Consider the following 72,089-nt stretch of genomic DNA (forward strand, 5'->3'; position numbering starts at 1 on the left):
GAAAGAAAAAAAAAAACACAGGTTATCTGGCTCCCAACCAAGGCATGTGTCGTGACTGGGAATCGAACTGGGGACTTTTTGGTTTGCAGGCCAACACTTAATCCACTTAGCCACACTGTTACAGAACAGACCCAAGGGTGGGTATATGATATACTATTACTGAAAGGATCCCCCTTTTCTCTCCAGGGGTCCCCCCACTAGGTTCACTATGCCCACCGCCAGAGGAAAGACATCTCTCAATGCCAGAGATTTGTGAAAAGGAAGGGAATTATTTATTTAAAAGCTGTACAGACTTAGAGTAGTGACTTAATAGATTATAATCACTATGGATAGATTATACACATAATATATAATGCATAATATATGAATTATACATGCAGAACATAATATACTTTATATTATTTTGTATATAACATTTTACCAGTACTGACATTTTACTACTTTAAGTGCAGCGTACAAGTTTTACTTCTATTTAGTTGCTTTTATCGTTCTCCCATTTAAAATACAAATGACTTATGTATTCCCTCTACATCCAAGAACCATAGCATACAATGTTATGTTAGCTTCAACCAGTAAACGTAAATTAAGAAATCAAGAAAAAGAATCCATTATATTTACTACATTTTTATGTTTTCTTTGTCAGAAGTTCTAGCCTTTTTTGTTATAATTTCCTTTTAGTATAAAAAGTGTTTTAGACATTCACTAAGAGCAGGATTACTGATAATTTTATTTCTTCTTTGTCTATAAATGTCTTGACTTTCCTTCATTCCTAAAGAATATTTCAACAGCCACTAATTTCATTGTTGACAGTGCTTTTCTTTCAGTAGCTGATGGTGTACCACTTCCTCCAGTCACCATGGTTTGAAATGAAAAATCTGCTCTCATTTGAATTGATGGTCCTCCCTACCTTATGTGTTGTTTCTCTCTGGTAGCATTCAAGATTTCTTTCTTTCTTAGTCTTCCAAAGTTTATGAGTTTTAAAAAGGTTTTATTTATTTATTTTTAGATAGAGAGGAAAGGAGGGAAAAAGAGAGGGAGAGAAACATCAATGCATAGTTGCCTCTCATGCCCTGCTCCCTGAATAGGGACCTGGCGTGCAACCCAGGCATGTGCCCTGACTGGGAATTGAACTTGCGACCCTTTGGTTCACAGGCTGGCACTCAATCCACTGAGCCACACCAGCCAGAGCTAATTATAATGTTTTAATGTGGATTTCTTTGGTTCATTCTATGTGTATTCACTTAGCTAACTTGAATTTATGTCTTTATCCAGCTTTTGGAAGTTTCTATCCATTACTTCCTTGACTATTTTCTCAGTCTAATTCTCTCATTATCTATATAAATATTATAGCTAAGGGATCTATATATTCAATGAAAACAGAAAAAAATAGACAAGGGCAGGTTAAGAGTAGTATTGGAAAAGTAAAAGACAAAGAACTTATATGTACAACCCATGGACATGAACTAAAGTATGGGAATTCAGGTGGGAGGGGGTGTACAGGGTAGAGGAGAATAAAGGGGGAAATTAATATTAAGTATTTTTTGTTGTCCTACAGAACCCTGAGACTCATCATTTTTTTCAGTTTATTTTCCTTATGTGCTTCAGATTGAATATATTCTATTGATCTACTCTCTGGTTCACTGATTGATTATACCATTTTTATCTCCTACTATTGAACAAATCCATCACATTCAAAATTTTGTGTTATTTTATTTAGTTCTACAATTTTCATTTGATTTGTATTTTTTATTTCTTTGCTTTGATTTTCTTTTTTAAATTTTCAAGCAAATGTGTTAAAACAATTTTTATATCTTTTTTAAAATCCTTACTATTTAATTCCAACATCTGGCTTATCCCATAGTTGGAATATTTTATTGTCCTTTATCATTCAATTTGTGGTTTGCTTTCTTGTTGATATAGTTAATAATTTTTATTGTATCCTTGGTATTTGTATATTATATTATACTTTTTTAATTAATAAGGGCATTTATGAGATACAGCATGATATCTGGCTGGGTGTGTATGTTCAGCTTCTTACTGACAGGCCTTTCTGACTTATACTGTCACAGTACTTCACTGCAAATGGATGGGGTGGGAGTTCAGACTCCCAGCCCTGCTAATACCTTTCCTGCAGAAGTAGGGTACCAACTTATAGTGCCTCATTACCTTTTAGTGCATGTATAAGTTCACCACCTTCTCTGAACTCTGATCCAACCAGAGCAGGATAGGTAGAGGATTGGAATACTAAACAACCCACTTCAAACCACTTTGCTCTGTCATATTGATGCTATATGGGCATAGCTTCTCAGCTTCTACTGGACCCTGCTAACACTGTGGGAAAGGGTAAAGTTTAATGGTAACTAGCCTTATCTCTCAGTGACTTATTAGGCAATGTAATTGCTGAGAAGAGGTAGAGGCTCAGTGATGATGGATTATTGATTATATTTGATTAATGGGTACTGATTGTCTCTGATTAAAAAGTAAAAAATAGACTTCTGGCCAAGATGGAGGCATAGATAGACACACTGTGGCTCCTCTCACAACCAAAAGAAGGACAACAACAACTTTAAAAATAAAAACAACCACAACTGACAGAAAATCAAACTGTATGGAAGTTTGACAACCAAGGAGTTAAAGAAGAAACATTCATCCAGACCAGTAGGATGGGCAGAGACCTGAAGTTGGGTGGAGAGGGCTCATGGCAAGGTGGTGGCTGGTGACCCGGCCAGGTTCCACCTGGGTCAACAGCCATCACCTTGTGGACTGGGCAGTCCCATACTGTCATTCAGATAAATGGGGAGGAACAACTAGGGAGAGAGACAGACCGAGCAACCCAGGGTTCCAGTGCCAGGAAATACAGCCTCAAAGCCTCTGACTGAAAACATCTTTGGGGGTTGAGGTGGCAGCAGGAGAAACTTCCAGCCTCACAAGAGAGTTCACTGGAGAGACCCACAGGGTCCTAGAATGCACACAAACCCGCCCACCAGGGAATCAGCACCAGAAGGGCTTGATTTGATTGTGCATAGTGGGGAAGTGACTGAAAATGGTCAGAGAGAAGAACAGGTGGAACTGTTCCCTCTTAGATGCCTCCCCCACTAACAGTACCACAAGACAGCAATGAAGGCTATAAAAAGTGAAATAAAGGAAAATGTTCAAGGAACCAACAGTGATGGGGAGGAAACCAGGACTCAAATCAACATTTTGGAGCAGAAGGAAGAAAGAAACTTTCAACCAGAACAGAATGAAGAAACAAGAATTCAAAATAATGAGGAGAGGGTTAGGAACTTCCAGGATATCTTTAAATGTCTCAACATTCAAATCACAGAGGTGCCAGAAGGAGAAGAGGAAGAGAAAGATATTGAAAACTTATTTGAACAGATAATGAAGGATTATTTCCCTAATCTGGCAAAGGAAACAGACTTCTAGGAAGTCCAGGGAACTCAGAAAGGCACAAAAAATGTGGATCCAAGGAAGCACACACCAAGGCACATCATAATTATAGTACCCAAGAATAAAGATAAGGAAAGAATCTTAAAAGCAGCAAGAGAAAAGGAGACCTTTACCTACAAAGGAGTTCCCATCAGACTATCAGCTGATTTCTCAAGAGAAACCTTGCAGGCAAGAAGGGGCTGGAAAGAAGTATTCAAAATCATGAAAGGTGAGGACCTATATCCAAGATTACTCTATCCAGCAAAGCTCTCATTTATAATGAGAGGGCAGATAAAGTGCTTCCCAGATAAGATCAAGTAAAAGGAGTTCATCATCACCAAGCCCTTATTAAATGAAATATTAAAGGGACTTATCTAAGAAAAAGAAGATTAAAAAATATGAACAGTAAAATGACAACAAACTCACAGCTATTAACAACTGAACTTAAAAACAAAAACAAAAACAAAGTAAGCAAACAACTAGAACAGGAATTGAATCACAGAAATGGAGAACACATGGAGAGTTATCAGTGGGGGAGTGAGAAGGGATGATAGGTGGAAAAGGTACAGGGAATAAGTAGCATTAATGGTAGGTAGAAATAGAGAAAATAGACAAGGGGAGGTTAAGAATAGTACAGGAAATGTAGAAGCCAAAGAGCTTATATGTAAGACCCAGGAACATGAACTAAAGGGCGGGAATGCAAGTGGGAAGGGGTATGTGCAGGGTGGAGGGGAATAAAGGCAGGAGAATGGGACAACTGTAATAGCATAATCAATAAAATATATTTAAAAAAATTAAAAAATTAAATGTAAAAAATAAAGAGGTAGGTAACTAAGGCATCAAATTTTACTTTGATTTATAATTATTCCATTAATTTAGTGTTAATATTTTAAAATATATTTTGTTTGTAAAGTATCTCTGAAAGTTAAATTTGATGAAGTAGAAGTATATATTTCATTTTATTTATTTATTTATTTATTTATTTTTTTTAGGGAGGGAAAGGAGGAGGGGGAGAGAGAGAGAGAGAGAGACATCAATGTGCGGTTGCTGGGGGTTATGGCCTGCAACCCAGGAATGGGTTGGGAATGGGTTCGATTCCCTGGCTGGGAATCGAACCTGGGACACTTTGGTTCCCAGCCCGCGCGCAATCCACTGAGCTACGCCAGCCAGGGCTAGAAGTACATATTACATGTTCACAACATGTTCACAACAGAAATTTCATTAAAAAGATCATGCTACAGAAATAAGTTGAAAAAAAAACACAAACATTTTATTTTAAATATTAGCAAAATGAAAAGTATGTTCATAAAGCTCCAGTATTTTTAACAGAATTCAGCCTAAATCCAGATAGAAATCTATTATTCAGGCTCTTAGGAGTCATTAGTGCAACTTCAGCCAAAATTCAAAAGGAAGATATCTGAAGTGCCTTCAGTATTCTCCAACTAATTGGTTATTTTGAGCTCAAGGAGTTTTTAAGATTGACAAATAAAATGAATAGCTATGCTTAATCACTAATGATTAGTGAAAATAAAAAAAAAGTAAAGACAAATCCACTTCTTTGAAATATATGGGACGTCTCTAGCTGGTGTGGCTCAGTGGATTGAACACTGGGCTGACAACCAAAAGGTGGCCAGTTTGATTCCCTGTCAGGGCACATGCCTGGGTTGGGGGCCAGGTCCCCAGTTGGGGGTGAGCAAGAGGCAACTGATGGATGTTCCTCTCTCACATCAATATTTCTCTCCCTCTCTTTCTTCCTCCCTTCTCCTCTCTCTGAAAATTAATAAATAAAATCTTTATTAAGAAAGAGAAATATATGGACTCTTGTAAAATCTTTTTAGAACTAATATCTATACAAAGCATATGTGATTATTGTCTTAGTCAAATCATGGTTGGTAACAAATGTAATGCCACATACAAATATATTATTGATTTCTATATTTAAAGAAAATATTATTTATAAAACATTTATTTCACATATGATTAAAAGACAATATATAAAGTTTCACAACAGATGACATTTAAGTCTATTAGTTCAAATGGCCTTAAAACTGCACGTGTCTGATGTCAAATAGAACACACTGATGTTTAGTTAATATTCATAAAATTCCTTCTACTCCCTAAAACTACAATGAATGTGAGAATGGATTCATTAGAAGCAAAACTAATAAATGGAATAGAATGTAGCCTTATTAGTAAGATTCTAGGAGCAATTTCTGCAAAGCATTACATGTCAACATACTGAAAGCCTTGTATTTTTCTGAAACAAGTTATGCTGCTAAGGCTTTGCTTATTCTGAAAATAATACAAATTAAACAATATAAAATATTTCTATCTGAATTGCAATGTGTCATTCAACTGGATCCAAATTAAACATACCAAAACTTGTATTATTTATAAAAAGGACCACATTAATTTTTTACTGTTTACATTCTAAAAATAAGTAAAAAAATAATGTGAGTATTTTTATTTAATTTAACCAGAAGGTATTTACATAATTGCAGGGAGAAGGCACAGTTGAATGGCAGCTGTAACTATGATTTCAAACAAATAAATCACTACATTCAATATTTTGCTTAAACACAACACACAAAATCATTTTGAGCCCTGGCTGCTGCGGCTCAGTGGATTGAGTGCCAGCCTATGAACCAAAGGGTCACTGGTTCAATTCCCAGTCAGGGCACATCCCTGGGTTATAGGCCAGATCCCCACTAGGGGGCATGCAAGAGGTAACCACACATTGATGTTTCTCTCTTTCTCCCACCCTTCCCCTCTGTCTAAAAATAAATAAATAAAATCTTTAAAAAATTATTTTGAAGAAATGGATGCTGTATAAAGCAATTAGGAACACCCCTTTCACTTTTTAAAATTCTCCTGTTTGATTATTATGTTCGGTAAGATATAAGTTCCTTTTTTCCGTGATTTTGTTTCTATGATGCTATTACTCAGAAATTTGTACTCAGTTTCCTCTCATCTACATTTATCTACTATATATGGTTTCAATGACAATTACATTAGCAGATAGATAAACAGATAAGGAGATAAACTATTATGTAGGCAGATAAAAAGTTTCCTTATATATGTATCAAATATAAATTTGTATTTACAATTGACTCAGAAAAATCCTCCAGTTATCTCAAAATTGAAGAAAAATATATGCTAATATTATTTTATGTGTCACAATCTAAAAGTTATCTAATTATTATTTATTTTTATTTTAATTCATCTTATACCTTTAATTCAATAAATTCTGGGTTAGCCAAAAATTCCACTTAATTTTTTTTCCATGAAATATATGACACATTTTTCATTTACATCAATAACTTTATTGATTTGGATATTTTGAGTATGTCAGTTATCTCCCATGTGGTATAATGTTCATTGTTCTCAATTAATGTCTCCATTTGATCGCTATCACCTTTGAATTGGTCTACCTGACCATGGAGGATGGTCCAGTGAGAAATCTCCAGCATGCAACTTTGAAAACCACTTTCGATGCATTCATTCAGTCACAGCACAAATCTATTCTTGTTTCAGTTGCATTTTTACCTTCTTGAAGTAATACAGTATAATATGCTGAAAATGTTGCATATTTTCTTCCATCTTCAATATTAAATGGCTACACAAAAATTTACCAATTTTGGTAAGTTTACTTTTTAAATGAATGGTGATATGATAGCTGTCACAATACAATCTAACAAAATTGCTTTGAATGAGGTTAAAGACAACTACGCACCACTAGAGTCATCTTATGGGAGAAAAAAAATGAACTTTTTGGCCAAGTCAATAATAAGAATATAAAAGTGTTTTTAGATAAATAACACAAAATATTTAATATACAGTGAATAATATTTTTTACATTTTCTCTGAGTTCATGGGTATATCTTGAATTATTAGAGAGAAATATCATTAAAACAAAATTGTGAATCATTTTGTGATTTTTATTCAACTTATTTCAACCATAGACAGCACAAGAATACAAGCATATTTTTAGAGGGTTTATTGCTGCCATAGTAAGCAAATCATCTTCATATTGGAAGAACTGAGTGAAAGAGTAGGTTAAGTAAGTTAATCCATTATGGAATTGGCCATAAAGCCCACAGGCTTCTTTTCTTTTAGTTAAAACCTTAAATTCAGAACAGAAATATTAAATGTCCCTAGCACAAGATATAAAATACTGTGCAAGAATCTTTTATAAATTTCCTTCATTAGCATTTGCACATGGTCTAAACAGGACAACTTTAAGAATCATTTATGTATACTTTTGCTTTCAATGAGATTTCAGTGCAAATTCAGCCTAACTTGCCCCTTATTTCTGATTCTAAAATACTAGACTGACGTGATGTAGCAAATAAAGCCACCTGATAATTTACTCAACACAGTTTTTGCAGGAGGGTTTTATAGAAGCCTTAGAAGTCATTATGTAGTTTTCTCAAACAGTGAAAATGCTCTATTCACCACAACCTTATGACTATATTTTATGGAGAAAACACGCAAAGTCTGTGTAAAGAAAATAAAGCAACTGTTTTCATGATGGACTCTCAAACACAAGAATCTTTTTTGAGAGGGATGTGCCCAGTTAGTAACAGTGTGAGACAAATATAGAAAGGAGAGTTCTTCCCACTTTTACGTGGAAGACAACATGGGTTGGCACCTTGAAATGTTAGACAACAAAAGGACTTTCATCAGAGTTCTTTACTGTAAGGAGGGTAACAGCAGCAGTAGCAAAATACAATCTCAAGTGACTTCTGAAACAAGGAAAGTCAATGAGGAAAACTGGGCAAAAGGACACAAAAGGATTATGTGTTTGACAAACCTTTGAGAGACCAGGAAATATTGTGAAGTGAAGATAATGGAATCTGGTAGTCTTCTGTAAGCAGATAGGGAATTGGTTCAGTGAAATTTGCCTGATTACTCTTAATGTGATGCAGTTTATACCGCTACATGGAAAAAAAAACAACAAGTCATACTGTTACAGAATGTCCTCACTGGGGGGAAGAAGATACTGTTACTGAATGGACCCCACCCCTCGCCTGAGGTCCCTCTGTACCACATTTGGCTTGTGTGTCACCCTTAAGACTTGGAATTAGGGCTCTCAATGCCAGAGTTTGGTGAAAAGAAAATGAACTATTTATTTGAAAGTTATATAGACTTAGAGTAATTACTTAATGTCTTTGTTAAAACCCTAAAGTCCCTTAAAACACCTACAAACACATACAGTCCTTCCCCCTTTGCCCTGGCAGGCCAATATTGGGTACTGTGTCTCCGGAAATAAAAAATAGAAGTCTACAGCTCATTTCTCCCAGTTCCGTGTAGTCATCTGCACTAACTGGTAGGCCTCCTGCAGGTTCAGGCACCGTCAGCTGTATCACTGAGATCTCCAGTTCTTAATCCAAAGTTATGTGGCTCTTCTCAACCCCACCAGCAAGAGTCCTTTCACCCCTTTCATTCCCACAGTGTCTTTCCTGCATTCTTCCAAACTGCTAAGACAGAGCTCTGCATGGCTGCTACATCTTGCTTTCCTGCTTCATAAACTGTGTGGTTAAGGGACTCCCCTCTCCATCTCCAACTACGTGGTTCCCACCAAAACCTGCGTGGTCAGTCCCTGAATGGCTAATGTGCTTGAGTTTTAATCCCAGCATGAATTTTCCTCTGCAACCACATTTCCAACTCCTCCCACAATCAACTATGCCTGCCATCATTCCAGTATTTTTCCAGCCTTTCTTGGCTGCTACTGTTAGTACAGGCAGGCCATGGCCCCATAGTGTGGAGTGAACCATCTCTAAGCTCTCACCCAAGTCTCAGGCAAGTGCTGTAGCCAGGGGCAGCTGCTTCCCAGTTACATCATAGGTCAAAGTCACTTCTATCTCCCTGGCTCAAAGCTTTGTCACAGCTACTTAACATATCTATGAAGCTAGCCAGCTGTTATAGATATGCAAAATAACCATTTTTGCATATCAGGTATGAAGCTAGCCAACTGTTGATGTGCAAAATAACTCTCAATGGCCCTTCCCCATATGTCCCATCCCCTAGTTCAGGCTTTTTGGGGTGAGGATATCCTATATTTTTGTATTTCCTGGACATCCCAAGTTCTGGACCATTTTACAAATCTCTCCTTGGTGGGGAGGCCTTGGCTGCACCCTGTTATAATACCAGTAATTAAAATTATACTCATTAGAAGATATTTCATCAAAACACTTTCTTCCTTAGGCATTTAAAGTAAAAAGACATTAAATGCACTCAGAATAATGAGAATCACTCCTTATTTGTCCCCTAACATCCTGAAAGTAGATATACATTGGATCCTACTCTCTTTTTACATCTATAAAATAAATATGATCACAATCACAGTAATTTATGCAATTAACATGATTAGCAAAGAGTACAAAAATATGGTAATAATTTCGCTTCTTAAAAGTTTTTCTGTGTATTTATTAATTTAATTCTTACATACTACATTTATAATATTTCATTCACAATTTGATATAAATTAACACCATTCATTCATTTGCTTATTCATTGTTCATAATAATTGGTGTTGGCATAATTGTGAACTGTTTGACAACTGTACATCATGAAAAACATACTATTATACTGAGAAAGCATTTCTAGTTGTGATATATGTATTCTATTTAATAATAAATTAAAAGTAAATGCACCATAGTATTTTATGCTAATAAATGCCAACAAATATCATTATGAAAATTCAATTTATCCTTCCGAATACACTGTCCTTGAGTGCTAAAATAGCTCATTGAGATCATCTTTTTCATGTTTTGAAATCCATACCTACAGAGAAAGTTTTACAGTGAATACAGCTGACTCAAATATAAGATAGATTGTTGCTGCTGCGAAAATAGAATGCAAAATTTTACAGTAATCAGATGAAGTACAAAGTGGACCAAATTCTGAAAACACTTTAAAATTTGTTCTATGTGTTCTAACTACATTTTGATTTATTTAATTATTAAATATATGTCTGTGAATCATAAGAAAAAATACCATAACATACACAGAGTAGCATGCTGAAGTAAAATATTAAGCTGAATTTTTGCTAAAATTGTAAAACAAAGAGACTTACAAAATAAAAATACTTTTCCAAACATCTAAAGGATAAAATGTGAAAAGACCATACTTCTATTACAAATTTTTTAAATCAGAATCTATTGAAAATGTTTTCCTGTTATATTTCATCTTTGAAAACCAACTTACTCCTGTTAAAAGGTAGTCAAGGGAGAAAGACAACTACACTGGACCTTTAGCAGAAACTCTGAAAGAATTCCAACAGCTATCAGCAAACTGAAAGAAGAAAATAAACTGAATTCATGGAGCCATTAACTTCAACTATAGAGAGGAAAATTGTCATAAAGGCCTACTTTGAGAAAATTTCATTGTTTAAACAGCCGACTCTGAGGTAGCTTTGAGAGAGCAGTAATAGTCTCCTCATAAAGCTATAGACCTGAGGAGCAATTACACCCCAGCCATTATATCAAATAGACCTATTAGCAGCTCTCTCCATCCTTTCAGGGCCCTGACTCTGTCAAGCACAGTTCAGAGAATTAGGAAGATGAAAGAGGGAAAACCTCCTTTGCTTCCCCACAAGTAATTTCCAAAAAGGGAAAAAGACATAAGATTTAAGCAAGCAAACTTGGTTAGTGAGATTTTCAAGTATATGACCTAAATTATATCTCACAAACCCCATAAACTGAGATAAAGTGGATCTTATACTAATGGCTACTTTTAAAAACATAAAATAAAGAATAACAAGAATCCTATTTTTTGACTTTCGGCCAGCATTTTTAGGTGCATGATGGCCATTACTTCATTAAATCACATACTAATTTGTAAGGGTAAACATTTTTACCAATGAAGGAATTAATGCTCTGAAAAACTATATGTCTTGAATTATTCATAGGTAAGCTTGGTTCCAATAATCATCCCACTTCACAAACACAAACCTTCACCAGATGAAAGATTCAGAAGGTGGATATTTAAATGAAAATAAATGAGAACACATTGTGATAAGCTTCCTAAGTAGGGGAAACTTGAAAGGTTATGATGGACTCTAGATTCAATTTAATATTTCCCCTCATTGTTTGGATACTCTGTAAATCAGGATATCATCCATCAAATATTTAATTGACATATAGAAACACTAGGCCAAGGGCTATTATTCAAGACTGAATACTAATTAAAGATATATGTGCTCATCTGAATACTCCAGATTGTACTATTTTCAATTACAGTGTAAATTCATGAGGGCAGGAACAGTATATCTCTCATTTGTAGCCTTCATAATACTTATTCTAATATCATTAGACTAGAATACTCTTTAGTTCATTATTTTTAATTATTTAATAAGTAAATAGTTTTTATATCTGTAAAATGAAGATAAAATCTATATAAAAGAGTTAATATGATTATTAACTTATGCAAAAGATTTATTTGACACACTGCTTAGCACATAGTAATAGCAATGGTTCATCATTATGTTGTCCTCAGTCATCAAGAATATACTGTTTTTGGAGAACTAAAGAAAGGAGTTGGGTTTAATTCCAACAAATGCTTTGGGGGGAGCGCTAATAAATATATTAGCTTAGTGCTCTTCCTTCTGTTAAAATATTTTATAGAGGAAGATGATGTATCTTAGTGGTTCAGAGTGCTGTATGCCACACCTGACTCCTTTATTTAGAACTGCATCTCTAACTATAATATATAAGTTTCATTGGGCTAAACTCAAGTTATTCACAGAGCTGCATTGTTTCTATAGACTGTAGGGGACAATCTCTTCTCTTTCTATTCTTTTAGTTACTGAAGGCCTTCACATGGCTTGTCGCTCATAACCCCTTTCTCGATCTTCAAAGTCAAAAGCATAGCACCTTCAACTCTCTTTCAGACCCTGATCCTTCTGATTTCATCATTCACTCATAACAACCCCTGTGATTATATTTGATAAACCAAGATACTCATTCTATTTTAACATTACTAATTACTCATACCTACTAGGTAACGTAACATATTTAACAGGGGTAAGGTAACACATTCAAAGTTTGAGAGGTTTCAAAGGGGATATCTTTGAGGGTGATAAGTTGACGATTATGCCTACCACATAGTTTCCATGGTAGAGTCAATATTGACTTTATTCTTTCTAACAAGCTCAGTATCAAACTGAGTATGATTAGATATAGTAAGTTCATTACTTCAATAAAGTAATCATGACATGTATACTGGTGTATTTTAAACAGTTACTAGAATCTATTCAGGATATTTGATTTAAGTGTAGACTATTTGGTAAAACACATAAACCATTTTGTCAGTTTAGAATTGGTAGTTTCACTAAGCAACACAACTGTTGAAGGTTGAGTGATTAAATGTATAAGCATAATCTCTTAATGACATTTCAGTACCCACTTAATTGTTCTTATAAACAGGATATATCTGTGAGTGCTACTCTATTATTTAATAAGGGAAGGTCCTTTGTGAATTTCATCAAAATTGATTACTGTTTGTCCATTTTGAGGGGCCAATGAGGCAGATAATTAACCTCCAACACATTTCCAAAGTAATTTATGAGTTGATCCTTAATCATTTACTGCTGCAGGCTCCAGATATGTGGAGCATTTGTAAAAATGCAAGTTGTAGGTTCATGTGTCATGACAGCATTTAAAATATATTTGCTTATTTATTTTAAGCTCTCAAAATATCCTGAAGTTCAGACTTATATTTTAATTTTATTAATAAATAAATTTCTAAAGCCAACAAAATTCCCAAGTTCTCTGAAGCAAACTAAATCTTTCCAGTTACTTAGTTAAATCATCCCAAAATTTACATTATGTTAATATTAAATGTTAATGTTAAAATCTGAATCTATATTAACATTACATTAAATTTCTTTGATGATAAACATGGAATACCCTTGTGAATTTTTCCTTCTGTGGATGATGAATTATAATAAGTGAATCAATTGCTTTAGAGAAATAAAAATAAATTTCATATCTTAATAGTTTAAAAGTTCAGATACTCTTTAAGGTATAAGGTATTGATATTAGTTTTACTTAAATAAATCTTTTTAAGGATTTTATAATTTGTTTTGAAATTTTAAATATTAAAAGAGAAGAAAACTAGTTTTTTTTTTATTCCCTATCTGACATGTAGTGGCTTGGAACTCATCCCTTCCATTCTCAAAACAAGAAAGAAGAAAACTAAACACTATAAATCAACAGATTGTCTTAGATCCACCACAGACTTAAAGTCATATGGCAAGCTTTTCCCTCAAAAACAAGAGAACAAGAGACAGGTAGCAATTGATCCATAACTTTCTGGAAATAGAAGCACAAGAACAGAAGCCCACAGCTAGAACCAATATTGGTAGGAAGATTTCACATTGGAATGACAAATATTAGAAGCTCAGTGTAGACTAGCTTGAAAATTAACCATAGTACTACAGAATGGTTCCCCTACTCCTCATACCTTATCACCATACCACTCAGGGTGCTGTATGATAACAAGGTTACAGCTCAAAAAATTTACAACTCTCAGACCCTAGTTAATGAATTTCTAGGAAAAGTTCATTGACAAGGGTGATAAAAACAAGAACAAGAGAGAAACTTCAGCGTGTGACACAACTACAACAAAGAAACAGTTTACTCATAATCTCAAACCTCATATTAAAGGTCAATATATCTCACTTCTTCACTTCCTTTTATGGAATACATCATTTACAATTTTAAGGAATGTCAGATTATAAAGAAGAGAATAGAAATTTGAGAAGGCAAAGCAAAGATCACATCTAGAATTGCATATGGCAGTAATTTTGGAACTATTGGACAAGGTATTTCAGTAATTTTGGAACTATTGGAACATGCTAAGGGACCTAATAGAAAAAAGTGGGCAGCATGGAAAACATAAGACAGAGGTGAAAACCGTAAGAAAGAAAAGGAAATGCTAAAAACTGAAACAATGTAACAGAAATAAAAGTACATTTGATGAATGAATCAGTAAAATGGCTATAATCAAGGAAATATACAGTGAGTTAGAAGATATATCAATACAATATTCTAAAATTTCAATGCAAAAATATAAAAAAATGGAAAATATGGACCAGAATAGCTGAGAACAGGGGAACAGTTCAAAAGGTTGCAATATATTAATAATAAGAATACCAAAAAGAGGTGAGAAAGAAAAATAAGAAATACTTGAAGTAATAATGGCTGAGAATTTTACAAAATTAATGACAGACACCAAACCACAGATTTAGAAAATTCTAAACATAATTAATTTGTTTTCTAGCTGCTTATTTAACATGTAATTTTATTGCAAGCCCATTGAGGTAAATATCAGTATCACTCCTTCACTAAACTTGGAGAGGTGATGAGCAACTACAAGAACACTTCAACATAGGTGACCTTGTTACCTTTAGCCTCATACTTATATTTTAAACTGGTGGCAGTACCTCTATGTGTGTATTTTTCCAAAATGACCCAACACTGAGTAGTCATTTAAGACTTTCAATGCTTCTAAGATCTCCAAGATGGTGGCCAAGGTAAATATGGCTTGCCTCCTTGCACAACCACATCTAAATTACAACTAAATAATGAAACAACCATCATACAGAACTGGCAGAAATGGAGGTAGTCATGTAACCATGGAATTAAAGAAGAAATTATATCCATCCAGATTGGTAGGAGGGGCAGATCAAGGAGATGTGGGGACATGGAACAGGTTGATCCCTCATCCATGTGTGGTGGATAAAAATTGGGAGGCATATCTCAGAAGTGAAAGGTCCTAGCCCACACTAGGGCCCAGCTTATGGTTCCAGTGCCTGGAAGATAAGTCACCATGGCTTCTGGCAATAAAAAACAGTGGAAACTGAGTCAGTGGAAGAAACTGCTGGATTCCTTGGCAGTGCCTCTTAAAGGGACAACACATGGTTTATTTAGCCTCACTCTCACTGAGCTGTGAATATCAAGGCAAGAGCAGGGGGACAGTATTCTCCAAGAAAGAACAGCTGGCAGAGGACATTGCTCCTCTTCTGAGTCTTCCCCCCAAATAACCACAGAGTACAGTGGACACTATATCTGAGATTCCATCAGCCTGGCTCACACTGTTTGCCCCACCCTGGTGATTCCCTTAGACTCCACCCCACCCAACTTATGGGCTCACACAAGCAGTTATCAGTGGCTTTTCCATATGAATGGCTTATTTTGGTTAATGCTTCTGATCTTCCTATATCCTCTCAAACAAGCATCAGCTGGCCTCAGCAAGCCCCCATAACTCAGTAAGCCCCCATAACTCTTCAAGCCTCCAGACTTGGCATTAGCACAGCTGGAGTTGGTTGACAGCCTGGCCTCACTAGGCCATCTCCAATCCAAGAAGCAGCACAAGAAGCAGCCAGCTGCAGATTGGTTTATAGCTTATGCCAAGTGGTCCCAGAAAGAACATGAGTGGGCATCAGAAACCTGCTAAGGTAAGCCCTGCTCTGTGGAGTGAGCCCTTGCATGGCTGATTCTCCACAGAAGACAGAGGTTGGTAGTGGCCACAGCAAGTCCTTGCAGCTCTCTGGCCTGGGTAAATCCCTCCCACTGAAATGCCAACAGTCAAGGCTCAACTACAAGGGGAGGGTGTTCTCAGCCCACATGGAGGGCATACCTCAAATACCCAGCTTGGGTGATAGGGGAGGTTGTGCACCTGGATGCCACAGGATACCTACTACATTAGGCAACACTAGCAAGGCAAGCATAGAGCTCTTTTTCATACCTAGAAACAAACACAGAGAGGCTGCTAAAATGAGGAGACAAAGAAACAGCACAAATGAAAGAACAGAACAAAACTCCAGAAAAAGAGTAAAAAATGGATATAAGCAATCTATCAGATGCAGAGTTCAAAACAGTGGTTATTAGGATGCTGAAGGAAGTTAGTGAGCACCTCAACTGCATAAAAAAGATCCCATGAGAAATGAAGGAAACACTAATGGAAATAAAAAATAATTTACAGGGAATTAACAGTAGAGTGGATGAAGCTTAGAATTAAATCAACAATTTGGAACATAAGGAAGCAAAAAACAATGAACCAGAATAGCAAGGAGAAAAAAGAATCCGAAAAAAATGAGGATGGTGAAAGGAGCCTCTGGGACAACTTCAAGCATACCAATATTTCCATCATAGGGGTGCAAGAAGAAAAAAAAGAAAGAACAAGAAATTGGAAATCCCTTTGAAAAAATAATGAAAGGAAACTTCCCTAATTTGGTGAAAGAAACAGACATACAAGTCGAGGAAGCAAAGAGTGTCAAACAAGATGGATGCAAAGAGACCCACACCAAGATTATTGAAATGGAAAAGGTTAAGGATACAAAGAGAATCTTAAAAGCAGCAATAGAAAGCACGTAGTTACCTACAAAGGAGTTCCTGTAAGACTGTCAGCTGATTTCTCAAAAGAAACTTTGCAGGCTAGAATGAATTGGTAAGAAATATTCAAAGTAAATGATGAAAAGCAAGGGCCTACACCAAGATTACTCTATCCAAAGGAGCTATCATTTAGAATCAAAGGGTAGACAAAGAATTTCCCAGACAAGAAAAAATTAAAGTAGTTCATCATTACCAAACCAATATTGCATAAAATGTTAAAGGTACTTACTTAAGAGAAAGAAAGGATCAAAAGTATGAACAATACAATAGCAATAAATGCATATCCATGAACAATTTAATCTAAAAATAAAACAAATTAAGCAAACAGGCAGAACAGAAACAGAATAATATATAAGAATAAAGTTTTGATGGGTGTCAGACGGGAGGGGTTGATGGGAAATTGGTGTACAGGTGAAGGGATTAAGAAGCTCAAATTGGTAGTTAAAAAATAGTTATGGGGGTATAAAGTACAGTTTTGGAAATGGAGAAGCCAAAGAACCTGTATGCATGACTAATGGACATGAACTAAGGTGTGGGGATTGCCTGAGGGAGTAGAGGGTGCTGGGTGGAGGGCATCAAATGAGGAACAATTGGGACAACTGTAATAGAATAATCAACAAAATATTGATTATAAAATAAATATAAAATTGAATATAAAATTTTAAAAAAGATATTCAGTGCTCAAAAATTTATAAAACTAAATATAATCAATAATTAATTTTCTTTTTCCTGCAAAAATTTTCTAGTGATTTTCTGTACTTAAAATTTGTGAATTTAGGATTTGTGATTTTATGCATAATGTTTTAAAAATATCATGCATAAAATTCTCCCAATTGCTATTTAATTTCTTCAAGAAATCATTTCATAGAGATGCAAATTTCAAGCATCTGCAATGAAATATTAAAAAGAGCTAAATTATTTATCATTGGAGAGTGAAAAAAGTGCACTATGTTATTTTGGTCTCCTAAGCTGTGTGGATGCAGATTTGAAGGAAAGAGAAATATTTGAAAATAAATTTATCTGGCTACATGTATACCATTTAAAAACCAAAGCTGCAGTCTATTTGAATGTCTGTAAAATTTTGAACATTTAATTTCTTCTATATATGGGTATCTTTTCTCCTCTTGTATAGGGTAATAAATATTTATTTACATGGAATGTTCATTGAATTAAAATAGACTATGAGTAAACTTACTAAGAAGATGTCTGGCATTCAGGGTTAAAAATGAGAACATATAATGGTATAATCATTATCAATATTTCTATGAAATCTTTCTTAAAATGTATTCTGGCAGACTGCTAAATTAATCTACATAAGCAAGAAAAAGAAAGATATACTAATGACCATACAAGTAAAAAGAAACTCATACTAGGTTAGGAAAAAAAGAACAAATGAAGCATTTGTTGGAATGCTTTCAGACTACTCTTGACATTATTGGGTGATCAGATGAGACTAAATATCTACATTTTCAAAACACAGAAACTACTTTAAAAGCTTTTTTCCTACATAAAATTATCAGATACAATGTTTCCTAATACCACGTGGTGAATTTTTATTTAAGTAATTTAAGTATTAGCTGAAGCTTTTATTGATCAAAATTATCATGTCTCACATGTAGAATGAACTTTCAAGACAGGTACTACATCAGGCAAATATATTTGGAGGGATGGTTTGTGAAATTAGAAATGTTAAATATAGACATAGAGAAAGTAGAATGATTTGAGGGTTACTTTTTTTACTCAAATATCTACTCCAACACTTGAAATAGTATCCGTTAAAATCAATAGTACACTGCGACTAAATTTTGGAACTGAACTCTGGATGCCTATAAGAAAAGCTGCATTTATAATTCCTGAACATTCTCAGTGGTGGAAATGGAGGTATGCAACCTTTGCTGGGACAAGGAAGTCAGAAATTGGACTGGGAGGATGCTGTGGAAGGATAGAGTGACACAGAATTAACATTTTATGTCTTAGAAGCATTGTGCCAAAATTGGTATTATATTATTTGTTTTTTTCTGGACTAATACATAGAAATTTTAATAAAATAATATCTACCAATACAAAAACATTGGTTCAAAATTAATGCAATTTGTTTAAAATAGTAGCAAAACAAATATTGTCATGAATGCCAAAATGCCAGAACTTTTTAAAATCATCAAGATAGTTATAAAGAGCTTTTTGTTTTCAGTGGGGTGTCTTGGATTATGGTCCACTCCCATCATCCGAAAAACACACCATTAATACATGTTATTATATCCAACTAGAGTGTATCTTAATTTAAAAAATATATGCAAAACATTTTAAATAGAATCTCTAGAGTAGTAATTTAGTGAAATTTAAGATGAAATTTATCTTGTGGTATTTAAAACGTGTATTTCTGTGCATAACCTAAAACTGTGCTCTCATTAAATGATATACTAGCAAAGATTACATGCACTTAAGATCACAGGAAAAAAATTATTTTAAATGTTTAAAATATATAAGTAAATTAAGCAACTGTCTAGAATATTAAAATCCCTTTCATTTGATTGTAATATCATCAATTTTATCTTGTGAAGTGAAACAGATGGCAAAAATAAATGGTTTATCTCAATACATAACACGTGCGAAAGGTTAATTGAATTGCCCTATTATCAGTTCAGAAAACAAATATGCAATACTATTCCCAAAACATTAAATATATGTCTAGGTACTTTTTCTTTATAGTTCAACTCAACTAGTGCAGTTACATTAATTACTATAATGATTTTAGCTCAATTAGAAACAAACATTTAAAAAATTAATTTATTTTAAAAGTCAAATGTTCTTTGACCTCTTATGGGAGCATGTTATGCTCATAGCATTGTTATGCTCATGACATTGCATTATGCATGGGCATTGTTATGCCCATGGCATTGCAAATGACATTCAGATATGCTTTCACTCACTTAATATGATTAAAGAGCAACCCTTAACCAATATGGTGGTAATTTGTTGATCTGTTCCATTTGCAAAAGCCAATACAAAAATTTCAGGCCTGGGAAGTTCTCTGAGGCAAAATTAACCCTGTAAAGCAAACTGAAACCACTGAAAATTCTGTGAAGAAAATAGCAATGTTGGCTAGCTCTAGTCTCTGAACTAGATGAAGAAAAAAATTAGTGAGAAAAGCCAATCCTGGGTTATAAATTTCAACTCTGCAGTCAGAGTTACATATTTATATTTTCTTTCTCTTTTAGTAATTTTTCTCTATTATTCCTTTATATATTTCACTTCTGTAATTTTAATTAGCTCTATAAATGTAAATACCCTATAAAATTCTTTCTTCTGTGTGAGTTGAAATATGTATATTATTTTAATGTGTGTGTCTTTAAGCTTGAACACTGTCTATCTTTAAGTTTCTTTTTAAAAGATTCCTAATCATACTTATATTTATATTTCCAGTTTTGTGTGTGTGATAGAGACGGACACCTAGTAGTAGTTTAAAAAATCTTTAAATAAATAAGATATTTAAGATTTTAATGTACCCAATTTTTAGAACACTCAGCAGTACTAAAAAACTATAGATGACAATGTTAAAATTTAGTTGAGAATATCTTTCCAAGATCCATATTCATATTTTTAATTGTTACTGGGCATTACATGGATGGCCCAGTTGAATGTCTCAAAATTAAACTATGAAACCTCAAAATTAAACTATTACACAAATGCTTCCATTGAATGTCAACTTGCATTAAAACATACTACTTTATTTTTCATGTATGATGTAGTCATCAATGTCCTAGTGTTAAAATCTCATGTCAATAAACTCACCATTGACTATGGCTCTGATTATGTTTCCCAACTACTTCCTAAATTTGCCTAAAAATTAATATTGTCCAGTCCACTCCACTGCCTAAAGCTATTGCTATGTATTAAATAATTTGTCCTAGTTTAAATGGAACCACCCTGTCTCTTTCCCACATACTTCTGTTTTAGGCCACCACCATTTTTCATAACATGTTCTATAGTTCCCCACCCCTAAGCCTTTACTCCAGGTGTTCCTTCTAGTTGGGAAATTCTCTGTCTCTCTCCCTCCCTCTCTCTAAACTTTTCAATTATACTCATACAACTTTTAGTAATAAATTAAATATATGAAATATCTTCTTTTTCTGGCAAAACTAGAGAAAGTGAGTCCGAGCCACTAATAGGTACTTATAGTTTAAAAGTTATTTTGTGGGTCATGATATATTATTGATTATTAGACATACCCACTCACCATGAAAAATGAAAAACTGGACAAGATTAGTGTATGTAGAAAAAGCATCTAGAGAAGCATCTATAAGCATCTAAGAAAATGAAAGAAATAATTTATTTTAGAATAACTGAGAATCAGTATTGAGTTATCAAACTGGAGATTTAAAACTATCAGGAAAGAAAATTTCAAACAAGAATTGTGATAAGAACAGTAACAATCACTGTTGATGAGTAAGCCAAGAAGCACTAAAGACCATCATGAGGAGGTGTTGAGACAGTGTTTGGATTTAGGTCGATGACAACAAGACAAACCCAGAGTATCTTCTGGCCAGTAGGAAACTGCCTAGGATCCTTTCATATACACATGGGGAGAAGAGGCTACCTTCATCTTGAGCAGATTTTATAGTTATCCCAGGCATACCCAGTTTATATGCTAGAGAGCTTGTAAAATCAACAACTCAACTGCATTTAAAGAGAGAGATAGAGGAAAAAAGAAAAGGTGGAGATTCAGGAGGTAGAGACAGAAGAGGAGGAATAGCAACAACTGTGCAATAATTTTGGAATAGTGAGATTTCTTTGTCATATAAAAATAATTCCAGAAATAAAACAATAGACTTTATCAATACCTGAATTGTATAGATTACTGGTCCTCAGCAAAACTGGTAGACCATTGAAGACTCTGATGGTGATTACTTAATCACATTCAGCCAATCACACATAAACAGCAACTAATCCAAACTGTGAGCATATGAACAGTTTCCTAAGACTCAATAGTTCTGTATGAGTGTGTGTTTAAATATACGCACTAAGTAAATGTACATTGTTATGCTTCTTAATATCAAATTCCAATGGTGGACATTCAGCTTTCACTAATATTGTTTAGTATGGTTGCTGTTGCATGCATGGCACTACTAATGATACAATGTATGTGAAACAACTTTAAAAATTAAGGAATATTATATCAGACAAAGATCAGTAAACATGTTTTTATTCTACCAACAATCCACATTCAAAAGGTCAAGTTGCTTGTCATTTTTTTGTTTTTACCCTCTCAGGCAATTTAGACCTTTAATTGCCAGAATATGTACATTACATTTAACCACAAATACTCAGCATTATTAGATTTTACAAGAACTATATCAAAAATTCACCTGAAACAAGCATGTGAAAGTCCTGTAGGCACTTTCCAGTGCATTTCTCCTTTTCCAGTGCATTGGAAAAGGAGAAGAATTTCAAACAAAGTGAATGTTGATAATTACACAGTCTGAAAGTGCATTGCTTTCTAGAGATACTACATCTTATTTTTGAGGTCTAACTAGACAATTCAGGTCGGCAAGTGATTAGAAATGTAGGGCAGCTTTTAGGTATATGTGCTCACTGAAACTCTAAAAATTGGAAATGATACTATTGAATAGTTATCAGAACCATATTAGGAATGTAGTGCTTGAAACAAAACGGAGTGCTTGCGATATGAAATATATTCACAACCTTAAATTTCTTCAAGTCAAAATAATAAAAATGGCTACTTTTTAAAAATGTTTTATTTATTTTTATATTTAAAGAGATGGGAAGGAAGGGAAAAAGAGAGGGAGAGAGACACTGACACGAGAGAGAAACAACAATTGGTTGCTGCTCATACGTGCACTTACTGAGGACTGAACCGGCAACCCAGGCATGTTTCCTGACTGCGAACCGAACCAGCAAGCTTTGCTTTGCAGGATAATGCCCACCCAACTGAGCCACACTGCTCAGGGCAACAATGGCTTCTCATAAGCCAAGTATCTGGGCATTTTTACTCTTTGCTTTCCTTAAATTCATGTCAAAAGGGCAAATATTTTATTTCTGAGTATGTCCTTAATATTGTTATCACTTATATATCACACATACATTATTAATATTTGTGCTTTAGTCTAATTGTCAATTCATCATGGTAGCATTAACATAATATAATGTTTAATTTTCTTAATTGGTAATTTAAAAATTTTCCATTTTCCTCCTGAGAACACTTGACATTGTTAAAAATATCACTGTAGCACACACTATAAATTTCATAAAAATTTAGAGTAAATATGAACTAAATCACCAAAAATTTTTCAATTACCATGTTTAATTATGAAAATTAATTATGATTATAATAAGCTATTATTTATTCATATGTGTGTGAGTCTCTTTCTCCATGGCACATGATTCTGGCCAGCAATTTGAAACAGATTTTATGGTCCATATGGATAATCTAAGCCCTCAGTAGATGTTTCTGGGTTTCTTATTCTATCAGGATTCCAGAAAAACAGTGTGATTTTCTCTTCTCCTTGAGGATAACAATTGTTGTCAGTGGAAATCAGGCTCCTCCATGGGATCATGAGGAAAATATTCCAAGGACCCAGGCACAGGAGATTGTGTTGTGGCAAGATGTTTTATTTGTGTGGAAGGTTACTCTCTCCATCCATTCTGCCATGGAAAAAGTCCAACCTTGTCTTCAGGAAGGTCAAAACAGAAGCCAGTGAACAGGGTTTCTACTTTATATTGAAGCTGAGTCCTTTGGAGACCACACAGTTTGCCACGGGCCCCAGTAGATGCTGGACACACATGGTTGCATGCTCCCTGATGAGAGAGAACGTGAACATACAAGGAGAGAGTGGGTCACAAGCAAGAGGAGGAGGGAGGGGGAGAGAGAAAGAGAGAGAGAGCGTTTCTTTGTTCCCCTGGGATTATATTTACCTTGGGTGTGAGATGGACTAGGTGTTTTTTCAAAAGAACCAATCAACTTTACAAGCATTCACAGATTTTGATAGGTTTACAACCCCTAGTTAGACTGACAGCCTCTATCGTTCAGCACCTCCCCTTTTGCCATTTGACTTCTATTGCATATGTGCTTGGCTCCCCCTGCTCCCCTGTGGAGCAAACTTGTCCTAGAAGGGGGAAGGGAGGGGTGTTAATCTCCTTGGAACACAATGCTGTAATGTCCTGGGGTGTAATGCTGTAGCTTCCTAGTGAAGCAAACAGGCTCATACTCCCTAGTTTATTAAGCTCAATGTTTAATTCCCTTTCCTCATATATATTATTAATAATTAGCTAACTATCTACAGTAACGCAATGCCATATCAACCAGCATCTCTACCCAATCTCCAAATAAGAATGCTATTGATACAATTCATTCTCAAGGTAAATACTCTGAATATTTTTAAAGAAGTAGTTAGCCCAACCCTCAGCCCCACAATGAGACTTCTACTGCTATTTCCTTCAAGCAATCCCAGCAATTGTTCTTGGAAACAACCCAGCAGCTTTTTGTCCCTTTTGGTGCTGTCAGTGGCCCCCAAATTAGCTTGGATTTGCTGCTTACAGCACCATTGCCTCTTCCTGGAAGGCATTTTTAGTCAAAGCTGCAATAACTCCTAGAGGTAAATGCATATTTTCTAGTATCCCTTCCTAAAAAGTCCCTTGGATTATTAGAGCTAAGAATTGCAGAGTAACTTTCTCAGCAATTTACTGCAAAGAAAGCACTTAAGAGACTGTAGTTCCTTGGCAACTCTTTTAAAAATATATTTTTGTAATCTGCTAAAAATTACCAGATGTTGCATTAGAAAAGCAATCCTTTCACCTTCCTCTGCATTTCTGTGGCTATCTTATCATCTTTAAGTATATACTTTTGCTTTTTCCCATTTGAAAAATACCCTCTCCCTACCCAATTTTCTAGATGAGAATTCTGTGTCTCTGTTACCAGGTTAGACATCTATGAATTTTAAAGACCAGAATATAGCCTACATGTTCCTTTCTCCACTTTCTTTCTGCCAAGTTACATTACCTTTCTTACCTTCTGATATTAGCATTACTACTTTATGGTGCTATTAAATATAAGTTGCTCTTTAAAAAAAACATATTTGTGTTGTATTCATACTTAACTTAGGAAGTCCTTTTTTAAAAAAGATTTTATTTATTTATTTTTAGAGAGTGAAGGGAGGGAGAAAGAGAGAGAGATAAAAACATCAATGTGCTGTTGCTGGGGGTCATGGCCTTCAACCCAGGCATGTGGCCTGCCTGGGAATCGAACCTGCGACACTTTGGTCCACAGCCCATGCGCAATCCACTGAGCTACACCAGCCAGGGCAAGTTGTTCTTTATAACTGCAAAAATGTGTTAAGCAAGTTTTTTTTAAAGGATGCACTGTTAGGCACTGTTATTTACCAACCCAACATCAATTTCCTCCTATACTCTTGTAATATCTTAGTTTTAAAAAATATTTTATTTATTTGTTTTTATGTTGAAGGGAAGGGAGGAATAAAGAAAGGGAGAGAAACATTGATGTGAGAGAGAAACACTAAGGAGAGAGAAAGTTGACTCTCAAATGTGACTCAGCTGTGGAAGAAACCCATAGTCCAGGCATGTGCTCTGACCAGGGATTGAACTGGCAAACTTTCACTTTTTCAGTATGATGGCCAACTAACTGAGCCGAACTGGTGAGGACACATCTTAGTTTTATCATGAAGAAGTAATATGCCAAATATTGTCTGTTAAAAAAAATAAAATCATGTGTGATTTTAAACTTGCAAAATTGGTCTCCCTAATTAAAGAAGTTGAAGTTAAATGAAGATGACAAGAAAATAAAGGAAAAGAAGTCAAGAAATAAAGAGAAAATCATTATCTATGCATCTACAGCCCACCCACCCCTCTCCCTGTCTTTAGATGCCTTTTTAAGTAAATGTCATGATTGGAACTTCAGCAGCCATCATATAATCACTAATGTTAGCCTTAGGAGGAAAGCTGTTATTACCAAGAATGGCAACAACCTAGGAAGAGTTTTGGTCTACATGGCATCACTGACACACTGAAATGATCAATTTCGTAACAACCAACCCCTGTAAGACGTGAGAAAATTGCCTTCATAGTGAGCTACCTTTAGATACATATTTTCTGTCTTGCAATTAATGGTGGTCTCTCTGAACCCAATGCTTATGATAACAAAGAATACAAATGTAGATATAACATAAATATAGTAAAATATCTCCAGGAAAATAACATTCCTAGAGAGAAGAGTTTGGCCACATATTAGATAGCAAGATATTCTGAGATCTTTAGTAACTGTAGCACTGAGTCCTAAATTAGTCCCTGGATTTTAGGCTTATGCATCCTTGAAGACTTCTCTACAGTTGATTCTCAGCTTCCATATTATAATGGCTGTTTCTTAAACTATTGTTTGGGCTAAAATCTAAAAATAATTGAAAGTATAAAATTGATACAAAACCATCATAAAATAGTTATCATATATAATTTAAAATGTTTTATTATTTTTATTTATTGCTAATAGCTAAATTCATAGAGTTGAATGTGAATATCCTCCATGTCTGTGTGTATGCATGCATGTGTAGGGGGTGTCCATGAAAATGTTTTTGGGGAAAAGACAAGAAAGTGTTTTTGGGGAAAAGACAAGAAAATTTGAGTATTTTCTACTTCCTAGTAGGCAAAATTTAGGACAAACTTGGGTCAAAGGTTAAAGTATTTTTCACTTGCATCTCCTTCAGTTGTTTAGAACAGGCTATTTTTGGTTAATTGGTTTTCACAGCTCATTGAATCATGTTCACCTTCTAAGTGTCACCTTATCTTTTTCAATGATTGTTTTCACTTGAATTGATCTACATTGCCACCTGAAGCTTGGTTTGTATCATAGTGTTAATTGTAATTTCTATTTCAGGTGTAAGTATTCTAATCTTAGTATATCTGCCTTTCTTTGAAGCATTAACACCTTTCTAATTTTGCCAGGTCAAATCAGCTTTCCTGGTCATGGTTATTTTGGTATCACAGAGAGCACAGAAAATCCTCTAGAGGCACATGGTTGCTTGAAATCCACAATGTACAAGAACTTTTAAAAGAATATTAGCTATCAAGTTTAAAATATTTTGCAGCATGTAATATTATACTTAAAGTAAAATGATTCTTATCACTCTTGGTAACCAGTTTTGGCAAGATTTCACCAATTTTGAAGAAGTGACAGACTATTTAAAAAACTTAATAAAAAAGTGAAGAAAACATTGCTGATTTGAATGGAAAACTATATTCAGCAGTTAAAATAATATTGCTTTTTAAGAAGATGCTGTTCATCTTTGGATATAACATGTCAGAATAAGCTAAATATTTCAACAATTTTCCAATGGTGTTAATTACTAAACTGTATTTGAAATTTATTAATACTTGGTTTGGAAATGTATGAATATTTGATTGAATATTAAACTACATCAATGTAAGTGAAAACATTAGAAGCTGAACTAAATAATCAAATTGGTAGGTAAGTATTTTCTTTGCACAAATAAAATGTGGATAGGCAGAATTAAAAAATTAAGGGAAATGTGTGCAAATATCCTTGTGTATCTTCAATCAATAGCTACTGCTAAAGAAATAAAACAAACTATTTCCTTAAAAGCTAATAGTTTGGCTTATAGCATTTCTGGTAACTAATTTATTTTCAATGGGAGATTTGAAGCAATGGAAAGACTACATATCACCATGCAGGAAACTGAGCATCAGTGAGCCATAAACTGATGTATATACCAATATTAACTTTATTAAATATACAGTATGTGTGGATATACACATTGTGGATAATGTCAACAGTGGCTGTGTTGTCTATGATATGGCTGTGTGAAGAGAGTTTTATCCCTTGTCCCATACCAGCACAGCAAGTCTTGTAATAGTATATGATTTTGTGAGTCTTTGCTGACCATCTGGCCCTGATCCAGGTATAATTGGTCACCCTCTCTTTTTACTATCTTGTGAGACTCAGATATCTACTACAGCTTCATTAAAAAATTATTACAATAACATGTTAAATGGCCCTTTAGTTTTTGTAAATCTTATGAAGGCTTTGACCACTTCCTATTCTTTTCTAGACTGTTAACATTTAGGCAATACAATGCCTGATAAATTAGGTTCTAGTAAATAATTAATAGATAAATACATGAATTAAATCTAAATACTCAGAAAATTTCACTTTCTGGACTTAATTGAACATGATGCTGCTGTCAATACATTTACCTCCTACATGTATATGTATCAATGCTTAGAAAAATATATGGAAAAGGACAAGCTACATAAGTAGATTGATATCTGCTTAGGTTCAAACTCTATTTCCCTTCCCTAATTTGTTCTGTGACTATACCACTAAGAACAAACCAATGATAACTTGAGCTTAAGTGGATATTTGAAGAAATGAAGTGGTGCTTTCTTTTGGACAGAATCTAATATTTTATTGGCCATTCATTAAGTAAGCAAGTATGAGAAACTAACATCCAAATATATGTCCAAGTTAAATGTCATTTCACATTTTTAGACATTAATACTGATATATCAATGGTACAATAACTGAGAGAAAGGTAGAAATTTAGGTTATTGTACTTTGGAATCCTTCCAAAATTTGATTCATCCAGAAGTAGATATGATATTTCTTTTCCAAGCTGCTATAAGTAATAACAGTGCCTTTCTCTCATTGAACTGTTATATATTTTGCCCTTGGAAAAACCATATCTGTCCCATAACCTTGAGCATAGTATACAACTTTACCTCTGTCACCTAGAATTATTCAACATCTTAAAAGTTATGATACAAAAGTGCTGGTGAGGAATTTTCCACTGTATCTATGTGAGGAGATTAGTAAATCTTTTGCAAAAAAAAAACCATACAAGCAGACAAAATTTACAAAAATTACTATTTTAGCATTTCACATATCAAAGAAAGCTTCACACATTATAAGATAAATATTTATTCTTGAAAATTGCTGAATGTCAGGTAGGAAGAGTGGTAGTCTGTGATATCTTATTGGGTCTACTCCTCTCTAGTACCTCACTGCACTTCACTCAACAGAGAGGTTCTCCCAGGACAGGGCAGGCAAATAATGACAGGCAAGCTTCACTGACACAGTCAGAAGGAACTCACTCAATCTGGATTGGAAAATGATACCCGCACTGAATAACATTATTGCTGGAAGTGACAGTCTTGATGGCAAATCATCAGGGAACACCAATGACTCTAATAATTAGCTGGAGGATGCTATGTGTGTTAGAGCAAACATACTCCTGGCTGAGGCTGGGTATATGCACAATGAAGATATGAAATGATGCATATTTTGGTCCCTATAGAAATCACCAAACAGTAACCAAAACACTGTAGAAAACATGAACAGAAGCATTTAAAAGGTAGACTAAAATAATTATGTAACATAAATGAAGTAAATAAAAAACAAAAAGGGGCTCTGGGTGGTGTGGCTCAGTGGATTGAGTGCCAGCCTGAGAAACAAAGGTTCCCCAGTTTGATTCCTAGTCATTGCACATGCCTGGGTGGTGGGCCAGATCCCCAGTAGGGAGCATGCAAGAGGCAACCATACATTGGTGTTTCTCACACTCTCTTTCTCCTTCCTTTTCCCTCTGTCTAAAAATAAATAAATAAAATCTTTAAAAAAGAAAAAAAAAAAAACAGAAAACAGAAAACAAAGAGCAAGATGGTGAATGCAAATACAACCACATCAATACCAACCCTAAATGTGAAAGGTCTAAACACTCCACTCAAAAGGCAGATATTGTCAGAGTGGATTTAAAAAGTAAGATGAACTACATACTACTTATAAAAGACATTCAATAGATTGAAAAGTGTAAACTGAAAACACAGGTTCAGCTGCCTGCCACAACAAAAGCCAAATGCGTGAGAGCTGTGCTGGTGCAAAAGGAAATAGGTTTATTTAGATGCCACCTGGGAAAATGGTGGACTCCTATTTCAAAGACCATCTCCCCTTTCTGCTCAAGAAAGGTTCTTATAGGGATAGGAAGAGGGGGACTTTTTTTTCCATCCAGTTATCTGTCTAGCTTTTGTCACACTGGAACCCTATTCATTCCTTTTTCCAGCTTTTGGTGGCTAAGGACCAATCCATTCATCCTTCTAGCTTTTGGCACATGCAGTGTGAGAAATTGCCCCTAAGCCATTGTGACCAATGGGGAAGACTTGTACTCCCTGGCTGTGGTATCAGGGTCAGTGGAAAGGGGGTGCTTAAGACCCACTGTCATGAAACCTGGAGGTGCTGCAGCCCTCCACCTGCCTTCCAGTGTTGCACATGGAGAGAGATGGTTGGAGTCCTCCAGAGACCCCCTGAATCCCAGCTCAGCCCTTGTGCTGCTTACCCCTTGGAAGTGGCCAGCTGTGCCCTGGCTCACTTGGCTTCTGGCTGCCCACGCTCTAGCTATGGTAACAAAAGAGGAATTTTTTTTGACATAAAGTGGACTTACATTTTATATGTGAGCATTAAAAATAGAAAAGCATTAATTCTATGATATGGTTTCTAAGGAAAGGTGACTTTAGCTGATAAATTTGTTTATTTAAATATGCTTGTAATTTGTTTCTAAACATTTCTCTCCTCCTAATATTTTGTTAACCTGCTCAGTGCTTTATACATAAAAATATATGTTCAGACTTTAGAAGATGGTGGTGAGGTAGGTGGGGGTGGAGTCTATTTCACTCTGTGCCCAGCTGGATCACCTATCCAATCTTCTGAGGAACAGAGTGAACAGTCAATGGAATCACAGATTACATGAAGTTTGGAGGCCAAAAATTGTAGAGGACGTTGAAAAACAGATGGTGAGGAGATTGTGCTGGGATGGTAAGGTTCTTGGGGTCTGCGCAGGGACCTAGGCCACTTTAGCCCCAGGCCTGGTGCTTGCAGCAGGATATGGGGAGGTGAGTTAGATCACCAAGTCCCTCCCTACCAGAATAGGAAGGGCAACTCAGCACCAGGAGGGACCTAGATGCTGGAAGTCACTGGTGGGCATAAAGATGAACTGGGAGACACAGAAGAGGTACACATCCCCTGGGACTATGGATGCAGGCACCAGAGAAACTGGGGTGCCAGGTGACTCCTGGAAAAGAGAGGAGTTGGGCCCTGTCAGACCCTGACTCAGTCTCTGGACTGGTTGGAAAGTTGGGCTGTGTGAAAAGCCATGCACTTGTTAAGAACAGCAGGCAGCTGCTTTATAAGAAACTTTCAAGCAGAGGCTGGCTAGACCCAAGGGTGATTTGAGCTGTATGTGCCCAGAGATTGAGTGGCTAAGTGAAACTGTGCACCCAAGCTTGTTCTACCCTGTGTGCCCAGAGGTTGAGTGGCTGAGTAAAAGAGCACACCCAAGCCTGAGCTGCACTGCACCCCAGAGACTTAGTGGCTGATTTGAACCTGGTAGCTCATGGAGGACCTGGGCTGGAGGCTGGGCTACTGTGAATATTGTGGCCCAGACCTGGTCCCCAACTTCTCAAAACCATAGGAAGGGAAAAAAGCAAAGCCCAGCCCCCCAACTTCCGGTGGCATCCAGGAAGACCAACAGAACTTGCTGAATGGGTTTAAGTCAGCAGGAGGCTTATATTTTCTTTCCTCTATCTTTTTTTTCTTCCCCCAAGTGAGATAATAAGATGTGGAGTTATGAAAGGTCCAGAGAAAGATCCAAAGGGGGAGCACAAAGCTAACCCCCAAAACTAAAAAACTGAGACAAATGTCACTTTGCTATGCCATAAAGCTGGCATTTTATTGTTTATGTGTATTATTATTATTATTATTATTTTATTATGTTTATCACTTTTATTTTATTAGTTTTTTAATTTCTCTTCCATACATTTAGTTTTCCTCATTTTATTCTCTATTTAATTGAATTATTTGACTAGTTTTCCTTATTTTCTTTTTACTGTATTTTAATTTTCCTTCTTTCACTTCACTGATGTTCCAATAACACACTACTCTTGAATGTGTACTTTCTATTCTGGTTATCCAAATCATATATTTCTTGTCATATTGTTGTTGTTCCAGTACTATTGTAAATAATTGTTGTTCCATAGAATTGTACATACTACACAGCAACCCTCCCTGATCTTAGCCCACTTCACTTTATTACTGAGCATTATTATTATTGTGGTTAAGTCTATTTTATCTTACACTATGCCTACTTTGTATCCTCTACTCTCACTATATCTCATCATCTAACCTTGCACAAGCACTCTGTTTTCTGGATTCACTTACAATCATCCTGGCCTCTAACAAGAGTCTTATCTCTCGCCTTTCATAAAAAGTGGCTAGTTAGGTGAAATATCAGAGTTAATGCTATACTTACCCAAAGAATCTACTATCTCTTCTCTACTTACTGGCACTTTAAATCCCATAAAAGCTATCGAACTGTCTTAACCCATTTTGCCTATCCCCTACCACTGATCATATACAAGAACAGGTGGGAGCCATGAACATCAGTATACCTGCTGGAGGGGAGAACCCACCAACAAAGGAACCACCAAAAGGTAAAAATGCAAGTACAACATGACAGCCCACACAAACAGAAGAAAGGGCAAACCTAGAGTGTCCAGATAAGGAGATCAAAGAGACCACACCACTGAACCCCATAGAAGTTCACCCTACAAAGACAGCTAGTGAAGTGAAACATCAGGAAGTGCATAAACAAACAAAAAGAGCCACCTAAAATGGGGAGACTCAACAGAACCTGCAATCAAAAGGAATGGAAGACTCCCCACTAAAAGAGCTAAACTAAATGGAGGTAAGCAAACTATCAGATATAGAATTCAAAATAATGGTTATAAAGACGCTCAAGGAACTCACAGAAAACAAGGAACTGAGTGAGAACTACAATAGTATGAAAAAGAAAGTAGAAAGCATAACAAAAACCAAGAAGAAATGAACAATAAAATCTCAGAAATAAAAAAAAACACATTAGAAGGAATTACAAGCAGGCTGGATAAAGCAGAGGATCGAATTAGTGAGCTGGAAGACAAGGTAGAAAAAAACATCCAGAAAGAGCAAGGAAAGGAAAAGAGGCTCAGAAAGAATGAAGAGGTGGTAAGGGAGCTGCAAGACAACATGAAATGTAATAATATCCATATATTAAGGATACCAGAAGGAGAAGAAGAAGAACAAGGGATAAAAAACCTATTACAAAAAGTAATGATGGAAAACTTTCCTAATTTGATGAGAGGAAAAGTCACACAAATCCAGGAAACACAGAGAGTCCCAATCAAGAGGAACCCAAAGAGGCCCACTTTAAGACACATCATAATTAAAATGGCAAAATTCCAAAACAAAGAGAGAACCTTAAAAGCAGCAAGGGAGAAATAAGAAGTAACATGCAAGGGAGACCCGATAAGGCTAGCAGCTGGCTTCTCAATGGAAATGCTCCAAACCAGAAGGGAATGTCAAGGAATATATCAAGAAATGAAAAACAAAGCCCTACAACCAAGACTACACTATCCAGCAAGGTCCTTAATTAAAAGGGAAGGCCAAATAAAGAACTTCCTGCACAAAAGAAGTCTAACAGAAAACACCTCCACCAAACCAGCTCTGCACAAGATGCTAAAGGAACTGCTATAAGAAAACGAAGAAAAAGAACAACAGAGAGAGAAACACAGGTACTATGAAAAAAATGGCAATGAATAAGTACTTATCAATAACAATCTTAAATGTAAATGTATTAAATGCTCCAATCAAAAGACATAGAATAGCTGAATGGATAACTAAGCATGACCCACACATATGCTGCCTACAAGACACCCACCTCAGGACAAAAGACCTACATATACTGAAAGTGAAGAACTGGAAACAAATATTCTAAGCAAAGGGACAGGAAAAAAAGCTGCAGCTGTGGTAGCAATACTCATATCAAACAAAATAGATTTCAAAAAAAAGGGCCATTAAAAGAGACCTAGAAAATCACTTCATAATACTTAAGGGAAGAATCTATCAAGAAGACATAAACATTGTAAATATATATGCACCCAACACAGGAGCACCCAAATACATAAAGAAAATCTTGGAGGACTTCAAGAAAGATATTGACAGCAACACAATTGTAGTAGGGGATTTCAACACCCCACTGTCAAAAATGGATAGATCTTCCAAACAAAATATCAGCAAAGACATATTGAGGCACTGAACAATGTCCTAGATCAAATGAACTTAGCTGATATATATATATATATATAAAACTTTTCATCCCAGAGAAGTTAAATGCACATTCTTTTCAAATGCACATGGAACATCTTCAAAAATATACCATATGATAGGAAACAAAACAAGCCTCAACAAATTCAAGAAAATTGAAATCATATCACAAGGGACTGGGACTAGAAACCACCCTAAGGAAAAAAATCAAAAGCACTCAAACTCATGGAGATTGAATGGCATGCTGTTAAACAATGAATGGGTCAAACCAAGATTAAGGAAAAATTAAAAAGTGTCTTGAAACAAATGAAAATGAACTCACAAGAACCCAAAACTTACAGGACACAGCAAAGGCAATCCTGAGAGCAATACAGGCCTACCTAAAAAGACAGAAGCATTTCAAACAAACAACCTAGCCCTACACCTATGAGAACTTAAGGAACAACAAAGAGAGCCCAGAGCAAGTAGAAGGAAGGAAGTAACCAAGATCAGAGCAGGATTAAACAACATACAGACTAAAATCACAATTCTAAGGATCAATAAATCCAGTAGCTTGTTCTTTGAAAAGACAAACAAAATCAACAAACCTTTAAGCAGACTTATCAAGGAAAAAGAGAGAGGACACAAATAAACACATTCAGAAATGAAAGAGGAGAGATAACAACTGATACCATAGAAATACAAAGGATTGTAAGAAATTACTACAAAGAACTGTATGCCAAGAAATTTTAAAACCTAGGTGAAATGGACAAATTTCTAGAAAAATATAATCTTCCAAAACTCAATGAAGAAGAAACAGAAAGCTTGAACAGACCAATAACAGCTGATGAAATTGATGCAGTAATAAAATAACTCCCAACACACAAAAGCCCTGGACCAGATGGTTTCACAGGAGAGTTCTACAAAGCATTTAAGGAAGAGAAAATTCCTTCCTTCACAGACTATTCCAAAAAATCCAAAATGATGGAAGCCTCCCAAACTCTTTTTATGAATCTAACATCATCCTAATCATCCTAATCATCTAATTATCTGGTTATCAGATAAAGACACAACAAAGAAAGAAAACATCAGGCCAATGTTGCTGATGAATATGGATGCTAAAATCCTTGACAAAATATTGGCACACTGGAACCAGCAATACATTAAAAATATCATATACCATGACCAAGTATGATTCACCCCAGGGTGCAGAGATGGTACATTTGTCATAAATTAATAAAGGTAATACATCACATAAACAAAAGGAAAGACAAAAATCACATGATCATATCAATAAATGCAGAAAAAGCATTTGATAAGTTACAACACCCATTTATGATTAAAACACTCAGCCAAGTTGAAATAGAGGGAGCATTTCTCAACTTAATAAAGGCCATACATGAGAGACCTATAGCCAACATCATAGTAAATGGGCAAAAACTAAAAACTTTCCCACTAAGATCAGAAACAAAATAAAGTTGTCCACTTTTATCACTTCTGTTCAACATAGTATTGGAAGTGCTAGGCACAGCAAACAGACAAGAAAAGGAAATAAAAGGCATTTAAATTGGAAAAGAAGAAGCAAAACTGTCATTGTTTGCAGATGACATGATAATGTACATAGAAAATCCTATAGACTCCATCCCAAAACTGCTCGACCTAATAAATGAATTTGGCAAAACTGAAGGATATGAAGTTAATATTCAGATATCAAAGATATTTTTGTATACCAGCAATGAAATATCAGAAACAGAAATCATGAAAAAATCCCATTTGATATAGCAACAAGAAAGATAAAATACCTAATAATAAACCTCACCAAGGAGGTAAAAGACCTGTACTCAGAAAACTACACAACGCTGAAGAAAGAAATTAAGGAAGACACAAACAAATGGGAACAAATGGAAACAATCCATGTTCATGAATAGGAAGAATTAAAAAAATCAAAATGTCCATACTACCCAAAGCAATTTATAGATTCAATGCAATAATTATTAAATTATCAATGGCATATGTCACAGATATAGAACAAACTCTTCAAAAATTTATATGGAACCATAAATGACCCCTGAAACACTGCAACAACTTTGAGAAAGGAGAATAAAGTAGGAAGGATCACAGAACATGATATGAAACTATATTACATGGACACTATAATCAAAACAGTCTGGTACTGGCATAAGAACCAACACATAGATCAATGGAACAGAATAGAGTGCCCAGAAATAAATCCAAGACTCCATGGTCAATTAATGTTTGACATAGGAAGAAGAAGCAAAAAATGGAGTAAAAAATAGCCTCCTCAACAAATAGTCTTTGGAGATCTGGACAGCTACATGCAAAACTATGAAACTCAGCCACCAACTTACACCATAAACAAAAATAAACTCAAGGTAGACAAAAGATTAAATATAAGTCATCGCACCATAAAGTCCTAGAGGAGAACATAGGCAAGAAAATCTCAGATATTCCAAGCAGTGATATTTTCACCAATATGTTCCCTAGAGCAAGGGACATAAAAGAAAGAATAAACAAATGGGATCTCATCAAAATAAAAAAGCTTCTGTGCTCAGCTAAAGAAAACATTAGCAAAATGAAAGGAATCCAACTGTATATGAAAATATATTTGCCAATGATACCTCAGACAAGAGTTTGATCTCAAATGTATATAAAAAACAAACAGGACTCCACTCTAAGAAGACAAACAACCCAAATTAAAAAAAAAAAATGGACAAAGGACCTGAACAGACACTTCTCCAAAGAGGACATACAGAGGGTCCAGAGACATATGAAAAGATGCTCAGTATCGCTAGCCATCAGAGAGATGCAAATTAAAACCACAATGAGATATCATTTTGCACTGTCTGAATGACCATCATAAACAAAGCAACAAATAACAAGTGTTGAAGAGGTTGTGGAGAAAAGGGAACCCTAGTGGCACTGTTGGTGGGATTGCAGACTATTGCAACCACTATGTAAAACAGTATGGAATTTCTTCAGAAAACTAAAAATTAAACTGCCTTTTGACTGAGCAGTTCCACTGCTAGGATTATATCCTAAGAACCCTGAAACACCAATCCAAAAGAACCTTTGCATCCCAATGTGATAGCAGCACAATTTACAATAGTCAAGTACTGAAAGCAACCTAAGTGCTCATCAGTAAATGAATTGTTCAAAAACTATGGTACATTTACACAATGGAATTCTATTCAGCAGAAAGAAAGAAGGGGCTCCTACCCTTTGCCATAGCATGGATGGAACTGGAGAGCATTATGCTAAGTGAAATAAACCAGGGGGTGAAAGACAAATATCATATGATCTCACCTTTAACTTGAACCTAATCAACAAAAGAAAAGAGCAAGCAAAATACAACCAAAGACATTAAAATTAAGGACAAACTGACAGTAACCAGAGGGGAGAGAGGAGGGGATAATTGGGGGAAAAGGGTGAAGGGTTTGCAGGAACAACTATAAAGGACACATGGACAAAAACAAGGGGGGCTGGAATGAGAGGAGGGAGGTGGGGATGGCCAGGGTGGTGGGAAGAGGTGGGGGGAAAAGGGCACACAACTGAACTTGAACAATAATAAAATTCACGAGTATTTAATAAAAAATATATACATGTTGAAATAAATTATTATTAGTTGCTCTAAAAATATGGAATAGATATATCAAAGTTTATGTACACAGATTTTGTTGTCAATCCAAACAGACATAATATTATTATGCCAACAATATAGATATACTGTATAAAATATGATACTTCAGTAAAAAAGAGTCATATTTTCATAGTTATTAAGTAACCAATTCAGTAGGAAGATATAATATTTATAAAAGTATACATATCCAACAGAGTCTTAAACTACATAAAATAGAAACTGATGGAATTTAATTGGAGATTTCAACTCGTTCTTTTTAAAAAATATTTTATTTATTTATTTTTAAACAGAGGGGGAAAGAGAAAGAGGAAGAGAAACATCAATGTGTGGTTGCCTATCACATGCCCCCTACTGGGCATCTGGCCAGCAACCTAGTCATGTGCCCTGACTGGTAATAGAACCTGTGACCCTTTGGTTCATAGGCCAATACTCAGTCCACTGAGCCACACCATCCAGGGCTCCTTCTTCTTAACAATTGACAAAATAACTAGAAGTACAATCAGCAAGAAGAAGAAATATGTATTATCAATCAACTTGACCTAATTGACATATAAATACTACCAGAAAGTAATGAGGTAAGACGGCAGCCACCAAGAGCAAACCCAGCGTGGAAGCTAGGCTATTCAAATAAAGAGATATAAAGAACCCAAAAAGATGCCAACTGCCAGCTAAGCAGCTTGACTCAACAGAGGAGGTGGAGGAGGAAGAAGATAGAGACCAACGATATCCAAGCTCTTGTTTTCAATGGTAAGTGGAAAAATAAGGAACGGAGTCTCATCTTTTCCTCCCAGGAAATACATTTCACAGCAAGGCATTGAATGCAAAACTTAAGAATGCTGATGCTTCATTCTAAAACATATCCTAAATGGGTCATAAAAATAAGTTGTTTGTGATGAATGGGTTTTGTAAAATGAAAAACTGCAGTAAATGTATGTATTTTGAAGTCAGGAAGAAATAGAATCTGTATATGTGGCTTTAAATTTCACCTTATGGGCCATCTACAAAATTACTACTTCAAAATATTTTTATATACTCACCCAAGTAAAGATAACTGGAAGTGTTTGAAAGGCTCTCAGGCCTCTTTTGTTTTTTGCCCTTGCTTTTGATGAATTACACATTATGTTTTTTTAGAAAAATCCTTAGTTCAGATCTTTAGCATACTAGGTATCATCCCAAAAGCCAATCTTTTGTGGACCATGTTCTCACTTTCACAGGTTTGGATAATTGTAAATGGTTTCAGAACTCTGAGATCATAGAAGATGCTGTTCTTGTAGAATAGGACCTCATTTTGTCTTAAAATTTCATAAAGATTTTCCACTGAAGATTTTGAAGAACAACTTTATATGAAGATCCTCACTACCAGTCACCAAACATGCATTGGTGGGTCATAAAATCCATCACAGCTACAAAATACAAAGAGAAACAGCAACTTAAAGTGGCACTGACACTAAGAAAGAATGAACCAAAGGCTATTCTTCCACATGATCAGACTGCACATGTTTTTGTTACACCTACTGTTAAAGAAACCAATAGAAATACAGTGGGTAAAACCAGAGCCACAAGTAGATCTGAAAGCAAGAAAGAAAAGTGTTTACAAATGACAAATAAAAAAAATGAAATGAAGGTAAATAGTGGGAATCCACAATACATCAATGAATAACTATTTTTCAGTTATTTTATATTTATTTTGCATTTAATGTGTAATATGTTTATTATCCTGCACTATCATATATCTAATTATTGTGGTATTTAAAAGAAAGAAAAAATTCAAATTGTGAGGTTTCATTGGTATCTGTATTTTTCTAGGTAAGATATCACCAAACTCAAATAAATTAAATTAAATTAAATTAAATTAAATTAAACTCACCATTCAACAGCTGTAGAATATACATTCATTCAAGCACTCATGGAACATTCTCCAGAATAGATCATATGCTAAGATAAAACACAAGTCTCAATATATTTATAATTATTCAAATCATATAAAGTATGTTCTTGGATCACAAAGAAACTAAATTAGAATTTAAAAATAGATTGGAATCTAAGATATCCCAAAATATCTGGACATTAAAGAAAATACTTCCGAATAATCCATAGCAAAAAAGAAATTATAAGGGAATTCAGAAAATATTATCAGCTGACTAAAAGAAAGGCCACATACCAAATTTATGGAGTATTTATAACTTTGAAATCACTGTATCAGAAAGAAAAAGTATTAAAGAAACAATTAAAGATTACAGAATAAGCAACTAAAATAGAAGCAAGAAGAAAATGAAAGAAATAATGGAAATTAAAACATGGGTCCATCAAATAGAGAGAAAAATAGAGAAAAATTAATAAAATCAAAATTTGGTTCTCTGAAAATATAAGCGAAACTGACCAACTTTTAGGTAGAATAAACTGTAGCAATACAATAAAATATCAAAATACCAGAATTAAAAATTAAAGATTCACAGATAGAGATCAGGCTAATAGCTCTGGAGGTGAGGATTGGGGGAGTGGAGTGATCAAAAATGAAAAAGTCCTCATGGACACAAAAACAATGAAGTGGTTGCTGAGAAAAGGTGAGTGGGTGGAGGTAGAAGAGTGTATGAGGGAGATAGATGGTAATGGGAAAAATGTAAGAAAATAAATAAAAAGTCACTTTGGACCAAAGAAATAATTAAAGAGAAGATTTCCATACTGACTATGTAATTAAAATGGGAATACTATGAAAATTGAAGAAAATAAATTAAATAACTTTGATGACATAGAAAAATTCCTTAAAGAAAACAAATGACCAAAAGCAATTCAAGAAGACATAGAAAACATGAACAAACTATATAACATACTCAGAAATAGAATTATTTATTGAAAATTTTCCCCAAAGAAAATCACTGATGGCTTAATGGTACAGTAGAAATAAGACCCAATCACCAAGCACTTTCAAAAAAGAAAAAGAAAAATGGATTGAACCTTTTCCAAATAATTCATTTTGAGGCCAGTATTTATTACCTTAATGTCATCACCAAATATATTGCAAGCATATAAATATGTCTAATGCCCCTTATGAACATAGCTGCAAATATCCTTAAAAATGTTAGTATAACTCATCCCATAACATATAATAGACATTAGCACTATGACCAAGTCAAGTGACAGACTGATTTAATATCTGAAATCATTTCATGTAATATACCATATTAATAGAACAATGGACAAACATCATATCTGAGTAGATGCAGATAAAGCATTTCTCAATAACACACTTCTTGATAAACTAGTAGTAGAAGGAATTTCCTCCACCTGATAAAAGGCATTTATGAAAAAAACAACAGCTATCATTAAACTTAATGGTGAGAATGTTGATTGTTTTATCCATAAGATCAGAAATAAAGAGGGAAATTCTCTTTCATTACTTTGATCTAACATTTTACTGGAGATATCTGCCAGTGAAATAAGGCAAGAGAGAGAAAGAGCAGACAGATTGAAATGAAGAGAAACTTTATTTGCAAGTGACAGAATCTTATAGGTAGATAATCCCAACGAATTAAAAACCAAACCAACCAAAATAAGCAAAACCACATGCTATAAAATAGAGTTACAAAAGTCACATGTATTTTGAAATAATAGCAACAATTAATTGGGAAACAAAAGTAAGAAAATAATTCCATCATAATAGAGTTGAAAAGATAAACTTCTTAGAAATAAAATTTAACAAAATTAGTTCAAGGCTTGTAAGCTGAAAACAAGAAAATATTGATAGGGCAGATTTTTAAAGATCTAAATAACAATCAGTAGGTTGAAGGATATAAAAGATAAACTGTCAATATAGAAATTCTTCCCCACAGTGATCTAAAATCCAGTGCAATTCTCATCAAAATGCCAATAGGCTTTTCTTTTCAGTAGAAATTGATAAACTGATCCTCAAAGACAGATGGAAATGTAAAGGACTTAAAAACACAACAACAAATTTGAAAAAGAACAAAGTTGAAATACTTAACTTTCTTATTTCATTGTCACTCTAGAGGCAGAATCATCAGACAGTTAGATATTGGGACAAGGTTTGGCAAATAAACAATAAAACAAAATTGAGAATCCATAAATAAACTTTTATATTTATATTAAACTAATTTTTTATAAATGCTCCAAGAAAATTCAAAGAAGATAGGATAGATTTTTCTACAAAATTGTACTGGGAAATGAAAGAAAAAAAACTGAGACTGCTACCCTCACAATATATGTAGAAATTAACACAAAATAGCAATGCTAAAACTATAAAACTTCTGGAATGAAAGATGGAGCTTTTCTTTTATTTTTCATTCTAGAAGCTTTATAATTCTATATTTGGAAAGGGACATGTATTCAGGATATACATGCAAAACATTTACAGGTTAATACTAAGAAAAGAACACAAATATTAAAATGGGTAAGATAATTTATTAGACATTTTTCAAGAAGATAGTGACTAATACAAAAAAAGGTGCTTAACGTAATTAGTGATAGTGGAAATGAAAATGAACACCTCTTTGAAATGTTATTTCACTCTTCCTAGAGGGGCTGCAATGAAATGACAGACATTAAGTATTGGCTACATGTGTGGGAATTAGAATTCTCATGCATTTCTGAAAAGAATGTAAAAATGGTAAAGCCATTATTCAAAACAGTTTGGCAGTTTCTCAGAAAATCAAACAAACTTACCAAACAATATACCAATTCCATTTCTAGGGTCAAAGAAAATCAGAACATATAAACACATAAAGATATGCAGGTAAATATTCATAGTATTTTTTGTAATAGCAAGAAAATCCTGTCAGTCAACTGATAAATGGAAAACAAAATGCAGTTTATCCCCACAATGGAATAATATTCAGCAATAGAAAAAGGATCTAACTGCTGATACATGACACAATATGGATGAATCCAAACACATTATGCTAAGTGAAAAGAGCCAGATTTATAAGGCTACATTATATGGTTCAATTCATATCATATGTCCATTAAAGGCAAATTATACAGCCAGAAACAGATGATTTATTGTATTGAGTGAGATGTGGGAGTGGGGATTAACTGAAAATTAGTCAAGGAGACTTTCTGAGGAGTTAGAATGTTCTCAAACTGGATTATGGTAATTGCACAATTCTATAAATTTAGTAAGAAAATATTGTACACTCACAGCATGTGAATTTAATAATATGTAAATTATTAAGTATCTTATAAAACAAAAAGTTACAGTGAACTGCTGCAAAAGAAAGATTGGAGAGAATATGGAACTATGTAGTGAGACCAACTAACCAAAGGAGAAAACTGAGGATTAGTTGCCAAAACTGTGGCATTCTTATCACTGATAATATTTTTGAACCCAATATCAACATAATACACACATATATAATTTTCTAAATCATGGCATTGTTTTAGAACAAGACTGCTATTGTTTAAGTGTGTGTTTCCTTCCAAAATTCATATGTTGAAATCCAAACTTGCAGGTGATGGTATTTGGAGATGGGGCTTTTGGGAGGTGATCATAGAGCCTTATAAAAGGTCTGAGAGACCTGGGTTTTGGGCCCAGGCTTTTAAGTGGAAGGCAGGCAGACACTTGCACTTTTTTTCTTGACCCTGCTGGCCCAGTCAGGAGCTGCCTGGCAGAGACCTGTACCGTGTTGGGTCACTTACCTTCCTGGAGGTGGACGGAAGGGACACTTGCACTGCACCACACAGCAAGGGTCCTGAACCACGCTTCTCCTCAGCGCACAGACGCTTCGGCAGAACACTCGCTGGCCCTCGGGGCACGGAACAGCCTTGAGTGCCCCAGGACCTCATGGATGGAGCCCTTGCTGGACCAGCTGCAGTGATCTGGCAGCAGGTTCTGGGTCCCGGGAGAGGAAAAAAGCTGCGGCGAGACAGTGGAAATGCTGGCCCAACGAGTGTGCATTCCAGGGAGGAGACAGTCTAAAGCTAGACAGCTGGAGACCCATTTGGGTAACTGCCCTGGGTCACAGAGGAGAGATGAGAATAGAGTGGGGTGTCTAGACACTGACTCTGGTTCTGGGGGTGGCTACATTCTTTTTGTATTTTACAGAAGAGATTGGCCTGAAGCAGGGAAGTCTCTAACTCCCCCCGCCCCCCACACAATGGGCAATCTTTTAATAAACACTTTTTTCCTTCCTCACCAATCTCTATTTTATGTCTGTGTGTAGCAGCAGGCAGCCAAATCCCACTTTGTTAGGTAACATTTGCATCATATTCCACCTCACATTTTCATGCCAGTTAGCTGAAATCAAAATGTGCCACATTCTTGCTTGCTCCAGGTCTTTATAGTTATTTACTCCGTCTGAAACATACACTTCCTTATCCCATTCAACATCTTCTCCCCTATTTCAGCTACTTTACCTGGTTAATTCCCAGCCATTCGTTCAGGCTTATCATAGATATGTTTTCTGGAAAGCCATTCTTGAAGTTCTTCAGAATAAAATCTTCTGCTATGAACCGCCATTGTATTATTAACTGCTGGGCTAATCAGACCTCCAAAGCACTGTACATACTAAATTTTCAAAATTATTTAATAGTAAATGAATAAATGAGTGAACTTTGAATATAGTTTGAATATTTCAGTTGAGCAGATTTTAACATTAAACCCTGTGAAACTTGGCATATTGGTTAAAGTATGTGCACATTTCCCAGCTTTGGCCAACTTTCTGTGATTAAAACCATAAATTAAAGAAGCAACTAGCTAACACTTGTCAACATTCAATCAACTTCCCCAAGTGATTGTTTAATTTTCTTCTCAAATAAATTTTCTTTTTCCATACTACCTTTGGTAATAGACTGAGTAAATACATGAAACTTGAACTGAATTCTATAGGATATTTAGACTCTTAATATGGAAAATCACTTTTAAGTTTAGAAATTTACAATCTTATTTCATTTGTATTAATATCTTTGCACTTGTGAATGAAATAATTACAACAACCTAATTTTGTCATTGGTAGATAAAATAGTTGTCTTAATGTTATCTATTAATAATTTACAATAGTATTATAGAGAACTAGGAGTTGGTATTAAGAGTAGTTTTCTTTGCTAATAAATATGTTCTGAAGGGCAAGTCGTCAAATGACTTTTTAAGCCTAGGAATAACTTATTATCTTAATGTGCTCTACTTTTCATAACTAAGGTATTTAAGAATGCAAGAATGAATATATCTAAAAATGCATTAGGGTGAGTCCTGACTAATGAGCTCTTCTATGTGCAAAAAAAAGATTTTATTATAATTACATAGCAAATAAATCTTATATATTAATATAAAATATATGTCATTAAAATCTGAGAATTATATGTATTTCTACTAGTAGTGATTAAATCATGGATTGTACTAGAGCAGATTTTTCCATTAAGAAATCTTTGATTTTATTTGTTTTGTGTATTTACATAAAAATAGCTCTTTCCTCTATCAAAAATAAACAATGCTGAAAGGGCACACTAACAGTTTTATTAAGGTCAAGAAGAGAAACAAATAATACTTTTATGTATTCTATTTATATGTGATATATGTATATGTGTCTTTATATACATGTGTGTATATCTATGTAACATATGCATACACTCATCAGTGAGAACAATGCAAAAGTAATCTTAAATATTAGTTTAGGCTTGGAACATACAAGCAAATGGAGGAATATTCTGCTAACTTTACTGGATGCTGAGTGAGAAGTTGATGATGAAGATGCCTATTAAGAATGGAGTTAGCCCTGGCTGGCATAGCTCAGTGGATTGAGTGTGGGCTGCGAACCAAAATGTCGCAGGTTCGATTCCTAGTCAGGGCACATGCTTGGGTTGCAGGCCACGGCCTCCAGCAACAGCACATTGATGTTTCTCTCTCTATCCCTCTCTTTCTCCCTCCCTTCCCTCTCTAAAAATAAAATAAGTAAAATCTTAAAAAAACAACAACCAAGAACTCTGTTTTTTTAAAAAAAAGAATGGAATTATACTTTCTTAAAATTAATGTATTGAAGTCTTAGCCTCCAGTACCTCAGAATAAGACCTTATTTGGAAATAAAGTCATTGCAGATGGAACTGGTTAAGATGAGTTCACATTGGAGGACACAGAAAGAAAGAAGACAACATGAGGACACACTGCACATGCCATGTACAAGCTAGGGATGACAAAAATTGCCAGAAAACCTCTGGAAGCTAGAAGAGAGGGATAGAGTGGATTTTGTCTTACAATCCCCAGAATGGAGTAACTCTGCCAACATATTAATTTCAGACTTCTGTGAGAGAATAAATTTCTGTTGTTCAAGCTAACTAGTTTGTGGTACATTTTAAAGCAGCCTGAGAAAATGAATACAATGTCTTAATACTGTGTTGTTTTGTATGAATTATAACAGGCTAATGAAGACTTAGTTGACTTGAGCTCTAAGTTCATTAGTCAAAGGTGCATTAACTCAAGGATAACCAGGGTGTGATTAGCTTGACCAGCATGCATGCACTGGTGTGAGGTGTGCAGCAGTCTTCTGCATGTGTCAATGACAATGGTCATCTGTGCTTGCTCTCTCTCTTCCAATTATGGGTTATTGTTATTTTTTGCCTTTGGGTATGTTTGTAATTTTTTCTTAATAGTACATGGTATAATTGGTAGCGGGCACTGCTTAAATAGGACTTTAGCAATGTGGTGGTAAGGTGTGGGGGAAGCATTGTGCAGTCCTATGATTAAGTTTCAGAATTTTAGCAAACCTATGAACTGTGGACTGTGAACTTCAGAACTGTTGCTCAGTTTTTTCTCTTCCCCTTACCTAGGATAGGATGGCCCAAATGGGCTGGAGATGGTATTTTCCTTCTCCCACATGAAAGGCTAGAATGGGCTGGATTTTGATAGCTCCCTTCCCACATGTGTGTTATGCTCTCATAATACCCCAGCAACAGGTTAGCTCTGATTAACTAGTTTCTCCTAAAGGCAACCCCTGTTAAGAAAAATAATACTCTAGCCTATTTCACAGGGGCTTCCCTGCCTTGTTTCCCACTGGAAGTATCAGGGGATTTTTTTTGGGGGGTGGTAATATTTTCTGTGAAAACCTGATTAAGCTCTTAGAAGTAAATCTCACGATATTGTGGGAGCTCATCTATGACTGCGTTCCCTGGAGTTTTAATTCTCAACGTTTTCCACCTCAAGATTCCGGCAATTCACAAATTACAATACAGGTTTTCCTGGCCTGCAGTGGTTCCTGTGGAAGTTTATATTTATTTCCAATAAACAGTAATTCCCTTTATCCTCCAGTAGCTCTCCAATCCTGGGGCCAGTGGTTTGTCCTGTGTCCTCTCTTCTCTTAAGAATCCAAGAAGAGTTGTTGATTTTTCCTTCCTTTTTATCCCCTACTTGTTATTAGGATAGAGTGGTAACTTCCAAGCTTCTTATGTGTGAAATTGGAAACCATAGCCCATTTATTTAGTTTTTGAATACTTCTAAGCTTCTTATAAAATGAGAGGCCTGTGTTTAATTTTGTATTTTATAATTGTGGATGGTAAAGAAAAATCACAGTTTAATATTTAGACTTATAAATTTGTGTCTAGAATATATTCAACTGCATGAAAATTAATTACAAATATTTTAATTATTTTTCTGAAAAACATCATACATTTATTAGCATAAAAATCATCATAATTCTATCATTATTTCTAGTTATCAATTTTAGCCCAATTTTAATGAGATGCTTTTAGTTATATAAACATCTTTCTACTCTTTAAAAGTAACAATTAAAATTAAAATATGTGATCAAAATACAATCAAAATTGTAAATGAAATAGAATAAAAATAAAGCCACAGCATATGGAATTGTGTGTTTCCACTGGATGTTGTTAAAAAAATGCAATCATAATGGGTATAGTTCTCTGTTTTTCTTCTCCTTTTTCAATACTTCAAACCAGAACACAAAATTATACTAATTTAATAAATAAAATGCTAATAATGGAAATAAACATTGAATGAATATATTAAGACAGACTTTAAACTAGTAGTATTTATAATCTCATCTATTTCCAAATACTTATATAATATACCATCTTTTACATATCTTCTTAACATTCTGTAATTTCTTACAATTCAAAAATTTGGAAGGAAAATGTCAATATTTCAAATTCTTTTCTACTAATATTACTTGTTTATGAGGATATAAAATATATCTTGTTTTATTTAATTTGGGGATCACAACTTTGTGAAGGAGAAGCAAGTGCAGGGAAATTACATGGCTTACCCAATTTTCAAACCTAGAAGGGCAAGTCGGACTGGAGTTGAGATTTCCTTATACCAACACTGCCCTCAGTCTGTGCCACATTTAATCTTCATATACAGAGTGTCCTGGTGGCAGAATCAGAAGCAGAGCAAAGGCAAATACATCTGGTGGTTTCATCATGACACAGACACTGCCAAAGCAGTTCTGAATAGCTTTTAGTGCTCAGTGTAGCAGTACACACAACTATTACCAAGCAGTAGCAGGGAAATTTTAATTAAAATGCATATAAATAAAAAATTATCCAAGAAAAGACAACATATTCCAGCTATGTAACACAATTCACTGCTTTCCAGATCACACTGCTATGCCTTTCTTTTTATTTAGTAAACTGTTTTCACATTAGTGTATCTTAAAATAATGGAAGTTACTATATATCACAGCACAAATAAGCTACTACGTAGATTCACAGAGCTGTTTTAAGGACCTGATTGCTGAGATGATCAGTGCTGTTCTGGGATATTTTTGGAAGTATTAGGGATGCTTTTTGTGAAATACCACTTCCTTGTAGAAGGTTTTCTTGATCCCCATACACAAAGTTAATCTATAATCCCCTTCTTCCCCAAACCACTACAACAGATGTGCAGACTTTGCAGATGTTTTTGTTATAACTTCTGAACTTTTAGTAGGGCACATCTCTATCCTAACCCCCATTCTTACTCCATTCTACTTCAAAGTAGGTTAAGAGTAAGTCTTTAAATTATGGAAGTACTATAGTCAACTTTTCCTTTCAAATGGTCTCTTGTATGACTTTTTTTTTTTTACAGGAAGCTGTAGAAATGGGAAGGTTTCAGGGTGCCCCAGCTAAGAAGTCTCAGGATACTGCACTCCTCTCTCTCTTTCTTTCTCAATCCCTTGCTCTCCTGTCTCATTGTCTGTAGACACTTCCTTTCTTGAGACATAATAAGCACAGAAGATGGGGCCTGTGTGCCATCCTTCTGTCCTAATGGTCCAGGGTAGGGATTGAAATGCACCACTGTATAAAGAAAGCAAATCTTCCTGGCTCTCCTGTGTTTGCATTTTCTTTCTGCATAGAATGTTCTTTCTAGGCAGGCATTTTCTTATGATCATTGTTTTGAAATATAAAGAAAGGGCTGAAGTACAATTGTGTGCTTTTTAAAAGTTAGCAAAAGGAAACTATTTGGCTTGCTTTGCTCTTGGTCCTAATATGATCACTATTCTCACAGAAAAATATTCTGTGTTCCAATGTCAATCACCATGAGTGTGTTTTTGAGATTTTAGACAAAATGATATTAGTCAATAAAGCTCAAGTAGACACTATTTGTTTTATTTTTTCTTAATCCCCACCTCAGCATATGCTTTATTGTTTTGAGAGAGAGAAAGAAGAACGGGCTGGGGAGAGAGAGAGATTGATCAATTGCTTCCCATATGTGCCCCAACTGAGGGATCAAACCCACAACCTAGCTATATGCGCTAACCGGGAATCGAACCCTCAACCTTTTTGTCCACAAGATGGCACTCCAACCACCTGAACCACTCAGCCAGGGTTGGTTTTCTTAACTTTGTCATGTGTATATGCTGTGTGTGTGTAAATATGTAGCCTACAAATATAGGATTTAGAGTTTTAGAAATCTGGCTCCATTTTTTTCACACCCTAAACAATCTAATTTTGAGTCATTATTTTGATTGCTCAGATGTTTACCTTTTCCATGAACTAAATGCCTAGAAGGTACATATCATATATTATCTTCTTTTTGTGGATATCTACATGTCTGCCAGATACTTAATTCTTACTGAATGAAAATTCTGAAGACTGACTGAACTACTGAATAAACTACTGAATGAACAAAAAATGGATATGATTGTAACCTGACTAGTTCAATGTCAGAATTTATGTTACTCTCTGTGGGTGCTGAGAAAAATTAGAAAGCTTCTACAAAGTCATTGGAATTGTGTATATGTGCTATATTTTAAAGATTACTGCTAAACAAAGATCAAGTTAATGTTTGTATTTCCCCAGGGGAAAAAAATTGAATCTCAAAGACAGGTTGTTGCCTCTGAGGTAGTAGATGGTTTTTAATTGGCAAAGAGGAGAAAAAGAGCAAGAAATTTAATCTTTACCCTGTTTCCAAGCTAAATTGTCTTACCCTCTTAGATTATTGATCATACTGTTCACACAAGGAAAAGGACAAAAGTAATGCCCAGCACTGCTTCCCTCTCCCTGACAGTCCGTGTGTCAGGGGCATACGTCTGTGCATCCTCACTGTTGAGGGATGATATTGAGCTCATTCTCTCCAAACACAGCAAGGCCTAGAAATTGTCCTTCCTCACTTTGGTAACTCAGGCTCTGTTCAGAACAGCCCTGCAGTGATGGTGTTTACACTGCAAAGAATCATCAGAATGATGTCAGCCTTCAAGAGGTGGCTGCAGGCTGATTTTAAAAGGAAAGCTGTCTATGAGTCTGAAAATGCATCCTATCTGAATTGTGAAATGTTGGTGTTACATTTGGCATAATGGGTTTCATATATTTTTTAAAATATGGTGATTACCTCTAGTCATTTCATTTTTATTCACATTTAAGTGTATGAAGTCATTCTAAGAGGTATAGTTTTCCCAAAGTATTATAAAATCAGGTAATCCATTTTTTTAAAAAAAGCACAATGACAACCACATATTATGTTATTTAATTATCATGCTAATAGATGTTGATTTAAATATTAAAGAGATTACAGAATTTTAAAATAAGTGTGCATTTTTTAAAATTATTAAATGTATTGGTATTAATTTATAATTTGTAAAACCACCTGGCAGTTGCTATTCAGAATTCTATTTTTTTGTAATGAATATAAAAGGACTAATGTCAGTGGAGCAAATTCATTCTTCACACTCCAGGAAGACAAGGTACTGAGGTGATGGAACTTAATCACAGTTTTGCAGAGCAAGAGTCTCATTCTCAATCCCGACCCCTCTGGCAGTAGTAGAGTGGTAAAGGTGACATGATTACTCTTCTCAATGTCTCTCAGTATCCCATTTCACACCATACTGTGTCCACCTTTTTGGGTTTCTTTATTATTGGCCTTTGGAAAACTGAGTTTGATATGCATCATTTCATATCTGAGAGAGATCTCTCACTTACTTTTCTTCAGATGATGTCTTGAGTAGACAGAGCAGAAAAGGACATCAACCTGGTGAGCATTTGACCTGTGGTATTAAAAATCTGCTGCTTGACACACTTTAAATAAAATGCTTGGCAAATCATATTTAAGCCATGTGTTTTATAAAATATAATATAATAAAGTATTCATTTCTCCTTCCACTTTTGTGTATCAGGGAAACACTTTCCATACATTCATTAATTGACGGATTGTATTAAAATGTGTGAAGATAAAGCAAAAGCCTTTATCAAAGAGAATATGAAAGTCTACTATGAAGTTACTTTTTTCAAGGTCAATCTGTATATACTATTTATGGATTATGTTTTCTACCAAACCTTAATGAATCAGAATAGACACTGCATCTGTTCTCACATTTTTTAAAGTTATAAATAACAGGTGTCTAAGAAATTGATGCTTTTTTGTCACTTTGTTATATTATATTCAATAATACATTCAAGCTCTCCTCTAGAAAAAATGAATGTGGAAGAGCAAAGGATCATTAGGAAGAGTGAACCTAATTTAGAATGGCTTTATTCAGCAGATTGAATGTAGTGAGATGTTAGCGTTTTTAAAAAATTTTGAAATTTAATAATTTCTCTTATGGTTTATTTTTTAATAATGTATACATTGATATTTATGTTTTATAGGGTATATTTTTATTTATTTTGGAGAAATTGTATTTATTTATTTAAAAAAATGACCTTGTACTAAGTAACATAAGGTGAATATTGAAAGGGTCAGGCCAGATCCCCAACCCCCAGACTGCTAATAACCCAGTCAGGCCAGTTTCCAACCCTCTCCACTGTCTCTGACTTAATTGTCCTGACTTGCTTGGTAGCCCCCTTAATTGAAACTCTCTCCCACCTCCCACAATAGACACCTTGTGCCAGACACAATAGCCGGTGGTCAGACTGACCTTCCTGTACCTGGGAACAGACCACCCTTTACCTAACCCATTGTCTGGACTCACATCCTGGAATCCTGAGGCACTGGCTCAGAAGAACAAGAGACTAACCCCTCCCTATCCCCTCACAAACCCCTCACTTTTTCTTTTTATTTTTTTAACATTTTTTATTGTTGTTCAAGTATAGATTTTTGCCTTTTCACCTCAGTCCTCCCCACCACCCCAGCCCTCTCTACCTCCCTCCCTTGTTTTCACCCCCCTTGTTATTCTCCATGTATCCTTTATAGTTTTTCCTGCAAACCCTTCACCCTTTTCTCCTATAATCCCCTCCCCTCTCCCCTCTAGTTACTGGCAGTCTGGTCTCTATTTCAGTATCATTTGTTATATTTTGCTTGCTTGTTTGTTGTGTTGGTTAGGTTCCTGTCAAAGGTGAGGTCATATGGTATTTGTCTTTTAAAAATCCCACTCTTGCCTTCCACCAGTGCTGAAGTCGACCCAGACTCAGCTAGTCTCTCAGCACAGCATCAAATTACCTCTCACCTCTATTTCTTGCACATTTCTAACAAATATATAGACTTGACAAAAACAGAATTTAGTATCCTAAGGTAGTTAAAAACAAAGACAACTCAGCCCTGGCTGGCATAGCTCAGTGGATTGAGTGCGGGATGTCAACCAAAGTGTCGCAGGTTTGATTTCCAGTCAGGGTACATGCCTAGGTTACAGGCCATGACCCCCAGCAACGGCACATTGATGTTTCTCTCTCTCTCTCTCTATCTCCCTCCTTTCCCTCTCTAAAAATAAATAAATAAAATCTTAAAAAAAACGACAACTCTTTGAAAACTTTTTTTAAAAGTCATTGCCAACTGTAGGGAAAAAGGCATTTACTACAATATCTATCTAGTCCAAGAAGCTAGACAAGTTGGATGCAAATATATAATTTTGATGTTAATGATATTCAATGAAGAAATTTTAAGCCATTCAGCCATAATAGAATCCATTAACCGATCAGAGCTAACAACATTTTTTGTTGTTTTTAAATTGATTATTTAGCTGACCAGGTGGAGATTTTGCAATAATTGTGTTGGGATATCTCCCACTTGATGGGTTATTTTCCCTCTGATTCTCTCAGAAAATTTTGTTTCCTAGCCAGCTCTTCTGTGCCAAAAGATCTTGAGCTGGCTCATGTTACTAAACACTGATTCATTTATATATTGCTCTTCTAAAAAAATTAGTAAACAGAAATCTCATTCAGAGTGAAGTAAGGAGGTCAATCAAAAAGGAGGTGCTCTTGCACACTACATTGCTAGCAAAGCCAACTAATGATAAACTGTAATCCCCCTTCCCAGCTTCCTCTTCTTTATTTTAGTGAACTTGCACTTGATTCTCCATGGTTGTATGCTCCAGATTGCACTACCTAGTTGGTCCTGAATAAACCCATTTTGCTGGGGAAATATGTGGCTGACTTTTTGTTTGCAGTCAATATAGTTGAATAAAAAAGAGCTAGAATGATTTGCTCCAGTTTGAGAAGAAAGTGAGTAAGTTTGTAACCATATAAATGTAATCCTAGAGGTCAGAAAATAGCTCCAAATAGCTTCAGCCATCCCCTTGTCTGGTGCTAAATCATCAATAGCTGTTTAACTATTTCAAAGAAATGTCCTTTCAGCACAAGACAAATTATACTCGCACACGACGTGTCTACTTTGTGCTTTTATTTAAAGGTCTGCTCTTCTGTAATTGCATTTATCAACTAATTTTTCCCATTTTTTTTTTGCCACTCATTCAGATTTCCAGGTTATTTGTGGAGGATATCTCATTAGCAACCGCCATTGAGACTAATGGAGAAGTATATTTTGAAATTATTTCTGATATTTTTTCAACTGAGTGGTCTTTAAAATATATAATTACTGAATATCTATATACATTCTAAACCATAGATATTTTAAAATTAAATCTTATGTTCTTATTAATGTACTTTTAAGTAAGAACTATATATGTATCTTATAATCACTGCAAACTTTATTTTAAAGGAAAACAGGCATTAATTTTAGGAGGAAAATGTTTTTCTTAGTTTAAGAGGTTAATGATTCAGTTATTTACATATATATAGTACATGCTGAAGACATACACAAAACTATTTTTTCTTATTTTATTTAGTGTCGTAAAACAATAAAAAATTCATATGGGGAGGTCTCATGGCCATAGTGACTGAAAGTCACTCTATCACTTAAAAATTATGTGTGTGTGCATGGAAAGACACAGATATGTTTCTGTGATATGATGTTGTGTTGAGATAATAACTATTGTAATTATCCCAGTTTTCATAATAAATATTCAAATATCAGTATTTTGAAAGTTCTGTTTCAAGCTTATGCATATGATACCAAATAAGCATTTGAGAGACAAGTGTACTTGAAGTATAAATATATATATATAGAGAGAGATATATATAGAGAGATACATATAGATAGAGAGAGATATATATATATATCTCTCTCTCTGCTATATATAGAGAGAGATACATATATATATCTCTATATATATCTGGTCTTTGTTTCTGATTCTAGCACAGGGCTCCAAACATCCTTGAAATTTCCTAGATGAAAGGAGTGTTTTTTGTTATTCATAATGGCCCCTTTTATCTTTGCTGAGTTTATGTTAATAAGGTTACTTAAGGATGAGGCAGGTCACCAGAAAGATCAAGTGATGAAAATTGAAACTTCCAGTTCCACGTACCAAACTCCAGTAGAAAAGGGAGAGGAGAGGGCTGGAGAAAGCTCTATAAAAATTTTTGAACAATGAGATTTGGAGAGCTTCTTGGTTGGTGAACACATACAGGTGCTGGGAAGGTGACATGCCTGGAAATGTCATGAAAGTTTAGTACCCAAACACCCACCACCAATTTATCTTCTCGTATGCATCTCTTCCATCTGACTGCCTTTTCGTTTTGTTTTGTTTTGTTTTGTTTTCATCAACAAATTATGCTCAGAGACTGATTTTGTCATTTCCAACAATTTATTTAAAATAAGTTTAAGGCAGAACTTTCACAAGTCAGTAACACATAGGATGTCTCTTGAGCTAATAAAGAAATACTGTATTTTGCCATGTATAATGCACACTTTTTTGCCGAAATTTCAATAAGGATGTACATTATACATGGGTAGTACTAATTCTGTATCTACATAAATGTTTTAATTCTTTTAATTTGCTTATGTGTTAAAAGTATAACTCTAGAAAGTAATAATGTCCATATGCAAAATAATCCCTTGAAGTACTATAATCAGTTTTGTTTCTAAATCTAAATAAATAAAATTGAATTAAAAAATTAAATGAAAGATTTTTTTCCTGAAAGTTTGGGCCAAAACATGGGTGCATATTATACACAGAAAATATGAAAACACACTACAAATAAATGGCAGATTAATCACACTATTGTTCTAGGCAAGTGGAAATGAAAAGAATAAAGTTCAAATTTAGTTTGAGGTGTATCTTTTTTTATAAGTAAGCACTTGGGAGAGAAAGCTTTAACCAACTGGGAGCTGACTTTCAGCTGCCAATTCAAAAACTAAGTCCCTTGTTGCTAGGGAAAGGAGGTACAGGTGCTCGCAGGCAGGCTAGGCTTTCCCCAGGTTATCACCTCAGGGACCAGTGTGTAGCTTGAATCACTGCTCATGAGGAGTGCCTTGCCAAAGCAGGAACACATGTCCCTTCTGTTCTTCAGACTGCTGTATGGTTTAGTACCACTGCTAAACAAAGACTCACCTTGGCCATGCCAGGGCAAGTGTGTCTGAATATCTCCAGAGAGTTATACATGTTAGCTTAGTATGCTTTTCCCAGACTAAAACTCTTGAATAATTCTCACAGATTTTCAGTAATTATAGTGTAAATGTTCCCTTCCTATAGTGGCTGCTCCACATGTTCTTCTTTTTTTTTAAGCTGTTACAATTGTTTCCATTTTTCTCTCCTTCCCCTCATTCTCCCAGCTCCACCCTCTCCCCACCCCAAGTCAAACCCCACACTGCAGTCCCTGTGCATGGGTTGTACATAAGTGTTCTTGGTTAATCCCTTCACTATCTTTCATCCTGCCCCCTTCCTTTCCAGCAGCTGTCAGTTTGTTATATGTATCTAAGATTCAGTTACCATCTTGTTTGTTAGTTTATTGTGTTCATTCTACCTACAAGTGAGATCACGTGGTGTTTTTCTTTCACCTACTGGCTTAATTCACTTAGCATAATTTTCCCCAGGACTATTCATGCTGTTGCAAAATTTAAGAGTTTCTTTTTTTGTTGACTACTGTATAGTATTCCATTGTATAATTATACCACAGCTTCTTTATCCACTCATCCACTGATGGACACTTAGGCTATTTCCAAATCTTGGCTATTATGAATACCACTGCTATACATATAGGAATGCATATATTTTTTTTTCTGCCTAGAAGTAGAATGCATATATTCTACCTAGAAGGAGAATAACTGGGTCAAGAGAGAGTTACATATTTAATTTTTTAAAGTATAATCTATATTGTTATCCACAGTGGCTGGACCAACCTGCATCCCTACCAATAGTTCACTACGGTTCCATTTTCCCCACATACTCACCTGAACTTGTCTGCTGATTTATTGATGGCAGCAATTCTGAAAGGTGTAAAGTGGTATCTAATTGAGGTATTTGCATTTCTCTGATGATTAATGATGTTGAACATCTTTTTCATATGTCTACTGGCCCTCTACATATCCTCTTTGGAGAGGTGTTTATTTGGATCTTTTGCCCATTTCTTAACTGGATTGTTTGTCTTCCTGGCATTGAGTTGCATTAGCTCTTTGTATACTTTGAAGATTAAACCTTTGTCAGATATATCATAGGTGGAAATATTCTCCCATACAGGGTGTTTGTAATTCATCTTGCTGATGGTTTATTTAGCTGCACAAAATCTTTTAAAATTAATAAAGTCTCATTTGTCTATTTTCTGTTTTGTTTCCAGTGCTTTAGGAGATACATTGTCAAAAATATTTCTGTGATGAATATTTGAGGTTTTACTCCTTGTGTTTTCTCCTAGGATTTTTATAGTATCATGACTTAATTAAAGATTTTTTAAAGTTCATTTTGAGTTCATTTTTTTTGTGCATGGTGTAACTTGGTGGTCTAGCTTCATTTTTCTGCATGTACCAGTCCTGTTTTCCCAGCACCATATATTGAAGAGACTACCTTTGCTCCATTGTATGCTATGGTCAGCTTTGTCAAATATCCTTTGCTCATACAGATGTGGGTTTATTCCATGGCTCTGTATTATGTTCCATTGATCTATATGTCTGCTCTCATGCCAGCACCAGGTTGTTTTTATTACAGTGGCCTTATAGTATAGTTTGATATCAGGAGATGTGATACCTCCAACTATGTTCTTTTGAAAGATTCCTGAGGCTATTCAGTGTCTTTTTGTTGTTGTTGTTGTTCCATATAAATTTTTGGAATATTTGTTCTAGTTCTGTAAAGTATGCCATTAGTATGTTAATAGATATTGTTTTGAATATATAGATTGCTTTGTGTAGAATGGCGATTTTAATGATATTAGTTCTTCCAATCGATGAACATGATATATGCTTCCACTTATTTGTATCTTCCTCCATTTCTTTCTTCAGTGGACTATAGTTTTTGGAGTACAGTTCCTTTACCTCCTTGGTTAAATTTATTCATAGGTACCTTATGATTTTTGTTGCAATAGCAAGTGGAATTGTTTTCTTAGTTTCTCTTTCTGATTGCTTGTTGTTGGTGTATAAAAATGCCATCAATTTCTGAGTGTTATTTTATAACAAACTACTTTGCCAAATTCATTTATTAGATCTAGTAGTTTTTTGGTGGAGCCCTGGGCTTTTGTGTGCCAGGAATTTTTTGATTACTGCTTCAATTATGTGCATCATTATTGGTCTATTCAGGTCTTCTGCTTCTTCCAGATTCAGTTATAGGAGATTATATGTTTCTAAAAATGTGTCCATTTCTCCCAGGTTGGCCAATTTCTTGTCATATTTATAGTTGTTCATAGTAATTTCCTGTAACACCTTGTATTTCTGTGATATCAATTGTTATCTCTCCTTTTTCATTCCTGATTTTACTTATTTGGGTCCTCTCACTCTCTCTCTCCCTCTTTTTTTGATGAGTCTGTTTAAAGGTTGATCAATCTTGTTTATCTTTTCTAAGAACCAGCTCCTGTTTCACCGATCTTCTATATTGTATTTTTTTAGACTCGTATTGATTTATGCTCTGATCTCAATCATTTCACTCCTTCTACTTTCCCTGGGCTTTGTTTGTTGTTTTTGTAGTTCTTTTAGGTATAGTGTTAGATTGTTTATTTGAGATTTTTTTTGCCTCTTGAGGTAGGCCTGTAGTGCTATGAAATTTCCTGTCAGGACTGCTTCTGCTGTGCCCCATAGATTTTGTGTTCACTTTCATTTATTTTTGGGAGTTTTTTTTTAAATCTCTTCTTTGACCTCACTGGTTACCCATTCATTATTTAATAATATTCTATTTAGCTTCCAAGCATTTGAATGTTTTTGAGTCTTTTTATTGAGGTTAATTGCTAATTGCATGCCTTTGTGGTCTGAGAACATGTTTGATAGGATTTCAGTTTTCTTGAATGTGTTAAGACTTGTTTTGTGGCCTAATACATGGTCTATCTTTGAGAATGATCCATGTGAACTGGAGAAGACTGTATCTACTTGTTCTTTGGAGTGAAATATTCTGTAAATGTCAATTAAATCAATTTGATCTAGTGTTTTGTTCAATACCATTATATCTTTATTGTTTTTTTGTATGGAAGATCTGACCATTGTTGACAGAGTTGTGTTAAAGTCCTTTATTATAACAGTATTGTTGTCAATATCTTCTTTAAAGTTCCCCCAGTTTTTTTTTAATGCATTTAGGTGTTTCTGTATTGGGTGTATATATGTTTACAAAGGTTATGTCTTGTTGGATCAATCCCTTCAAGATTATGAAGTGCCCTTTTTTATCTGTTTTATGGCCTTTGTTTTGAAGTCTATTATGTCAAATATAAGAATCTACAACTCGCTTTTTTTTAACTTAATTTATATGGAATATTTTCTTCCATATATTTTACTCTGTGCCTATGGAAATCCTTTGCTCTGGGGTGGGTCTTTTGTAGGTAGATAATGTATGGATCATGTTTTCTTATCCATTTGGCTACCTTATGTTCTGATTGGGACATTTGATTAATTTACATTTAAGGTTATTTTATTGTATTTATGACTTTCTCTCTTTTTCTTCTTTTTCATACAGAAGGTCCTTTAACATTTCGTCAATTCTGGTTTGTTGGTAGTGAACTCCTTTAACCTTACTTTGGAAAATTCACTATTTGGTCTTCAACTTTATTTATTATTTATTTATTTATTTATTTATTTATATTTTTTCAAAATAATGTTTTATTTTTTTATTACAGTTATTGGCCTTCAATTTTAAATGATAGTCTTGCTGAGTAGAGCAATCTGGGCTTCATGTTCTTAGTTTTAATTTCTCTGAATATTTCCTGCCAATCTCTTCTGACTTGTAGTGTTCTAATAGGGATTCTCTTGTGTATAACTGACTGTCTGTCACTTTCTGCCTTTAATATTCTCTGTTTGTCTTCAAGCTTTGCCATTTTAATTATGATGTGTCTTGGTGTAGTTTTCTTTGGGTTCATATTTATTTGGACTCTATGTCCTTCCTGAACTTGTGTTACCTTTTCCCTCACCATGTTGGCAATGTTTTCTGCCATTATTTCTCCAGATATGTTCTTTATTCCCCTCTCACCCTCATCTCTTTCTGGTACTCCTATGATGCAAATGTTGTTATGCTTGATGTTATCCCAAAAGTCCCTTAGACCTTCTTCATTTCTCTTAATTTTCTTTTATTTTTCATTTTCTCTTTGTGTGTGTACTGTCATCTTGTCTTCTAATTCACTGATTTGATCCTCTGTTCATCTAATCTACTGTTGATCCCTTCCAGCATATTTTTCATTTCAGATATTGTATTCTTCATTTCTGACTGGTTCTTATTTATGGTTTTTATATCCTTTTTAATGCTTACTATCTCTTTAAGTTATCACTGAAATCATCTATCCTTCCCCTAAGATTTTTCTTTTAAAAAAAATCTTGTAATCATTCTTGTAATTATTCTTTTGAACTCTGCATCTGGTATTTATGTTGCTTTCATTTCATCTATTTCTTTTAATTCTTTTTGTGGGAATTTCTGGTTTTCTTTTGCTGAGGACATTATTCTACATTGCCCCATTTGAGCTCTGTGTTAGGTAGGTGTGGTATGTCTCCTACTTTGACTCTTTTATTATATAGGTGTCTTGCTGGGGTTAGTTGCCCAATGCTTCTGATCACCTAAACTTTGTGATTCAGGAGTGTCTCTTACAGGTTCTTTGACTGTCTTGTTGTAGTTTTGTTTCAAATGCTGAAGGCTCTTTTGTGTGTAGAGCTATATTGTCAAGCAGGGAAACTCTTAATAGTAACCCTGGATATCCATGTATGGGATACTGTGCATTTGCTGTCCCTTGATGTGGGATTGTTTCCATCAGGGTCAGGAGCCTCAAGGAATCCCTCTCTAGGTATACTGATTGTGTGGCTAGTTGGTTCTAGATTTGTTGTGGGCTGAAGCCTACCATTGGTTTTCTCGGTTCTGGGTCTAATTGGGGAAGTTCATAAATAGGTCACTTCAAGATATGTAAAACCATCTCTGGTCTATCCCTATGTTGCTATTAGGCTGTTTGCTGCTTGTATCTGTGTTTTCTGGACTTGCTTTGCATGTGAGGGGCCAGTCTGTGTGAAAGAGTCAGCTCTTTCCTACTTGCAGCTAGTGGCAGCTCTGTATAAGAGCTGATGCTCCCCAAAGTAAGCCTCCCCATTTCAGTCTCTGTGCTCCTCCATGAGGTTGTCTGGTTTTTCTCCAGAGACTTTTGATAATAGTCTGTAAACTGAGACCAGGTCTGTTGAGATAGGGCTAGCAAGTTTCCACTTTGTTAGTCCTGCAGACAGTAGTTCATTCAATGACGGGAAAGTAGCCCTTACTCTAAGCAAGTCCCTTCAATTTGGGCCAGAGGCTCTTAAACAGTTGCTTCCTCAGATTGGGACCATTCAACTTTCCCCTTTGCAGGAATAAGGTCAACAGCACTGGACTTCATGTGACAAATTAAAAATGCCTCCTATTGGAGTTGGAATTGACCAGACTGCAGGTAAGGGCAAATCTCTTTCTCATTCCAAACCTTCAGTAGGAAGCTAAGCTCTCTGTCTTGCTCCCAGGCAATATTCTCCAAAATTCTCATACTTTGAAAATCCCCATTTGGAGTTTTCTCCCTCTACAGAACTACACCTAGCACACAAATGTTGGGCCTGGCAGGGCTATTCTGCAGAGTTTCCCCAATAGAGGTGGTACCTGTAACCATGTAGGGGTAGGGATGGACACTCCCTTCCTTTCCCAGTGGAACTTAGACTGTGAGGGGTTTTGTATTGCTGGAAAGTATCCTAGGCACTCAAATCTCACCCATCTAATGGGTTCTAGCCCACAACCTTTACAGGAGACACAGTTCTGATAGGGGACTCAAGACTTGGAAAATTTTATCTTAAGGTAAAAAATTATAAGTCTAGCAAGTAATGTGTATGTTAAGCTTTCGTTTCAGAAACTACAGATAAGGCCCATCCTGGCTCCCAGGTAAAGCAGTTGACCTCCTGGGGCACTGGCTAGAGATTACTGCCTGGGGACATATTGGAGGCATCCTGGCCTTTTGTGTGACCAACCCCCTGCCCCCACCTTGGGAACAGTTAAATGCTGAGAACAGGAAGGCTGCAGTTTCCTCACCTAATCCTCCCTGAATTTCAAAGCCCTCACCTCACCTTGTTTGTCCTCCACCCCCTCATAAAAGATCTGGCCAGGAAAGAGAAGGGAAGATGGTTTGTTAGTGTATGAACCCTCCATCTTCTCAGATCGCCCCCATCTGAATAAAGCACCCATAAAAGATTCAGTTGCTGTCATTGCTTATTGGACTTGGTAGTGACAGGCAGCCTGAATGCCAGTGTCTTTTCAGATTACAGTTCAGAACTCTTTATTCCAATGAAGCCCTTGGTTTGCTTGCAAGCAGAGCTGTGCCAGACTCAGAAAAACCCTTCACTGCACAAATTTCTTTTTTTTTTTAGAGAGGGAAGGCGGGGGAGAGAGAGAGAGAGAGAGAAACATCAATGTGCGGTTGCTGGGGGTTATGGCCTGCAACCCAGAAATGTACCCTGGCTGGGAATCGAACCTGGGACACTTTGGTTCCCAGCCCGTGCTCAATCCACTGAGCTATGCCAGCCAGGGTCATTGCACAAATTTCTGATGTCTCTGATGTCTCGGTAGGAAAGGATCCAAAGATCCAGTGTGGCTTGGTGTGGCTGAGAAAAATTCAGAACAGGTTAAAAAAACACACACAATTTTCCCATCCTGCAAGGTTCCTCTCCACAGACAGCCACAGCAGCAGCAGCAGCAGCAGCAGCAGCAGCAGCAGCAGGGGTAGTTCACAATGGAGAGTGGAGTGTCTCCAGCAGGAATAAGAGTGGAGAAACTGGTTCTCTTTCCTAATCCACACAGTAAGATCCCTGTTTTGATCTCCCCCACTCTCTGCAACTGCTGTTTGCCACTCTCAGAAGACCTGTTGCAACAGCATGGTTTCTGTCTTAGTCCAAACTATTTAGCCTGGCACCCAAATCATAAAAACACTTCACACTGAATTGCAGTCTCTGGTTTTCACAAGAATGGTGGAACCTAATTGCTTACCACTGCCAGAGACACCACAGCTTCCCCTTCTTTCTCTATCACTGTATATTTATGGGCCCACAATTCAAAGGGGAGGGCACTGTGTAGCTACAATTTCAATCTGGTGTTTTTGCTGGATGCATGTGGGGTCTTTACTCAGCTATGTTTCAGTTCCTTTAAAAAGTCTTTATGTGGTACCCACACCATAGTACTGAGTCGTTGTCTGGTTCTCCAGGCATATAAGCTCCCCCAAAAGCAAAATGTGTCTCAAAGTCCCAGCTAGCTGAAGCTGCTGGTGCCTCTGACAGACTCAGGTGCGGCAACCTGATCCCCCAAGCAATCTGAGTCCCAATCTGGATCTCTCCAGGTTGGTGCTTCAGCTATGGAAGTGCTGCTTGCTGTGTAAGTGTACCGTGGGTCTCACAGACTCAGTGGATCCCCCCAGATTAACCCTGATTAGGGTTTGGGATCCCTGTGTGGAACTAAATCGCCCTGCTCCAAAAGGGGCGGGAGCTCTAAAGCTGCAATTTCTGTTTGGCCTCACTACTGCTACAGGAGCCACACACAGTGTATTTCCCCATCAACTTATAAAATCCCCTTACAAGCTGCTACAGAGCATCTTCTGTACTCCTGATTGGGGACTCAAGACTTGGAAAATTTTAGCTTAAGGTAAAAAGTTGTAAGTCTATCAAGTAATGTGTATGTTAAGCTTTTGTTTCAGAAACCATAGATAAGGCCCATCCTGGCTCCCAGGAAAAACAGCCGACCTCCTGGGGCACTGGCTAGAGATTCCCGCCTGGGGACAGGTTGGAGGCCTCCAGGCCTTTTGTGAGAACAGCTAAGTGCCTAGAACAGGAATGTGGCAGTTTCTGAATTTCAAAGCCCTCACCTCACATTGTTTGTCCTCCCCCACCCCCTTATAAAAAATCTAGCCAGGGAAGAGAAGGAAAGATGGTTTGTAGGGAATGAACCCACAATGTTCTTGGATCCCAGCTATATGAATAAAACACCCATAAAAGATTCCATCACTGTCATTGCTTACTGGATTTGGTAGTGACAGCAACCCAAACACTGGTGCCTTTTCTGATTACAGGACCTCAGCAGCTGAGGCACTGAGTGCTTATCAAGGACAACAGATGAGATGATGACATCCTGATATAATTTACTTTATTCTCACATCAGAAAAGAACTTAACTTCTAAAAACAACTTTTTTTTTGTCTTTGTCATAAACAAATAGTTTTACTAAGTCATAAAAAGTGGATTTTAAGCCATTTTAAAACAACACACAATACTCTTCTTGAGTTGTATTTTTCATAAGAAACCAGTAAACATAAGTAAACTATCTTCCTGAGTTCTGTTAGTCTTTGTAACAAATTATCAAACCTGAAAGGTGGGGAGGGTTTTGAGAACCACCTGACTTTATAGATAAGTCAGATAGAAGAGAGAGTAGTGTGAAGACCCAATATGTGTGACTAGCACCTGAAGAGAGGGTAGTCTTGTGGTGTAACCAGAAAAGATACCGGCGTTCGGGCTGCCTGTCACTACCAAACCCAATAAGCAATGACAGTGATTGAATCTTTTATAGGTGCTTTATTCAGATGGCCAGCGATCTGAGAAGTTGGCAGGTTTAGACCCTAACAAATCATCTTATTCTTTCTTTCCCAGCCAGATCTTTTATAAGGGGGTTGGGGGAGGGCAAACAAGGTGTCAATGAAAGCCTTTGAAATTCAACAGTTGCCTCCAAGGGGGAAGGGTAGTCGCTTGCTTCTTCCTGGTACAGATGTCTCCAGGAGGTCAGCTGCTTATTCTCAGGTGCCAGGATGGGCCTTATCTGTAGTTGCTGAAACAAAAACTTAACATACACATTACTTGCTAGATTTATGACTATTTACCTTAAGCTAAATTTTCCCAAGTCTTAAGCCCCTATCAATGGGACTGAAACCTGTGGAGTCTGGTGCTAGAATTAAATTAAAATGTACAGGGGTGTCTAAAGAATTGGAGGACATTTTTTGTGTGTGTGTGTGTTATAAAACATACCCAAGCACTTTACATCTCTTGTATCTGGAAAAGAGGCAATAGAGCATATTTGGCACTTAAGCTGATCCTCAGGCTAAATGAAACAAGTTATGCCTGGTTCCCTACAAAAATTTCTCAGCAATTATTTAAGCCAAAATTCTTAGGCATAACAACATGTTGTTTAATTTGTCGATGCATAAAAATATTATTTATGAAGCTTGAATATGGGGACTCTAGTCCCCAAATTTTATAGGCTTCATTACTAACCTAATTTTGGTCAGTGATAAGGAAGCTCTGAAACTCACTCTACTCTGGTTGCAAAAAAACCTGAGTAACTTTATAAAAATATAAATGAGCATTTATGATATAATTTTTCTAGCATGATTATCATAGCACAAAAAGTGTGTGTTTCTTAAAGAAAATATACTTAACTCCAAACTCATAAAACATTCAATGCTTAAACATTTGTTGCTTTTCTCAAAAATGTTTTTATCAGTGCTCATGTATGCTTCTATTTTGTCTACCAGTACACTCCTGAACAAGACTTAGAGAGTGCCAAATTAACTAAAATTACAGTGAGTTTTGTACTTATTTTCATACAGTAAACATGATTTCTACAGATAAATCAAATTGAGAGCATGAAAACCTATGTAAATCATATTTTATAAGAAATACTATACTTTTATTAAGTTTAGCTCCATTTTAAAAGCTTATTGAAATATTGTTAATCTTACTCATTTTCATTTTTTTACATTTTAAAATTGATATTTATTATTAATAGTCATATTTTGAAATATGATTGAATTTTTTAAAAAGATTTTATTTATTTATTTTTTGAGAGGGAAGGGAGGGAGAAGGACAGAGAGAGAAACATCAATGTGCGGTTGCTGGGGTTCATGGCCTGCAACCCAGGCATGTACCCTGACTAGGAATCGAACCTGCGACACTTTGGTTCACAGCCCATGCGCAATCCACTGAGCTACGCCAGCCAGAGGAAATATGATTGAATTTTAATGATAAGGTACGATTTATGTGTAAATAAAGAAATATAGCCCAGGCTGGCATAGCTCAGTGGATTGAGCACGGGCTGTGAACCAAAGTGTCACAGGTTCGATTGCCAGTCAGGGCACATGCCTGGGTTACAGGCCATAGCCCTCAGCAACTGCACATTGATGTTTCTCTCTCTCTCTTTCTCCCTCCCTTCCCTCTCTAAAAATAAATTCATAAAATCTTAAAAAAAATACTGGAAATGAAAAAGGTTTCCTTTTTTTAAAAAAGGAAGATATTTTGATGATGACAGTTTTGAAAAGTTAAAAGTGTGAAGAAAATGGACAGAAGGAAATACTTAGTAACTTTGATAGATATATTTATAAATTATATGTTATGAAAGTATTTGGATTATTGAGCTAGGTAGCTGTGAGCACTTTGGTGGGAAGCCAAAGTGAAGGTTCTGGCTCGGTGGAAGTCTGATTAAATATGATGTATCTAGGCTGAGACTACACACCTCACTGGAGAGGGATATCAAGGTGAAGCCTGGAGGAGCAGAATGAAGGAATGTGTGATGACAGACAAGGGTGCAATGTGGCCTGCTCTGGGGAACTGTCTTCCTGCACATATCACATTTGCATAGACCTCATCTCCATTTTCATTTGCAATCATCGATCATTTACATGAATAATGCACCTTTCTTGCAAGATTCTCTCTTTAATCCAAGAAAAAGAAGTGCACAGATATGCTTATAGCAAAATTTCTTAACCATAATCAATTTTAAACATATTTAAAATATAAGCACGATGGAAAAATGTATTACATTTAGGCATAACATCTTGTCATTACTACAAGTTCTGTTGGCGAACATTAGTATAGACCTTCTCTTCCATTCTATCCATCCCAATAACTTTTGGATGCAGTGTTGAAATTCTCCCATGTTTTAATGTGTTATTATCCAAGAACCTTTAACATATTAAGCCTGGCTATTTTTTAATGTCTTGTGTGATTGACCTCCTTTTTTGTTAGCCTACACTGTGAGGGATTGAGTCAATCTAGTCAAGATTTGAGCTTGTTTTCAGTTTTGTTGTTGTTATATGCCACCATATCCTTCATGTTCATCTAATGTTACATTGAGTTTTGGATAATAGCTGGATTGCCTAACCCAATTTTCTCAATGTTTCCCTTCTACTTCAGTTTTAAGTACTCCTTGTATCCTAGCACCTCAGAGATGTTTACTTAGCTCTTCCAGTGCCTTAAGCCTTTTGTTCTACAGGAATGATAGGGGAGAAGGAGGTAGGCAGACCTTTGAGTCATCTGCAGCTGCTGTTCCTTGGCCCTCATAAGTGTTCACTGAATGGGAGGCCTTTCCCTAGTTTCCCTTCCTGCAACCAGTATTAACATAAAAAAATTACCCTGGCAACAGCATGGATGGACTGGGAGAACATTATGCAACATGAAATAGACAATCAGAAAAAGACAAATACCTCATGATTTCACTCATATGTGTAATCTAATGAACAAACTGAACCAACAGGCAAAATAGAGACAGACTCATAGAGTGCAGGATGACAGCTATGGGGAGTTAGGGGTAGAGGGATCAAGCAAAAAGGGAAAAAAAGTCATGGACATGGACAACAGTGTGGTGATTGTGGGAGGGAGGTTATGTAAGGGGACAAAATGGCAATGGAAAAATATAATAAAATAGAAAAAATGTCTCAGATTAATGCACATTTCCCTTGTTTCTTATAGTTCAGAATTTCTATCTTATCAGGCTGTCTTTTACTCAGCTTCAAGCAATTCATTAAATATTTAGATAAATTATTCTTTCTATTTTGTGTAGCACCCAGTGTGTGCCTCGAGTAACTAAAGTTCATGTTTGCATCTCTCCTCAGTGATGCCTCCTTTACCTAAAATTTCAGGTTAGTGGATTGTGTTGTATCTTATTTCATACTGCCATTACAAAACATCATAGACAGGGTGGTTTAAATGAGAAATTTATTTCCCACAGTTTGGAGGACAAAAGCCTAAAATTAAGGTGCTATAGGATTTGTTTCTGGTAAGGACTTACTCTGGTTTAGATAGTTGCTTTGTCACTGTGTTCTCACATGACAGAGGGAGAGCTCTCTGGTATCTCTTTTCATAAGGGCATAAATCTCATCATGAGAGATCCACTTTCATGACATCATTGAAACTTAATATTGGGTGATAGAAAGTGGACCATCTCCAAATGCCTCATATGGGGGGTTACAACTTCAAGATATCAATGGGGAGCACTATTCAGTACATAGCATGCTGTGACCTCAGGTATCTCATGGTATCATGAAAACCTATGATTATTCCTTGTTATATTAATTGGAGTGATGTTCCTCCCAGCATTCTGTATCCTAAATGGAAGTTAAAATTATGTTCATTAATTTTAATTAAATTTATTAAGGTGATATAGGTTAATAAAATTATATAGATTTTAAGTGTAAAATTGTATGTTTAAATGCACATATCTTTAATTTTAGCTTCTCTCTTGAACCATAAGGTAAAATATCCCATTTTTCTATTCTATTTTGCTCATCCTATTTTTCTCTCTTTATGTCTTCCTCTGAAATGCTTTACACTTTTTAGCTTTCTAAGGTAGACCTGGGGTATAATGGTGATTATCAAACTGTAATATGTTTCCTTTCATTAAAGAGAAAAAACACTGGTTTTTGTCTAAATATAATAATTATTTTGTCTCATTTTTCCAATACATGAGCATGTACTCAGGAACGCCACAAGCACATACACACACATCACAACTCATCATTGCTTATGTCCCTTTAAAAACAGAGGCTTGATCAAAACTTACAATGAGAGCCCCACATTGAATGGGTGTATTAACTTTCTAGTTCATTATTGATTAGAAAAAATATATGCTCTTTTAGGTATTTTCCTAAACTATTTTATATCCATGTAAGTTCACACTTGCCCCCTCTGAAGTCGTTTATTCAAGTTGGTTTCTCTTGTTTTTGTTTGGTTAGTTTTGTCTATGTTTCTAAAATGAACACACTTTGTTGTATAAATATAATGATATGGCAAAGTAAGGCATAAATATGTACGGTAAAGTAAGGCAATTATGATGAACTAGAAACTATAGAGTTTCTTTTATTACTCTCAAGCCAGGACTGTGGAAGTTTATCTGGATCTCACTCTTTTTACCTGAAAGTGCTCATTTCTGGATTTTGGGTTATCTTGAGTTCAGGCAGGAGGATGCCAGAGGGGCAAAAATGGCAAACTCACTGCTGCTCATGTCTTGGTTTCAGAGTTTTCAAATAGCTGTCCCTGTGTTCTGCCCAGTTTTCTTCATCTTCACCTGAGGACTTTTTTTCATTGTCTTAGGGAGAGGGAGGGAGAGAGGAAGACAAAAAGAGAGAAAAACATTGATGTGAGAGAGAAACATTGATTGGTTGCCTCCAGTATACTGCCAGAATAGCATGTGCCTGACAGGAGACCAAACCCGCAACCTAGGCATGTACTCTGACCAGAAGCTGAACTCACAACCTTTCAGTCATAGGATGATGCTCCAACCAAATGATCCACACCTGCCAGGTCTCTGCCTAGTTTTATACTTGAATGCAGGGGAAGGTAAAAGGTGATGTTGTGTTTATCTTATCTGGATTTGGAACCATGGCTTTAATTTTAAATATTTATAGGATTATCTATTTTTTCATAACTTTGATTAAGCACTCTCTGTTTCATATATAGGTTATTTCTATGAGCAAATGAATCACATATTATAATGTTATATTTGATAGGTATTATTTTCTATCTAACAAAGCTGTATAAATGGTTCCATAGACTTGGAATCCTACACCATTAAATATTTTCTAGTTGAAGAAAAATCCTATAATTCCCAATTCTTAATATATTCTTTTATGTCCTAGGAGGAATAAGTTAAAACAGCTGCACTGTAATCCATTTATTCTTTCAAATGTGTCTAGGGAAATAAAATAAGAAAGCATAGCACCTCCTCTAATCTTTCTGTCAATTGAACTTCCAAGTACATTGCTTAATGATGTTTTCTAAGAAAAAAATACTCTATATCTAAAATACTTCTAGTATAATACTCTTGGCTAAAGGATTATGTCTAGTACCTAAGACCTATGACCTATGTTTCAATGAGGAATGGATTCCTGGGGAACATTACTTAAGACAGTGTAAAATTGATATGTTTTATTATATAAATGTTTCCCATTATGTGAGGAACTACACACACCTCACTTAGAGGCCTCATATATTCTGGGCCAGAGATAAGTGAAGTAAGAAGCTGGGAAACCCCTTGATGTCCTTGACTACCCTCGGCCTTGTCAGGGTGTCTTGAATTTATTTCCTATTCTTCAATTTATTTAATAAAACTTGATATTGGTTTAGATCAATGATATGTGAGTCTGAATTGGTAATCAGATCCTTTGTGATAGTACATAATATGTTCCAATTTTTAAAATGTCTTCTAGTCATTTTTATTTAACATTTTTTTAAAAAGGTATTTTATTTAATTGTATATTTTTCCATTATCAGTTATACCCCTAATATCCCCTCCATCCCTGCAATCACCACATTGTTGTCCATGTTTATGAGTCCTTTTTCCTTTTTGCTCAATCCTTCCACCTCCTAACTACAGTAATCCTGACATCTATGAGTTTATAGCAATAATCCTAATATCTATGAGTCTGTCTCTATGTTGCTTCATTCAGTTTGTTCATTACATTCCACATATGAGTAAAATCATATGGTATTGTCTTTCTTTGATTGGCTTATTTCACTTAGCATAATTTTCTCCAGGTCTATCCATGCTGTCTCAAAGGGTAACATTTTCTTCTTTTTATGGCCAAATAGTATTCCATTTTGTATATAAACTATAGTTGTTTTATCCTCTCATCTAATGATATACACTTGAGATGTTTCCGTATTTTGGCAATTGTAAATAATGCTGCAACAAAAATAGGAGTGCTTATGTTCTTTTAAATTAGTATTTTGGGTTTCTTCACAACTATTCCCAGAAGTGGGATCACTGGGTCAAAATGCAAATCTGGTTTTAATTTTTTGAAGTATCTCCATACAGTGGCTGTACCAATCTGTATTCCCACCAATAGTGCAAAAGCATGCTCTTTTCTCCACATCCCTCTCCAGAACTTATTGTTTGTTTATATATTGATGGTAGCCATTCTCATAGGTATGCAGTGAATGGACAGATATGTGCAGAAAATTTAAAGTAGACCATCTTCTGTTTTTTTAAGACTTTATTTATTTTTTTAAAGAGGGAAGGAAGGGAGAAAGAGAGAGAGAGAGAGAAACATCAATGTGCAGTTGCTGGGGACCATGGCCTGCAACCCAGGCATGTGCCCTGACTGGGAATCAAACCTGCAACACTTTGGTTCGCAGCCCGTGCTCAATCCACTGAGCTACGCCAGCCAGGGCTTAGACCGTTTTCTTAAAACACACAAAATAATAAACTCAAAATGGATTAACTATTAGGCCCAATGGATTAAAAGTTAGGCCCAAAACCATAAAAATCTTAGAAGAAAACAGGCAGCAAAATCTGGGACATTGCTCAGAGCAATATTTTATCAGATATATTTCCTCAGGCAAGGGAAACAAAATAAAAAAAATGGGGCTACATCAAACTGAAAAAATTTTTCCATAGTAAGTGAAACCATCAACAAAATAAAAAGGCAACCCACAGAATGGGAGACTATACTTGCCAATATATCTGATAAGGGGTTAATAACTAAAATTTATAAAAAACTTACAAAACTCAATACCAAAAGACAATCTAATTAAAAAAATGGGCAAATGACCTGAATAGACTCTTCTCCAAAGAGGACATACAGTTGGCCAATAGACATATGAAAATATATTCAACATCACTAATCATTAGAGAAACACAAATTAAAACTACTTATCACTTTTTACTATATGAGTCATCATTTTGTTTTCTAAAATTTTCTTTTGTTACATATGTGTATATATTATATATACATAGTACATATACATATATGCATAAATGATATATATTTGAGAGAGGGGACTGTATGTTATGTATATGTATGCATATGCATACATGTATATATTTTATATCTATATTATATGATGGGAATGGAGGGAGAAAAAGAGGGAGAAAAACATTGATGTGAGAGAGAAAAATTAGTCTGTTGCCTCTTACATGCACCTTGACCAGGGACTGAACCTGCAACCCAAGCATGTGTTATGGCAGAGAATCAAACCAGTAACCCTTTGCTTTGCAAGATGATGCTCAACCAAGTGAGTCACACCAGTCAGGGCTAGATTCCTTTTTTGCAAAACTTTTTGGGGGGAGCTCCTTGAGAGATTACTTTCTCCTTCATGAAGGGATGATCATCTT

The 72,089-nt window shown here is 35.5% G+C and overlaps 1 pseudogene; it reads left to right on the forward strand.

The window, feature by feature from the left end:
• The first annotated feature begins 30,142 nt into the window (after positions 1 to 30,142).
• Positions 30,143 to 39,296, forward strand: LOC123824147 (annotated as a pseudogene).
• Positions 39,297 to 72,089: the final 32,793 nt, after the last annotated feature.

Source organism: Phyllostomus hastatus, unplaced genomic scaffold, assembly GCF_019186645.2.
Source record: "Phyllostomus hastatus isolate PE091 unplaced genomic scaffold, TTU_PhHast_1.1 phas_contig_118, whole genome shotgun sequence".
Lineage (NCBI taxonomy): Eukaryota > Metazoa > Chordata > Mammalia > Chiroptera > Phyllostomidae > Phyllostomus > Phyllostomus hastatus.